Source organism: Pteropus vampyrus, unplaced genomic scaffold (genome assembly GCF_000151845.1).
Source record: "Pteropus vampyrus isolate Shadow unplaced genomic scaffold, Pvam_2.0 Scaffold70, whole genome shotgun sequence".
Lineage (NCBI taxonomy): Eukaryota > Metazoa > Chordata > Mammalia > Chiroptera > Pteropodidae > Pteropus > Pteropus vampyrus.
In genome coordinates this window covers 1-54,737 of record NW_011888851.1, presented here as the reverse complement: position 1 = coordinate 54,737, position 54,737 = coordinate 1, and the positions used below count along the sequence as shown (strand labels likewise).

General features: G+C 33.0%; 1 protein-coding gene and 1 pseudogene across 1 annotated transcript; both read right to left on the bottom strand.

The window, feature by feature from the left end:
• Positions 1-25,180: 25,180 nt before the first annotated feature.
• Positions 25,181-34,036, bottom strand: NTS (neurotensin). Its single transcript, XM_011361736.2, has 4 exons — positions 33,853-34,036; positions 31,515-31,576; positions 27,743-27,967; positions 25,181-25,405 (listed from the first exon to the last, which is right to left on the bottom strand). Exons 1-4 carry the CDS (start codon positions 33,923-33,925, stop codon positions 25,253-25,255), a joined length of 513 nt encoding a protein of 170 aa, XP_011360038.1. The 5' UTR covers positions 33,926-34,036; the 3' UTR covers positions 25,181-25,252.
• A 10,175-nt stretch (positions 34,037-44,211) lies between these two features.
• On the bottom strand, positions 44,212-44,728 carry LOC105293262 (annotated as a pseudogene).
• Between the last annotated feature and the right edge of the window lie 10,009 nt (positions 44,729-54,737).

The window sequence follows — 54,737 nt, the reverse complement described above, 5'->3', positions numbered from 1 at the left end:
TTGTTGAAGGAACAGTCCAATTTTGACCACTTCTGTCTTTTCGATAATTTTTGCTACCCATAACTCTGAAATACATACTGCAGGGAAAACCCACACTTATAATTTTTTTATTTATTCAGTATTGTGAGTGATTGACTTGGAGTCCAGCTGGATTTTGTTATTCACTCGGCCTCCTGATCATCAGGAACCTCCCTTCCCCAAACCAAATAATAAATCTGTGTGATGACAGTGTCTGAAAGTGCTTATCTTACAGTGCTAAAATAACACTTGAAATACTACTTTCGCACCTATTGCAAATTATTGTAATCAGGATAAAGTTGTTATATGTGACGTTATTAATCAAGGTAACATTTAAATTTTATTCTATTTCAAATTTATTTTACAGAATATGCAAAGGAACTTCCTGATATTACTCATTTCCTTATGTTCAAGGAATTTTAAAAATTGCTTTGCTTCACTGAGAAATGCTTCCTGCATGATTGCTGCCAAGAGAAATGAAAGCTTAATATCTTTGGAAAAGATCTAGGCTCTGCTATTGTGAATGTCATAAAGTAATAGAGTCGTTCTCAGTTTCTTTTGTTTTATCTTTAAAGATCCAGAATATTATACATTGTCTCATTTCAGTGAATACATAGCAAACACATAAAGCAGAAACAGTCTCATAAAGCAATATTGAGCATTACCATGTGTACTGCACTCTGATCTTTTTTTTCTCTCCTCTATTCTCAAGACTACTATTATACATATCTAGACATATCTATTATGTTCCCTGTGTCTCTTTTGTTCTTTTCTTTAATTTTCAAGCTCTTATTTCTCTGTACTTCAATTCAGCTATTTTTTTTCTGTCCTATATTTAATTTTACTAATTCTTCCCAAAGCTATTTCTAATCTACTTAAAAAAAATCATCCATTGTGCTATTTTACATTTTGTATTCTAAGTTCTTGTTTTTCTTTGTTTGAAAATAGAAACATGTTACAGATCTTAGTTGTTTTTTTTTTCCTTAACACTCCACACCAAAGAGAGAAGTGTTTCCACTGTTTCAGCAGTTCATCTGCATTTCTTCCAAACAAAGCAATAGTGAGGAGATCTATTTTTTCAGGTCTCTTTCAGTGTCATTTTGTGGCTCATTAGCTTGATTAAAAATTTTATCTCACATATAGCCCTAAGTAGAAATAGAGTTTCAACTGAAAATTGTGATAATTTCATTGATCTTCCTTTCACAAATTTAAAGCCTTTGCCTAAAGTTTTTAAAAAATACAATCCTTCGGAATTACAAACCAGTTGAAGTCATACCTTTTTCATTGGGAATATTCCATCTGCTTTTCTTTTTCATTAAGCTAAGTTTGTAAAAAAAAAAAAAAAAAAAGTACTTTAATTACTTAGTAGGAAAAAATACAGATAAGTGCATTTGCACAGGATTTACTTCTGGCAGAGATGATAACACTAACTATGGCCTAAAGCAATAAAGTTCTACTGACCTCATTGTCAAAATTTACTCTGGAAATTTACATGTATAAAAAAGTGATAATTCTCTAACAGTAATACAAAAATCTCTTATAAATATGGTGCTGTATTATTTTTAAGCTCTGAAGGTACTGGAGAAAGGTTCTAGATGTTTTACTATCTCATTTAAAAGTTATCCATTTGGAACAATAAAATAGGTGGTATTTAATACTGTGAAGATTTAACATTAGAGATTATTTTTAAGTGTTACTTTTTCCGTGTTAATACTTATTTACAGCTTCAAAATAAGAAGTCTGGATAACCATCTTTTAGTTTGCAGTAGCTTTATGATTCTTCAAAACAGAAACTTAAAATTAAAAAAATAAAACTAAATATTACCTATAAATTGTTCTGTTCCTGTATTTTGAAAACATGGTTACATAGTATAAAATATATGTAGGTGATATTAAAATTCAATAGCTATTTATCTTAGAAACCACTGATTGACTAAATTCTATGGTAAAAAATAAACCAAATATTAAAAACGACTAAACTCCTAAAGAAATAAGATCTTCAGAGATCTACTTTATAAAGTTCTGTGGATTAGAAATGCCACCTAGTGGTCAAAAATATTTATGCTTCTCTAATTGTTCCTTAACATAGATGGCTCATATTTGCCTATTCGTTCACTTTATTTCTAACTTCCTTCTTATCTTTACTTCTTTAGAATTTAAAAATTTTGATCAAAGTAAAAAATTATTCTAATCTCATGAGAATATATTCACTTGAAAAGAAATGGCAGAAATATATGAGACTATATAAAACAATGTACATTTTTAACTTTCACTTCTAGTTTAGATGAATTGATTTTGGTGTAATAAAAATGAAACGTAAAAGAAAGAGAGAATTTAACAAAAATTTACTAAATGTAAATGCAATCTATGAGTTGATATTTTGGACATTTGAATAGATTGATATCAATAATTATTATTGTTCTTAAATATCTTTATGATTATTTAATTTGCTAACTGACCAAAAAATTATTGCCTTCTAAGTAAACATTCATGGCTATCTACTTCAGCTTCTTAGGGACTATGATAGGCTGAATAATGGCTCTCAAATGTGTCCACGTCCTGTTCCCCAGAACCTGTGAATGTTACACGGCAAAAGGGATTTACGGAAGGAAATAAGTTAAAGATTGTGTGATAGACTATCCTATATTATCTGTCTGGACCCAATGTGATTGCAACAGACCTCATAAGAAGAAGGCAGGGGCAGAAAAAGGTAAAGGAATAGATGATGTGATGGATGCAGAAATTGGAGAGATGAGTTTTGAAGATGGAGAGAAGGACTATAGGGCTACACACAAGGAATATAGGCAACTGCTTAAAGCTGAAAAAGCCGCGGTAACAGATTCTCCGCTCAGAGCCTCAGAAGGAACCAGTCTGCAGATACCTTGAGTTAGCCTTGCAAAAACTGATTTCAGACATCTGGCCTTCAGAATGGTAAAAGAATAGATACGTGTTGTTTTAAGCAACTAGCTTGGTTGTAATTTGCCTCAGCAACAGTAGATAACTTACATAAATCTTTTGCTACAAATCATGAGTTCACTCTTTGTTGAGCAATGACTGTTTTCATTAAAACCAAAATAGCCCTGAGATTTCACTGAAGATTTTAGTTCTGAATGGATTCTGATGTTTAGTCGTTTTGTTCCATTAGGGGGAAAAAAATGTTTATCGGGCATTTAACTTGAAGTTTTTCACCTTGAAACGCTAAGTTGTCTATTAGTGTGCTTTAGAACAAATGTTGGCAGAGTTGCCCACTACTTCTTAGCATTAGTTCTTTTTAGAAGGCTTTTGTTAATATGTGCCTCCAAATGCTTTCTTGTCATGTTTCCACTGGGAATAACTCACTAGCCCTGGGCTCACCTTGCATGCTAAGTATACCAATTTTTATCTTTTATTATATACCATGGTCCATCTTTATTATATACCATGGTCCATCTTTATTATGTACAGTGTGCGGGTTAACAAGGAGTTAATCAGTAGTGGCTTTAGGAAATCCTATACCACAAAGAGCACCATCACACTGCAACTGCTAACCAGAATTAGAGAATAAGGTAAATGTGGAAGATCGTGTGCTATAAGAAGACTATAAACACACACAAGCAACACCACCACTATTAACAGCTACGGAACTTAAAGCCCTTTTAACTCCTTTTTTGTATGTCTCTCAGCAGGACATTTAATGTCTATAGATAGATAGAGACAGAGAGAGAGAAAGAGAGAGAGAGAGAGAGAGATGAGAGATGATAGACAGAGAGAAAGATGATAGACAGAGACAGGGACAGAGACAAAAATAGATACATAGATATGTATGGGTATGAGTATGGGTATTGGTGTGGACATGGTTATGGGGATAGATAGAAATAGAGTTAGAGATGATAGAGAGACAAAGAGAGAGAGAGAGAAATAGAGAAAGAGAGAGATGATATAGATTTTGCTAGTTTTAATAGATATGCAGGGAATTATGTGGATGGGCTATTAGGCACTGCTGCCATTTTAAGTGGCAACTCTTACCCCAAAGAATCCTGGGAATAAAGGGAACATTGAGCCTTCAAAGAAGAACCAGTGACATAGGTAAAAATTTAAAAAATAAAACTGTTCCATTTATGCAGAAATTAAGAAAATTTTTGTATACCTACTATTTGAACTCATAGAAGGAAAGAGCCTCTATAAATGTTGACCATTCCATTTATCCATCTATTCATTTATTCATTTAGTAATTTTTTTCACTTATTTGTTAAATATTTAATAAAGGTTTATTATGTATTACCAAAATCTTCTCTTGACACATACCAGGTTTTCTAAGTGTATTATAATTCCCAGCGTTTCTCCTGCCTCTAAGCATCAGAAAATCATACATATAATATATAAATCTTATATACTATTAAGGAAGAAGTTAAGCAACTGCGAGATTTTTTTTTTAATTAAGTTTATTGGAGTAACATTGGTCAATACAATTATATAATTTTCAGGTATACATTATAATTTGACATCTGTATAGTCTATTGTGTGTTTACCACCCAAAGTCTGGTTTCCTTCAACTACCATATATTTGATCCCCTTTATCCACCTCACCCTCCCTTTACCTTCCTATATTTGACCCTCTTTACCCTGTCTACCTCCCCCATCCTCCCCCACCCCCTTCCCCTCTGGTAACCATTAGTTTATAGTCCTTGTACATGAGTCTCTGTTTGTTTGTACTGTTCATTTGTTGCTTTTAGGTTTACATCCCACATATAAGTGATATCATGTGATTTTCAACTTCTGTCGAGAGATGGTTTTATAGTGTGATATGTACAATTAAAACTTCATTAAATAAAAATTTATTTTTATTTCAAATTTGAGGTTAAATGCAAATGAAGACGCAAACAGCAATATTTTTATTTTAAAATTCAAGCTGTATTATGTGATTTATGGTCAGTACACATTCAACTCCAATTTTATTACCTAGCATATTACACAAGAAATGCCAGTTCATGGTGTGACAGAATGAGTTGACAACATTCTTCTCACGTGCGTGGAGAAATTTCAAGATGGGGAAGATGGTATTAGCACCATTTTTCTTCTAGTGACTCATCAGGGGAATTCTCTGCTAATATGAGGGCTCCTTATAATCAAGATAAATATCTTTTAGCATAAAAATCCAGCATTGTTTAATTGGAGACAATGTAGTCTTTGTAAAGAAATTAATATTTATAATGATGATATATACTTGTCTTTAGGTAGGTAATAAAGTAGAAAGTGAGGCACTTTTACTACTGGTGGGTGGGTCCTGAACCATTTCACCTCCTACCTGCCAGTAATCTAGTCCTTGCCTCTGTAAGCTGCCAGCCAGGAACAAAAAACAAAAAAGAAAAGAAAAGAACATTAAAATATATCCAAGAAACAAAAAGGGACATAAGACTGAATTTCTATTCTCTTCTGAATAGTGATGATATGCTCAAAAGGATGATGGTGAGATTAAAGATGGAATTGTGACAAATACTTGAGGTGAATTTTGGAAGAGAAAGAAAATGAAGAGAACGAGGGACTATCCATATACATGAACACTTTCTGAAAACTTAATCTGTAACACACTTCACTTCTCTACCTACCCTCTCCCATACATGCCTATTTATGTAGCACAAAGTTATATGTTATCTACATACGGTGACAACTTCTACTCCATGCAGTTTTGAGTGCTCACTAAAGAACTTCATTTCTACCCGAGTTCAGTGTGTGCTTGGGCACTAGATACTCAGGACAGAGTCGGGGCTCCCTCCTCCTCAGCTGATGGACCACTGGGATGGGCCTCTCCCTTGCGGGAGTATGGGGGGTCTCAGAGACCCCATAGAAAAGGAAAGAATCCCTTGCCTTGTAAAATTTAAGCCCCATTCTCTGATGTTTCCTTTTGTCTCTTCTACAGGTTAACTAGGAAAACCTCCGTGAGGCACAAAGGTGTGTCTTAAAACTTTGGATTAAAGTCAATTCTAGTTAAAAATGCCAAATTCAAAAACATACATATGACAAGATTTTTTTTTTTTCTAGATAGAAAAGGATGTTAAAAGTAAGGAAAATACACAGTTAGTTAACTGCAATGCTGATTAATCAAGCTATAATTCTAATAATAAGCTCTCCAACCAGAAAGTTTGAGTTTATCTGAAAATCCATTTTATTCTATGCCAAAGCAATAAAGAGTTCACAGCAATTTACTTATCTTTCATAAAGTGAGTTTTTCAAGAGAAGGGTTAGGAAAGCCTTAAAGCTCAAATGTGGTAGCACCATGTTTGCAAGCTCCCCTTTCTTTATTCTTTCCTGGATCTAGCTATAATTCTGAAGATCCAATTTTATAGTAAACAGTTAAGAGTGAGCATATAATAACATATTTATAAATATGTTATTTATAAATATGTTATTTAATATGTTAATATATTTATAAATATGTTATTATATGCTCACTCTTAACTGTTTACTATAAAACTGGATAAAATGGAGCTATTCTCCAACTGATCTGCAAATATGTTACCACTCTTTTATTAATTTTAGGATAATTTTTCAAAAGGAACAGGAATATTATACTTATTCCTTGACTCTTTTTAATATTTATTGACTGTATTGAGACGTCCTGACATCAAAGTGTAATAAAAGCTTGGCTTTTCATATCTCTTATAACCATTAGGTGGCAATATAATGCAAAAAATAAAAATAGTATAAAAAGATATTTCTGGATATACTTTTCTTCACAAATAGTCTTATGAATATTTTATGTGCTCCTCTAAAATTTATCTTTAATTCAAGAATAAGATCCTATAATTTATGCACTCATTTTTTGCATCATTTTTTTCTTCTTGCCGCATCCTTAAAATTATGAAATGCATAAGAAAAACCATCTGTCTTATACACCTAAATATGAAATTATTTCTAGATACATAATTACAACAGAAAGTTATACTAATGACGACTTTAAAACAGAACATATGACAATGTACCAAAGAATACTAGAATTTGTAAAGATTACTTATAGGTTCTCTTTTCTGGTAAGATCAAGAAATGGAGTTTGCATTTCTTGGTTTTAAAGAGAATAATCACATAAAACTATTTTCCAAAATAATTTAAAAGTTATAAGTCTATCCTCTCTAACCGATTTTGGAGACCCTTCAGGATACATGTAAATTCAGCCCCAAGAGTCACAATGGCTCAGAGCAGTAGTCCACTGAGGAACACAGATGAACTTCATAGACAGGGAGCTCAAAGATTTTGAAGTTACTGACATTGAGCCCTTTAACCTATAAGGCAGATGTATTTAGATAACCTGTCACACTTACACCAACACTCCTCAAACTATTTTAAATTGTTTATTATTTCTTTTAAAATGCTCCATGAGTATTTGTTTTAACTGTTTCACTATTCTAAAAGTACTGGAGAAAATAAAGACACATTCAAGATAAATTGTGGCTTGACAATTCTAGTGCAAATGATATGATCTTATATGTAGAGAATCTTAAGGATTTCACATCCCAAAAATACTATTAGAACTAATAAAGAAATTTAGAAAAGAGGCAAAGTACAAAATCAACACAAAAATTTGTTGTGTTTCTAGAAACTAACAATAAACAGTCCAAAAAGGAAATTGAAAAACTTTTCTACTTATAATAGCATCAAAGAGAATAAAATGCTTAAGAATTAACTTAATCAAGGAGGTGAAAGACTTGTATGATAAAAATTACAAAACATTTCAAAAAAATTAAAGAAGGCATAAATAAATAAAAAGATATCATGGGCTGAAAGACTTAATTTTATTAAGATGTCAATACTACCCAAAATAATTTACATATTTAATGCAATTCTTATAATTCCCAAAAAAGATTTTTGCAGAAATTAAAAAAAAAACTTTCTAAAATTTGCATAAAATTTCAACATGCACTAAACGGCCAAAATAATCCTGATAAAGAAAAAAGGTGGAGGACACACACTTCTTGATTTTAAAATTTACTTCAAAGATACATAATCAAAAAAATATGGCATTGGCATAAAGGCAGACATATTGCCCAATGGATATGATAGAGAGTCTAAAATTAAAAGCTCTACATTATGATCAAATAATTTTCAACAGGGGTGCAAACACTGTTGAATGGGAAAAAGACAGTCTTTTCAATAAATGGTGAAGAAAATACTAGATATCTACATGAAAAAAAATGATGTTGGACCTATAGTTAATACCATATACAAAAATTAACTTAAAATAGATCAAAAAAGTAAACATAAAAACTTAAACAATAAAACTCTTAAAAGAAAACTTAAGGGGACCTTCATGATTTGGTGTTGATTCTTGGCCATGACACCAAAGGTACAGTTAACAAAAGATAAAAATAAACGAATTTGACATAATCGAATTAAAAATGTTGTGCATCAAAGGACATCATTAACAGAGTAAAAAGGTAACCAGTCCACAGAATGGGAGACAATATTTGCAAATCACCTATCTGATTAGAGATTAAAATCAATATGTACAGGAAATTCAAACTCGCAGAAAAACCAAACAATCTGATACAAAAATGACAGAAAACTTAAATAGGTCCATATTTTTTGAAACAATTATATTTCTATGATGCAGTAAAACAATTAAAAGTTATTATTTATAAGAGCAATAATAATGTCAAATATTTAAGAATAAATTTAACAAAACTTTGCAAGACTTTTATGTAAAAATGCTGTTAAATATATTATGAGAGATTAAAGGAGAATTAGGTAAAAGATTGGAAGACTCAGACATACATATGGAATGGAAGACTCAATATTATAAAGTCAATTTTCCCCAAATTCATCTACAGATCTGACATGATTCCAATAAAAAAAATTTACAGGTTTTATTGGTGTAATTGTGTATGTGTGGTATTTGACAAACTAATTCTAAATTTTTATTGGAATTCAAAGGCTCAAGAATGACTAACAGTTTTTCAGAAGGAAAGAAAAGGATGACTTGCTTAATGAGATATTACAAAGTTATAGTAATTATGATGGTATGATGTTGCTTTAAGGAGAAAAAATTGACCAATGGAGCTAGGTAGAGATTCTAGACTATAACCAAGGATAAAAAAACACTTGTTCTTGATAATTTTGGTACTGTAGAGTAGTGGGGAAAGAAAAGACTCTTCAGTAATGATGCTAGGAAAAATGAATGCCTATATGGAAAAAAATTATTCTTTCTTCATATTTACACAAAAATCACTTAAATGTGGATTTGGATCTCAATAAGGAAAGCAAAATACTATAGCTTTTAAAAAATTAGAAAAAAATTCACAAAACAGTGCATGATTTCTTAAACACAAGAAAAATCATAAAGAAAATATTTACAAATGTGACTACGATAGAATTATAATTATTTCTTTAGAAATACTATTGAGAATGTAAGACACTACAAATTATATTAAAAGATATTTACATATTTATATTACAGTGCAGTAGAATGCATGTATGTGTGTATATATATATACATATACACATAGCATATTCTTTTTCTTTTTTAATTATTATTTTTATATTTTATATTTTTATATTTCTAGGTGATAAATGTCAAAATGAAGATATATAGATGGCTAGTAAAGATATGAAAAAGTGTTCGACTTCATCAATCATCATGAAATATAAATTAAAAACAAAATTCAATACCACTGTATATGTATGAGAGTTGCTAAGGTTAAAAAGACTGACAAAAAGTGTTAGTGAGAATGTAGAAGAATTTTCATATACTGATGATAGGATTAGAAATTGGTATAAAATCTTTAGAAAGCAATTTAGCTTTCTATAGAAAATTGAAGAAATGCATAATCTAGGAGACTGCAATTCCACTCTTAGGTATGTGCACTGGTCCAGATAAATATGTAATCATGTGCACCAAGAAACACTTTCAAAAATGTTCATAGCAGCATTACTTGTAGTAACAAAGAAATTAAGACAATCCAAATGTCCATCAAAAGGAGAATGGACAACATATGTGATGAATTCCATTTAGCAATAAAAATAAATGAACTATATAGTCATATCCAACAACATGGATAAATCTCACAAGTTAATGTGGAGCAAAAGAAGCCAGACACAAAAGAGTATATTGTGCATGATTGCATGTTTAAGACAAGCACAGCTAAGATACAGATAGGGTTTAGCAAAATGTACTTTGGTGATAAAAATGTAACAAAAAAGATGAGAGTGATTACTAGAAGAGTCAGGGCAGTGATTACCCTTAGGGGAAGTTCATGGCTGAGGATTCTGGAGTTCTGGCAGTGTTCTCTTTCTTCAATTAGGTAGTGATTATACAGATTTTTGCTTTATAATTTATAAAGCTGTACATTTGGATTTTATGTATGCTTATATGTTATATTGTCCAGGAAAATTTTTGAACATAAAAATATACTTTTTTACTTTGCTCGTGTTTACATTCACTAAGAAAAACAGAAATTCATCAAAATCAAAACCAAAGATTTCATATCCTTTCTGAGGATTTAATTACACAACCTAAAGTTGCCCCCATAATTTTCCGTATCATCTTGTTTTATTTATCTTCATAGACCTACTTACTAAGTTAAATTCTATTGTTAGTTTATTTGCTTCCTTATTTATTATCATCTCTGTTCCCAGGTCTAGAAAATAAGCTCCAGAAAGCAGTGACCTGGAATAGCTTGTTCTTCTTGTATTCCTAATACCTACAGTCTTATCTAGCATATACTAGGGGTTCAAGAAATATCTGTTAAGTTAATGCAGGTGACATTTCTCAAAATATATACATGGACATTGTCAAGAAGCATAACATTGAAGAGAGTTCTCTGGTTTGATAAGTTTAGTAAATCCTGTATTATATTTTACTCACGGTGACAGTCAATGTATATTAGTGTATCAGGGCTGTTTAGAGTCCTAAAGTAAGGTGAAATGTTTAACTTTGTTGATCAGAGCATTTTTCAAACCTTGGGTGAAATATTTTCTCAGAGTAATGGGTCAGGGGCTTGCCTAAAGTGAGCAGTCTGAAAAACGAATCCTAAAGAATTTATGGCAGACTCAGCAAAGCATTCGAGAGTTCTCAGACTGTACAAATATTTGGTGAAAGTGGCTCCTCAAGTCCCCAGTTCCTCCTGGAAGACAGTTTTGTGGCTGGTTATGATGTTCTGCCTAGCCTGGAAGAGCTCCTTCAGGTCCTTGGAACTCAGAGTGGGTGTTTCCAAACCTCTTACATCCTAAGCATGTCACCATAAAACCTCAGCATAATTACTTTATAAGATTGCAAAAACTACACTTTACAAGCTGTATCTCCTGGATCTCACATCTGGGTTTAAGATATAAATGCTTCCATGGAAGCATTATACTGGGCATCAAAATTAGGGTTATAATGTGATAGCAGTCCCAGGACATGTACAATTGTTTTTGAGCAATGTCTTGCAGGGAATGATCGTACAAGGCCAGTACAAGAGAATCCTAAAAACAAAACAAAACAAAACAAAACAAAAACCTATTAATATTCCAGGGAACTAGCTATACATGTAAATATTTTAGAAACACTTAGCTAGCAAGGAAATAAATTGCTATACCACATTAACTGATTTTTTTTTTTTTTACTGAAAATTTATTCTATTTAAATTTTGGGTGAAAATACATTTACAATGATTTAATTTTCACATATATATTTTGCTTCCATATGAATATAGCCAATGTCAGCTAACTTAATATTTTTGAGATCGTCCCAATCTAGAGGTAAAATTTGAGTTACTCTTGATTATTGGGTTACTCTTGGAGAAAGAAACCTCAAAATATGCCAGACTTTGTATTCAATTTTCCTTTTGATATTGTAAGTTAAGCGATTTCATCACTTCCTGTCACTGAGCTATAGAAAAGAGAGAAGCTTTTTTCTCCCCTCTTGAATTGGCATAAATTTTTCTACTCTCTTATAAAATCACAGAGGCTATTTTCCTTTACATACTTATGGCAACCTGTCTGACCCACGGGCCAGAGCATTCGGGGAAATGTATAATTTTATCCCTTTCCATCAGTTAATGAATGTGACCTTGCTGCAGAAGCAGGATGCTTCCAGGAGATATTTCTCTAGCTGTTAGTCACAAATAATGGAGACGATAGGTTTTACATCATTACTGAAAACTATTCTGTTTAATGCAGCATGCTGATTGCTTCAATAAGAGCTACAGTGAGAATGATTCTCAGAAATCACCTATTTCCAAAAGCATAGGGATGACCTAGGTTGAAGCATAGTTGAAGAGATTCTTTTCAAAGAGGTAGACAGCGATGTACTGGGTACTTTTCATCTTTGCATCTTGCTGAAGGAACGAAATAACACTGTGTACTTCTTTCAAAGACTGGTTTCCTGAGAAGAGGGCAAAATAAGATTCGCAATAGTCTCCTTGCATCAAATCATAGTTGATTTTTTTTTTTTTTAAGTTTCATGCTTCTTTGTAGTTCATATAAATGTTCAAATACATGTTGGTTCTTTGTTCATAAATACATAGAGATTCTGACTTTGGTCTCAGCATGTGTACTTATTTGATTATTTCTCAAAATAGAATTGAAAAACTGAACAAAAAATGAAAAGGTCATCAGTGGCTAGTAGAAAACAATTAGTTTGGAATAACTCTAGCAATTCTCTAACTTAAAGTTTTTTTTTAAGTTTTCATTCAGAATACTTTCATTCTAAATCTTCACCTCTATAATGAGTCATCTGACAGAAATATACGCACAGTGTGGGAAATTAATTTTAAAATTATTATTGGAATTAGAGAGAGAATGACAATATAATATGGTAAAGTTTAGTCTGTATTACATTCCTATTTTGTTCTAAAAGATAATATGCTCCTCGTAATTAATACTTTTTATGTTTCTGTCTTCACATAAGTACTTCCCATGTACTCTTACAGATAGTTGAATAAGTGTATTATGAATGCGTGTGATACTAGTGATTTTTCTTCAATAAAGCTCAGTATGCAGTTTTAAGTTCTTTATTATCATTCTCTAATTAACATCAGCAATGTATCTTGCATCAATTATTACCTATGTAATTATAATGCTTCTTTTTATAATTTGTACCTCCAGCTCAATATCTCTTAAACACTCTCTCCTGTATTCAACCACTTGTCAGACAGTTCACATTTGTTATATCAAAGGTTGTTTTAAGCATATATAAAACTCAATATAAGCCAATTTTAACTCCTGAACTGTGAGTTTCCTACTGTTTATGGGTTAAATTGTATCTCCCCCGACCACAAAATTGTATGTTGAAGACCTAACCCTAGGTAGGTTTTTCTTAGACATTTTATAAATTCATAGTGTGAAAGATACTATCAAGAAGATGTGAACAGAGTGCTATGAGTGTCCAGAGAAAGTCCACTTAGAACAGTATTGCTAGTAAAGGAAATAGTGGAATCTAAGTTGAATTATGAAGAGTAACACATAAGGGTCAAATACATAAGGGTTAAGAGCATATGATAAAAGACACACTTAATAGAATTAAAAGCATAGAGAATGTGATTCATTCCTGGAACAGTGCAAAGTAATATAAAAAAATTAGGCTCATATAATATATATGAAAGGGCTAATCTGCCATGTTCTATGAATTTGTTTTTTAGCTTATTTTCCCAAATGTAGTGACAGTGGGATAGAGAAGAGAGAAAAAAAATGCAAGAAAAATACAGGATTTGCTAATTGCAAAACTGAAAAGAGTTGACAGAGTGTGAAAGAAGAACATAAAATGATGCCCAGGTTTTTAACCTGGTGAACTGGCACTATAATGATGCCATTTCATTAGAAATAGATAGTGATAACAGATTTTTCAGGAAAAGATTGTGTGGTCTGTTTGGGAAATTTTGTGTTGCTGATAACTGTTTGATATTTGGGATAGAAAGGTCCAGTAATCAGTTAAAACCATCGGTCTGGAACCTATTATATAAATGGGTCAAAAATGGTCCCTGTATATTGGCTCTCAAACTTCTACTACCTTTTGGAGCTCTCTGACCCAGTTTCCTCCTTGCTGCTGCGTGACATCACCTAAACACATGGGCACTCTCTCCAATTTTCGTCTTTTTTTTTATTAGGGTTTCCTTGCCCTTTGAGGTGATGGCTGGAAGGTTTTCTTCTGAGAGGGCCTTCCCCTCCTTTGCAACCCTGATCAAGCACCACCCAATAAATTTGAGTATTACTGCCCTCTAGTGGTCTTCTCTCTTCTTGGATCAGTCCTCAAATCCTCAGTAACTGCAGAGTACTGGAGGCATTCTGGGCTAGAGACGTAGGACTGGGATGGATCATGAGCATAATAGGTCTCAGCAGAATCATAGGAGTAGATGAAAACACCCAAGAAGACCACATAAAATGAAAGGAAAAGAAGACCGAAGATAGAAACAGAGCACCAAGATTTAAAGGCAAATGGAGAAGGAGACAATGAATAAAACTAAGGAAGAAAAATAGAAATGCCCAAGATTGGTATTGTGTAAGACAAGAGAAGAGAAACTCCTAAAAGAGAAAAATAAAAAAAAAGTTGAGTTTCAAAGTGACATAAGAATTGAATAAAGTAAGTATCCTTTTAATTTTGCATTCAGACCATTAGTAATTTTAGTTGGTGGTTTGATTTACCTTCATATTTACTAATATCTCTACTCACCATTCCTTCTTGAATCTCAGATCTTTTTTATGGGGTTATTGTCTTTCTAAAATTGTTTTCAAGAAATCAAAATCTCTACATCAAATAAATTGTCTTTATTCACACTTGCTCTTGAAAGTTTCTATTATTGGACATAGGTAGCGAAGTTGAGGATTATTTATTTTGCTTCATTGAAGATATTATTCACTATCTTCTAACTTCTATCAGAATTCAGGTCAGTCTATTTGCCATTTTTTTTTTTTAGGTATTTTGATTTTGTGTAGGTAGGAATGGTTTACTACTTTTAAGACATTCTCTTTGTGCTCTGAAGTCTCACAAGTAATTGTCTAGATAACTTTTTTTGTTTTTATCCTGCTCGGAAATCACTCAACTTTTTGTAAGTTTTTGGGACTCTCTTCAAACATTTAAGTTCTCCATTTTTTCAATATTCTATGTTTATTAACTTCTCTCATATTTTCTCTCTCTTCTGCATGATGGATAATTTTTATTACTTTAGATTTTAGTTGATTTTGTTGGTCCTTATTAGGGAATGTTTTCTATAGAAATAATTTCTGGTTTACACCACAAAGGATTTATAAGGTAAAGGAGGCTAGAAGTGATTTGATCATTATTGATTTTATCTCAGTAACAGAAATCATTAGAATTACCAAGCGGCTCAACAAAACATAAACATTTATTTCTTTTTCAGGTAAAAATCCAGAAGTACATGATTGGCTCTACTTCTCAGGGACTTGAACTCCTTTCAGGTCATTGTTGTGCCACATCTAGTATGTTTCTCTAGACATTAAAGTCCAAAACGTAGTGTTCCAGGAGGCAGAATGAAGGAAAGATCAAATCAAGGTACAAAAAAATTTATTACAGTGTTTGTTCAAGGAAATACCAGGAAGCTACTGTGTTAACAAGTCTTATATTCCAGGGGTCAAAATTTAGTCACATGGACAAAGTATGTGATTTGGAAATATATTGCATACAATAAGAAGTATGTCTTTAACTAAGTCTTTCCAATGGTATGCACAGTGCCTCAAAGAATATGTACTCAAGAAATATTTGTAATTAAAAGAATAAATTATTTAATTTTAAAAACTATACTTCTATCTTGGTAAAATGGGGATCAGATGTCATCATTTGTGAAATGCTTCAAAGCACTGAAAGATTTTCTGTCACAGAAAACCTAATTGCATTTAGGCCCTTGTTCTTAATCAGAGAAAAAACAGTTTTTGCTGGTCCTGGTCAACAATGCCCAGTGGATGGAATCAATTTGTTGACCAGGGTAGCTAGGTTTTATAAAAAGATATTAAGCTTTGGATGCCTCCTGGATGCATTGCAGAGAGCTAGGGCTGTACTGTCTTGAGGACTTCACTTTGTATGCCACTGATCGCACACTGAGCTGAATAAATGAATCCCTAAAGCTACCAGCTCATTAAGATGCTGATAGTGTTCCGAATTTTGAGAGAGCTCAGAGGCCATTGAAATAAGAACCTGAGAACTACTGTAAGTAGAATCCTTGTATTTACTGGGTGTCTTATAATTAAGTCTACAAAGGAGATAGATCTGGTTCTTTCTAGTGGGCATCTTTCTAGAGGGTTATTCACATAGAAGTAGGGTGAGAGCGAAAGGCTGCAATCATCACCTACCTCAGCTAAGCAATGAGCTTCATTCAACAAACATCTCATGAGCATATACTATGTGCAAGGTACTGTGAAGGGATATAGAGAGGAACAAGACAATATCTAACTTAATGAATTTTGAACTTATTTTCAGAGAAGCATGCAGCCTGTTATTATACCACACTGTGAATGTGCTAACAGGGACAAAGACAATTTATTATAGCAGTCTGGAGAAGAAACAGAGAGGGGACATAACTGAGTTTTGGGTGTTGAGTTGGTAGGATAGAAATGCTTTCAAGAAGTGGCATTTCATCTTAGTTTCAAAAAGAATGGGACACAATCAATTGGACAAAGGTAGAAGTAATTTCTACATAGAAGACATGGCATAAGAAAAGGTGAGGAGCAGAAAGCACAAGAAAAAACCTTGCTTAAAAACTCAGAGTGAAAATGAAGGAAGCTGAAGCCAGAGAGATAGACCATATCCTACATATTTCTGTATGCCATGCTAGAGACCATGTGGCTTGTTCACGTATGTTTTTATACTTAAATTCAGAACAGAAGGCAAGTTCAGGCTCATTTTCATTATAGTTTTAAATTTTATCAGTGTACAAATTTTAAATCCATGTACTATTCCGACCCTGTGAAATAAATGTCTAAATGTTTCATTACATCAAGTTCCCCTAACTTCAAGTATACTTCTATACCATCGACAATCATTCAACAATCATTCAAATAGTTGATTCAAAAAATCAGTTAACAGAATGTAATTTTGTCCCACATGTGGCATCCTACCAAACTTCTCATCTCAGTATGGGATGGAAGGTTTGTAGAGTAGAAAATCATGGCAGAGAAGTTAAAATACAGTAGTGTCCCCCCATTTTCTCCTCAACATATTTACATCCATGAGTGGTAGTAGAGATCAACATAATAAAATTTTATTTAGTGATTTTAAGATTTATAATACTTTTCCATATATCTTTTATAGCCATATGAAAAAGACTAGGAAATTTTAGTACAGCTTGAATTTTTTCATGTTTTCTTAAGTTAATACTGATTTTTTTTTTGAAGCTAACAATATGAAGTAAATCTATTTAAACCAAACATAGATTATCAGGTGGAAAATAAATCTCTAAAAAGGGCTAATAGCAAAGTGTTTCTCAAATTAGACTAGGTATTCAAATCACCTGCATAGCTTAATAAAAATGAAAATATCGAGCTTCACTCTCAGAGACTGACTGATTTACTAAATCTGCTATAGAATCATAGAATCTGTATTTTTAACTAGGATGAAGAAATCGACCTTCATTTGAGAAATACTGGTCAAATAGTCTGTGGTCCGCAGTAATAGCAAGTTCTACTAGAGTTCAAATTCCCTGCTCAAACTAGAAACTTCTGTCCTCCATTTTTAAGTAAATGCAACCTAGCTGACTAATTCAATATTTGTAATGAACTAGCTTTACTTGCCCCAGGGAAGAAGTCTTTTTTCATGAAAAGCTTACATAGAGAATAAATAGACCTTGTTTCTGTACCCAGTTCTGTAAAACATTAATTCTGTGGCCCTTTTCACTACTCAGTACCTCGCTATGTCTGAGAAGTTAACTATATTGTATAAGGGTGGTCACAGATCCCTTTACTCTCCAGCTAACCAAAGAGAACGTGGTAATTTACCAGCACACAAATCCTTCTTCAACAGGAAGAGAAGCTGTTTCGGAGGGAACTGTTCATCAGAGGCTTTATGATGCTGGATAAGTGCAAGATGAGAAAAAACAGAACAAGAAAGGTCAGAGAAGAGGGATTTTGCAGTAGAGCTTGTAAGCTCCTGGTGGAGAGAATCCAGTAGGTCCCATTCACAGCTTTATCCACAGTGAAATCCCTAACACCTGGTGTAAGCTCAGGAAATATTTATTGACTTAATGAGTAAATGAGGCTAATCTGTTTTAATATTTCTGCAGCTGCTATGAATGATTTCAAAATAAGAGATTCCATCTTAAAAGTTAAGATTTGATTCCAAAAGGAAGAAATTAAAATCATGTTAAACTTACTAAGGGGGAATGAAAAGATCCAAGAGCCTCATTATAAAGTTGTTACCCAGAGATGGAAAAAATGATGAAAAATACATGGTAAAGGACGTAAGAGAAAATTACTTATTTGCAATTTTGTCCAGAATTAATTCTAACTTTCCAAAATAGTTATAGCATAGTGATAAACTTGGAATTAAATTTCTTAAAATCTAATTTGTCATTTTAGCCAAATAATTGTAAGTTAATATTTATGAAACACTAAATCGAATACTTTTTAAAGAAGCCTTCTTTTCTCTGTTAGTCTAAATTAAGACTCAAATTAGTATCCAGTTTATGTTTGAATTGACAAGCAGTCCTTTAATCATCAGGCCAATGTCTACATATGGAGAAGATATTTCCTACACAAGGATGTCCAGAAGAGAGGGCGGCCAGACACAGAGCTGACGGTGTTCTGGTCTCATACCTGGGCACAAAGCTGTGTCCACTGGGAGGAAGTGGCACCTTTTCCTAACTTAGCCTAGCAATAGCCCTGGTCTTTATGAATGTTGTGTATTCTGCAGTGATCTAGTCTGAGAAGAATCAGATTTGTTTATTTGCAATGTCCATGTTAACAAGAGATAAAAGACAAGTAATAGTATGAAATTTTTGAAAACCTTCTTAATATATTTTTAAAGTAAATACAAGGTTTTGAAAGAGATTTGTTTTATAATATTAATCATTGTGTTCTGTAAATCATAAAAGGTTGGTAAAGGCTCAAACAGTTTAATTTTTATGTTATTTTTAATGAAACAAAAGCGCTCACATTTGGAGAAAATAGATGTTTTTTTAATTCTCAAGATCCTCATTTTTTGGCATTAAATTAAAAAGCTGAATTAGGTTTTTCCACATGCAAATAAATGGGAATAGATAATAACTAAACTTTTCATTTTTAAAAAAGGCAAAAAAATTTACATACTTATAGTACAAATATAAAAATATGAAATAGAATTTTGTTGACATTTCATTATGGCAATTTAATGATTACAGTTTGCACAGAAAACAAACTTATTTAGAGAAAACAGCAAAAGAAATATTTATGCATAATGTAACAAACATATTTGAAAAGGCAATGTAAAAGTCTTCAAATAATTCTTCATTCAATTACTGATATTTATATGATAAAAAGATTAGAATGTATTGAAATGTTTTACTTGAGAAGTTGTATAATAAACATGTTAACACAAAATTGGAAATTACATATTCAGGAATATTATGTTCATTTTCTTCACCACCAAAAGATTATAGTGAAATATTGTTTAGCCATTATTCATATAAAATTTCAAATATGGAATCTCACTATCTAAAACTCAAATATGTTTTCAATGATGTAGTCTTACTGAGACATACAGGAATAGAACGATTAGGTCACAGGCTATAGAGTTAAACACATTTGAATTCAAATCCTGATTCTGTCACTTACACCCACTTCAAAACTGGGCAAGTCATTTATCTCCCCTGAGACTGAATTTTCTTATCTGTAAAATAGAATTAGTAATATCTACTTTTAAATAGTACTGTATATTTTCACATAACATTGTACTCTTTATATAATATTGTAAATATAAATTTACAATAACAACATACAAATAAAATCCCAGAAACATAATTGGACTTCTAATTTTGTAAAGTATAATGTAAACATTATTGATTTTAAAGTGGATATTTGAAACAGATATTTCATATGATATAACAATTCTCAATCTAATTTACAATAAAATCTATGCTTGAATAGAAACATTAAGAATCCAAATAAATGAAGGCTGAAGGTGTAAGGATTGGATTTACTATTATTTTCAGCTTTCTTGATCTAAAATTGACAAAATTAAAAGATAAAGTTACAAAATGATTTGATATGCATATACAATGTAAAAGGATTTTCCCCCATTGAGATAATTAACATGTCTATCACCTCACACATTCACATTTCTTTTCTTCCTTTTCCTTTCTTTTTTTTGTGTGTGTGAGACTTTTTAAGTTCCATCTTTTTAGCCAATTTTAATTATAAGGTACAGTGTTATAAACTATATTTACTATGTTACACATTAGCTCTTCAAACTTTATTCATCTTATAACTGAAAGTTTGTACCTTTTTCAGTGTCTCCCTATTTGCCCCATTCCCCATTCTCTGGCAACCACTCTTCTACTCTCTGCGTCTATGAGATCAAATTTTGCTTTTAGATTCCAAATATAGGTGATACTATTGTTGGGACCCAAGACAGGCCGCCCCGAAATATCCCATGATGGCATATAACTTAAGAAAGGCAGGAATGATTTATGCCCTGAAGTTCATGAATCTAATTATAATAGACTGAACTCTAGGTACGCACATGCACACTAGGCAAAGAGTTACGTAGCAGCCAAGTATCAATCCAAATGACCTCGCATGCCAATCATCTAGGAACGCATTTGAAACCACCCATCGTGTTCCCCAAATAAAACAGACTTTCCCACTTCTGCGTGGTTACAGCCCTCTTCATTGAGACCCTGATCTTCCCTTTTATCTTTTCACCTCCCAAATTCCACAGGACTGCAGCCTTCTTTAGCATGGCCCATCTCCTTCTAAAGTATACTTTAATAAATCTTACTTTTTATAAATCCCACTGACCTGTAACTCTTTGTTGCGTCAGCAAAGAAGAACCAAGGAAAAATACGAATTGCACTTCTGCATTGTTACCCTCTTCCCTCCCCGCCATGCTGCTGGGGCAACGCTGGAGTTCAAATCTCACCTCACTAATAACAGTACTTTTTATTATAAGAGAGAAAGTTCTTCTGCTGTTAATTTATTTGTTTATGAAACAAATCCTTACCGACAATTACCAGGCCTCTTGTGCAACCTTGGGAATAAAACAATGAGTGAGAAAGATAAAATCTTTGTCCTTAAGAGCTAACACATTCTAGTGGAGGGTGATAGATTATAAACAATTAAACAAATAAATGTCTATGCAATTTCAGGTTATGCTCTGTGCTATGCTGATGCCCACCAGCCAAAGACCACCAGGAATATACTTACACAAAGTCAGGGTTAGTGGGACTGGAGATCTCATCTGTGGGAAGTCATGGGGCCTCTCAATAGTACAGTACAAGTAGAGGCTTAATACTGAATTTTGGCTTGTGTTAGATGATTTGGAGAATATTCCAGAAGTGTAGTTTTGCTCTGGCTTAGGTGTTTTAAGTCAGCGTGGGCAATTCTAAGATTGGATATTACAGTAAGTTTTTATCCAGGAGGTAGAAGAATGGATCAGAGTTAAAGCAATAGTTAGAAAAGAAGAAGCAGTCATTCAAGTTATGTGGGGAAGGAGTATGCTTGATCACCTTTCGTGTTTTGCAGTGTTCTTGCTTTTGTTTTGCTCAGAAATGATTAAGTGATCTTATTTATTGTCTTTTGCCACCACGGTTAGAAAGACCCTGTCTGAAGTTTTAGGTCTATGGAATTGTTTATGTTTAACAGGAGAACATCATGGTTCAGCCATTGGTTCCAGGCCGGCTCCTAGATGATGGCTGTCAGTGACTGAATTTCTTTTTCAAATGTGAAGAAATATAAGTAAATTAAATAGAGATATAGATTCGGGAATAAATGTTATTTAAGATAGGATGTTAAGAAAAGTCCTCATTGTACATACATGTGCAGATACCTAAATGATGTGAAGAAATAAACCATGAAAAGGCCTAGAGAACATGGTAACAATTAAAATAATGGTTGAGATCTTATATCAATGAGACTGAAAAGTGCAGTGTCCTGAATAAGTTAGAAATGCATTTTTCTTTCAAGTAACAGTCTGGTTGGTCCAGGATGGTGAAGTGGCTTTGCTCCACAAAGTAGCTAAAAGCCTTAAGTTCCACTAATCAGTGCCATCCTCAGAGAATGGTATCCATTTGTATGGTTAAAATAAATTCAAATTCAAGTCAAAAATTGAGGAAAAAGTCAAAATTCAGAGAATACGCTTTCTCTTTAGTTATAGAGGATCTGCACATTGTACAGTTTTTCTCCTCAGTATCCTATTAGCTCCAACTTAGTCATTCCTAGTAACAGGAAAGGCTGGAAATGCAGTCTATAACTGGATGACCTGTATGCTGAGGAAAAAGGATTTTCTGCCAGAAGAGCTTTCCAGAAAAGAACTTTCAGCAACTGTAAAGCCTATGGAGCAAAAATAAGCTGCATATATGTTAAAGGAATATCAAAAAGCCCAGTGTAACTAGAGGAGAATGAGTAAAATTAAATTGAGAAATAGGCAAATGTCAGATCACCTTAAGGCCTTCTAAGACAGAATTTGGGTTTTATTTGAAGTGCAGTGGAAAAGACATTGTAGGATTTTGAGAAGGAATTTCTGGCATAATATAATTTAAAAAAATTTAAATTGTATTCTGCTATATGAATGTAGATGGATGAAAACAATATTACAAGGAACAGCTAGGAAGAAATTGCCATAGTTCCAGGAAGAGAACTTGTGGCTTAGGGAAATAGTGGTAGAAGTGGCAAGAAGTAGATGGACTTGAGGTGTATTTTGAATTCGAAGCCAGCAAGTGTTCTTAATTGATGAAATGGCAAATGAAAAGAGAGAAGTTAAGAATGACTATTACATTTTTAGCCTGAGCAGGGTGTGGGACCATTTACTGAGATGGGGAAGTGAAGGAGTAAGCTTCAGAAGTGAAGAGACAATTTCTTTATTGAAATGAAAGAGTGGGGGATAACTGTAAGGGTGAGTGTTAGATTTGGAGGTAGGAAAAAGATATAATTTTCTTTTTATTTATTTATTTTTTAATTTTTAGTGAAGTAATTACAAAGTCACCTGATGGAAGTGAGGAGAATGATGAACATTGCAATTCAAAGAAGAGAAGGTATAAAAACAGCCATTAGTGAAAATTAGAGGCAAATTTATTAAGCGAATGTAGTAAGAGTGCTGGACTATATGCTAAGAGCCCACTTGGGATTTCTGATAACAAATGTTAAGTGTGACTCTTCAGCAAGTTTGGGTGCTTTTCTCCAGCTATGTTCGGCTTCTCAGCTGAGGTCAGAATCGGGAAGATTTCAGCTTAAAGATGTTTTCACAGGCTCACATAAGATAGGGCAGGGAGTTGAGGGTCACAAAGGAGTGATTTTATTTTTGAACCACAGACTCTAGGCCAAGTAAAAAGCAAAGCGAGGGCATGAGTAGAAAGTGAGGAGTAAAAAGAAGTGAGGACAATAGATTAGACAAGATGATAAATGTTGGAGTGAGAGTGCTAGATTATATGAACTGGAAAGAAAAGATAATGTTTAAAGAGTACCATGCTTAAAATTGAGATTTTAAAGAGATTTAATTTATTGGTAGTGAAAAATTCTATGGTATGACCATGGAAGTGACTGGATGAGATGAAATAAATAAAATGTTCATAATTGGAAGTGAAGCTTTCAGAAACTGAGAAGGAAGATTATCGAATGTATTTTGCACAGGTATGTGGAAGTCCTCAAGGATAATGAATGAAATAAGTAATTCGGAGATAAGTAGTTGTTCAAAACACAATGGGTTAATATGTGAAATCGTGTCACGCTCTGTAGTTTTTGAATGAGAAAGAAAAAATGGTATGAAAGTGTCCAGAACTATTAAATTTGTTATTAATATGTTCCAGACACCATTTTAAGCATTTTACATATTATTTTATTCTCCTCCAAACCTCATTATTTTCCACATTTTTGTGGTTGAGGAAATAGAGTTTACATAAGTTATCCAAGGTTACTAGTAATAGTGGAACTAAATCCGGGCATTCTGACCCTGGAGTATGTACTCCTAATCAATCCCTATAAAATAGTTTCCCTCATAGGATCACAGCTTTGGGCACTTTTTAATGTTGAAGTTCATAAGATACTGAAAGACAGTGGGGTGGTGGTTGTGGGAAGGGATAGTTTTACCAGAAAAACTCAGAGATCAGTGGGCCGCTCTTAAATGCTCCTGAGTGGGGTTTAGCCCAGGGGAGGAGCAATCTCATCAAAAGGACATGGAGTTCTGAAAGCTCCTTAATTCCAGAACAACTCATAACCTGATATTTTCTTTCATAGATGACTGTGGACTAGGCGGTAGCCCTGTGAGGAGAGGTCTTCTTAGACCCCTGTAAAATGAGAATCTAAGATGCCACTATTAACGGTGGGATGTACAGGCTGTGAGAGCTTATGAGACCACCCCACCATAAGTATGATCTTAAACAAAATATTTGAGGGATTATTTCAAGTATTCTTTTTGCTTCAAAAGTTTCCTCCCAATTGGGAAAAATATTAGTTGCACATATTCCTCAGTGAAGTTAAAACTAAAGTTATCATTTACTAAACAGAGTGTGAGGGGGACAAAAGTCAATAAAGGGTAACTCTTCTAATGGAAGTAAATTTGCAGAGAAACGTGGTTCTGATGGCTTGTCTTTTTATTAGCTATTAAGTTTATTTAACAGAAAAACAAATTCAGTCAAAAATCATTCATTAAGAGGCATTATTATCACTTGTTCATTAATCATTCTTTTAAGATAATTCTGAGATTAAGGAATGAGTCTTGGAAAAGAGCATGCATTTCTTCCAATTAAAAAATGCCAGTCAAATAATAAAAGAAGTAATGTTACAGTGTTGCGTTAATGATATGCAGGCTAGATTTTGCCATAGGACTCTGTTATAGTCTCTTACAATTTAATTTAAAATGTCAAATATTTTGACTGTTTAAACAACCCATTAAGTTCCTTGTAAAATTACAAAACATTCTATATGTGACCTCATAAATATCTACTCCAATTATACACAACACATCATGCTCAAGATCTAGATTTATTTGAAAACATTTAGCCCAATTTATATTAATGCAGAAAAATCACATCCAATAAACCACAATGTAGCAGAGACAAAATAATTCTGTTTTGTCACATTTCCACACAAATATAATTTGATATTTAATTAAAGAATGATAAGTCACAATCACATGTAAACAAATATTCTCTCAGTAGTAGTAAGAACCTCTTTTGAGTATGTAAGGTCTTCTGGGTTTATTCTCATATAGCTGTCGTTTCAGAATGTAAGGAATTTTTCTCTTTATAACTTCTTCCTTTTCATTTTTGTCATTTCCATTTTCAAGAACATCTTCCTGAATTAACTGCAAGATAGACAGAATATGAATGAAATTTGCATGCATAAAGTCTTCCATTCCAGAGTATTTTTCTACATTTTATCTCATTTGCTATTTAGACAGTAAGACACGTGAATGAAATATATGAAGTTCAAAGCAATTAACTGTTTTGTCCTAGGACAGATGGCTATCAAGTGGCTGAGAAAGGATGAGAACATGGTTTTTCTGATTCTCTTTTCAGTGTTCTTCCTAGTTCATCAGTCTAGCCTTTTAAATTTTTTTCTTCATATGTCAAGACTGTAAACTAACGCCTCTAATTGAAGCAGCACACTTAATAGAACTGAGTATTTTTCAGGCTTTGATTTATGCTAGACTGAAATGTTGTAGAAATATAAATCACAACAAGTAAAAAGATTTGAATCTAGTAAACCAAGTTTGTCCTCGAAGGTAAACAGGATTTTATACTAAATTAAGTTATTTACTGACTTGACTTGAAAGCCATTCCAGAGATCCATTCTCATTCACAGAGGGGTTGCCTGACTAATTTACTCAGTCATAGAATAAACATATGTGAAAGCTCTGTTTTAATGGTAAAGATCTCTTTAGATTGTAGTGTTTAATAATTAAAAGCAAGTTCAGATTCAATAACTCAAGGGAGCTAATCTCCAGGTAGAATCTTGTCTAATATCCCATGGAGTATGCCCCATTCTAAAAGTAGTACCAAACACTTTTTCTGATAATACCATTCTTATTTAATAATTTCAGCTAGCATAAAACTCTTTCTTCAGTTTTATACATAATTTACATGAAATTTAAAACAAATAAATGCTTAAGATAAGAATAGTATTCTTATTTGTGATAGTCTTCTAAACATTGGGGCAACTGTAACTAATACTGATAGAAGACTTTTTAATTATAATTCGTATGCATTGAATCATGTCACAAACTATTATTTTATTTCAACCCACAGCTATTCAATTTCAGAGGAGAAAAAAAAGCTAATATCAGACAATCTAGCTTCTTAATCTTTTGTTTCTTTCTGTGTGCAGTCTGTAATTACTCGTACTATGCTCTGAATAATATTTTTATTTTAAATCATTCAGTAATATTTAAAACAGCAAAGTCTTAAGTGCAACTGATTTAGTTGTGTAATACTTTATTGAGAGTTTTTCTTCTGAATAAATAGAATGTAATTGACATTTCCCTATGTTAAAGTTAGTATTTTTCAAGTGTTTATGACTTAAATAACATTTTAAAGACTAAATCCTTTAGCTGAAATTGGAATTAAGGGATGAATAGCCAATCAAATAAAATTAAAACTAACTTTTTGATTTTTCATCTAGAAAACATCTTTTGTTTATGTTAGAATAAACTCTAGAAGTTGTTTTGCATTTGTTCTTTTCCATAAGGTATCTGTGATAGTCAGTTATAGGAATTGTTATTTAGAAGAGATGGTACCTTCAGATTTTTAATGTTGATGTAAGTCCAGAATATAAAATATTAGGCAAATTTCTCTTAGAGATTATCTGAAAAAGTTGTTTCCCTTCTCAGAATTTAAAAACTTTTTTTTCATTTTTTTCTTTAAAGCATATTTCACTCTTCCAAAGGAATAAACGTTCCCAAACAAAAGGTGGCGAGTCATCAGCGTAGTATTTAATACAACAGATTCATCCAGTACTTCATTATTGTTCAGTATAATGGAACTAGGATGTCTTGGCTGTGATGGCTCTGGTTTAGCTGCTAAGGATGCCTGAAATCCATGCATTCAATTGAAATAGAAATAAAATATATGCATATATGTATGGGGTATATATATATATATAGCCAGCCATCGGCTTTTTAAATCTTGTGGCTATATATATATATATATATATATATATATAGAGAGAGAGAGAGAGAGAGAGAGAGAGAGAGAGAGAGAGAGAGAGAAAGATTCCTATTATTCTGGTTTTATTTGCCTACTATTTCAAATACAAATGGAACCTTTAGTGTTTTGTGTTTGTTTATAAACACACATAACTGTTTTTTTAAGAAGACATTTGAATTCTCTAAATTTCTTAGGCATGCTACTACCACTACCACCAAAAATTGCCTAAGCATGCCATCTATTTAAGCATAATAAAAGCATGTGGATCAAATCTGCCTCTTAAGATATATCCCCCTTTTAAGATTGAAGAAAAAATATTTTGCTAAACTCCAAATATTTGAAGGACACTTTGAAGATCTGAAGGAATGTTAACCTCAACACATGGCTTCTTCTTCTTTAATATTGTAAGTCTTCCTATTATGATAATGATCAGGCTAAAAAATTCAGTACAAATGAGAGCTAACCATAATTATACTCATATTTTCTTTTTGTTTTACCTCCCAGTGTTGAAAGGCCCTGCTGTGACAGATATTTCGGATCTGGTATACTGTCAACATTGCTTCCAAGCTAAAGCCATCTAAAGCAGTGGGGAATTTCCTTCTTGTAATAAGGTCCTCTTCACGAAACTCCTCTGTTTCCTCAGCTTGGCTGTTGAGGTTATTTATCAGACTGCAAATATTTAGCAGGGTCATTTTCCAAGATGGAACCCTTGCCTTACTGATCTGAAATATAAAAATAAATAAATAAATATTGCATTTTAATCTTATATTTATGAATAAAAAATAAGTAATAAGAGCAGAAAAGTCACGGAATCTCTCATCAAAGGAGAATTATGTAAAAGAAACATGTAGAATGATGTTCAGCTTGGCTACCATTAGATTGGAAGACTTTTAAAAATACAAGTACTCTCATTGGTGTACTCTTGGGGACATGAGACTCACACACCTTCCTAAATGTTCATTGCTCTGGATGTAGATCAGTGTAATTTCTTAAAGGGTGTTTTGGCAATATGTGTTAAAATTGTAAAATATACATTCCCTTTGATTTAAATTTTATCCAAAGGATAGGCAAAGCTGTGAGTATGAACATAGTCACTGAAATGTTTTCAACAGTCTGAAGATCCTATCGACTAGGTCCCTTGGATATGATTATTCAGCCATTGTTTCAATTTTTTTATTATGAAAACTTAGAGGAAACATGCTTCATTGTATGGCAGCAATATCGTACATCCTGCCGATTAATGAGATACTATAATACATTTGAAAAGCTCTTTAGAGAGCTTTCTAATTGAGTATTTTCCAGTGTGTTCCTAAGAATACTAGTTCTGTACTTACTGGTTTTAAAAGAGGAGTTCCGCTATCAAATAAATTAAAAAACTTGAGTTTAAAAAAAATTTAAAGGCTTCTTAAATTTAAGTAAGTATTCTCAGAACTTTTTACTTGCAAATCCACATTTTAACTTTTCATTGGTGCCAGTATAGTATCTGATGTTTCCCAAACTAATTTGACCACAGAAGGCTTTATTCATAAAGTATCTGACAAGCCTAGTATTGTCTGATTATTTTTTGGATGAGAAAACTAAGTTAATTACCTTGTTGCCTTCTGCCATGTAAAATAGGCACTATATCACTCAACACTACTATGTAATGTCACATATTAATCTCAGTCTTACCTAGGAAGCATAGCAGAGAAAGCACTCTTGACCAAAGGATGTCTAAGTGCTCATATATTTGAGAAATTTTGAATAAATTTTAAATTATTTCACTCAGGGGAATGACAGACTTTCTCCTTGCCCAAATCTGAGTCAGGCTCCTCTGAGCCTTCTTCTTGACTATGTCTAGACCTTGGGTTCTGTCTTTGGTCCACTTACTCCAGTTTTAACAAAAAGCCAGCTGAGTCGGTGTAGCAAAAATGCCTCCCTCTTGGTATTTGATCACTTTAGATATATCTGATATTTGATCAAATTTCCACTCTCAACATGAGAATCCTATTGAGTCATCTAAAAAATCTTCCTATCCTTAATGTTTCCTCTTAGGAATTTCCCATCCATTGACCCTCACCTTGCTCCACACTTGTCCTTGTTATATTTGGAGTTAAATCCAATTTCTGAAAAACCCCCATTGCGATAGCTCCTGTTGATTAAAGTTTTCCTTACTACCTTTAACAAGCATTACAAATAACTTTTCTTTAACAATAAGCAATCTTACTTATGAAATTATTTTATACAAATGTTTAGAATAGGCCTAAGCCTGTAGATAAGAAATTTAAAATATTATCTCATTGTTTTTTAAGATGAAGACAATAAGAATATCTGTGGTTCCTATTTACTATTATTTTTATTTTATTTTATTTTATTATTATTTTATTTCTTTTTATTATGGTGACATTGGTTAACAAAATCCAGTAAGTTTCAGGTATACAATTCAACAGGAAAGCATATATATATATTGCATTGTTTGTTCACTGCTTATAAATTTCTTTCTGTCACCACATATTTGACTCCTTTCATCCTATCTAACTTCTCTTTTCTTCTCCTCCATACCATCTTCAGGGAATCCCAAAATATATAAAGCAATTACTAACAGAACTAAAGGGAGAAACAGACCAAAACACTATCATAGTAGGGGACCTAAATACCCCAATGTTGAATATGGAGGGATCATCCAAACAGAAAATCAATAAGGAAACAACAACCTTAAATGACACATTAGACCAATTGGATATTATTGACATTTACAGAGTCTTCCATCCCAAAACAGCTGCTTATACATTCTTCTCTAGTGCACAAGGAACATTCTCAAGGATTGATAACATACTGGGACACAGAGATAGCCTACTTACCATTATTTGATTTAACTTCCTAATACTGAATAAGATCCTGGTCAAATTTCTGTTTTCTTCATTAAATGGACCTAATCGATATGACTAATACTCACCACCAAAGGTGAGGGTTAGTAATGAATCCTGGATTTCCATTAGTTCATAAATTAGTTAGTTCATTAATATTTATTAAACACTTATCATATACAAGGCATTGAGTCTGATCACAGAAAATTACAACATTCCAGCAGTTTTTTTTTTTTGAGACTCTGAAGAAAACATACAGTACAAGATTTTGTTTCTTAATAAAGCTATACCAGAATACTAGCAAACATAATTCTACTTATATAGTGAAGATAGTTGTACCTTAAACAATTAGGAAAGAGAAACCTGACACGATGAGACTTGATTAGGAGCATTGCTACAGAAATTAGCCAGGAGTTTGGAGAACTTACTTTCTTACCATAACATCTGTTGAGTCTTCAGCTTCAGTCTCCCAGTGTTGGAACAGTGATTGCACCAGGTGACTGCCTCATCTCAAAACTTGTTTTTTTCTTTGAGAAATATCTTTTGATTGGGAACCCTATTCTCTAACTCTACATTTAGATGCACACTGATTGATTCATTCGGGGTAAATCAATATTGTGTGGTAGCATGGTAATCAAGTATATCCTAATTTAATTTTTTGCCCTTAGGTACAGGTTGGGATCTAAGAACCTTGCTTTCAAAACCCAAAGAGAGGAATAATAAGGTTCGATATATCAAGTTTTACTTGATTCAATAAAAACAATGAGCAAGGACAGATAATACTTCTGTTATAGGAAGAATTTAAATCTAAGCATGGATTTAATGTAAATATCTAAGAGATTATGAACTCCAACCCGAGAATTTAAAAATAAGGAAATGAAGGCAAACAATGTCAATTGCCTGCTTGCTTAAGAGCAAAAGTTCTTAAGTTACAGCTGCTGGATTAGATCTCAAAGCTTCTGTTTGCTAGTCTACTACATTTATTCATGAATTGTCATGAACTTTCATTTTTAATTTAAGAATTTCATTTTACTTTCTTCACTATAATTAAAAAAGCAAAAATATCACTTATTTTTCATATATGTATTTAACTTGAGGTCAATATACCTTTCATCATACACAATGTGACAGGAATGGAAATGGGATTCTTTTAAATACATGTACATGTCCACATAAATAATATGTGACTATTTAATTAAAGTTACAATATATTGATTAAGAGTCACTATAATTTCTTTTCCTGTCACATCAACACCCTTAACTCCTTTGAACTCAAAGAAAAGTTTCAGAGAAAGGAAGTGCCTCCCAATGAACTTTTCTGTCTCGATGGGAAGTTATTACTATAGGAATAGGACATCATGTTTATAATGAGAGTTCAATCTTCGAGTGTTTTTCAATCCTTGGTTAAAGAAAAGAAAGTTACCTTTGATGTATGCATATTGGTCAATAAATCTGCTTCCAGTGCTTTCATTTCCTCTTCTGAATCTGAGTAAAATTAAAACCACATGTTTAATATATAATCACATATCATATAATTATATTGTAACCTATAGATTTTAGATTAATCTCAAAAAATTAGTCTTAGAGGTTTATTGTCTTTCTTCTGTTTTTATTCAACTTAAAATATTAATCAGAAAAAAGTGTATGTATATATTTTTTGTTTGTTTGTTTGTTTTAGGCTAACAGACAGCTAGGATAACAGAAGCTCTTCTAAGAAAATAAACACCTGATTGTATGCCAAGAGGGCTATTGATGATTAGAGTTGTTTAATCTCTAAATCTCAGAATTAAAAAAAAAAAAAGATTATATCTTATAATAGAAATGTCATCAAATATGCTGGTTAATTTCACCAGCAATAATTTACATATATAGACTACATGCATATTAATATTTAAAAACACAACATAATGAAAAGGTGTGCATAAAAGACTTTTTAAGACAACAACAAAAATACTAAAAAGCATTGCTTACTGATAATTTTAAAACAAGAAAGACATTCAAATTTAACTTGAGATGCTATTTTACAAAACACATTTTGAAAGATTTTTTTTTTAATTTAAACAAGAATTTAGAATTATGTATACTTAGCAATCTTATCACAGTCTATTAAGGAAATTGTTTAAGCAGAAGGGAAGCTATCCATCAATACATGTACAACAGAGTTAAAAATGGATTTCTGATATTTTTTAAATATCCTTTCCAGTTTCCACTAATGAATACTCTACAGAGAAGAAAAATTAGGAACTATTATAAGGTAATAAAAATAAAGTTATAAGACACTGTAATAAGATGACTTAAATCAAACTCACTGATCTATAAGTCATAAAGCAGAAGTTAAAATTATTCTATCTTCCTTGCACTCTACACTATTATTAAGAAGTTTGGCACACTTGGAGAAACTAAATTAAGAACTAAATTACACCAGAGATCTTTTTTTTCCTCCTATTTTTAGGGGCCAAATCTGTTTTTCAAAAGGAGTGATTAATTCCTTTAGCCATTTATAAAAAAATGTATACCAAAATTCCCATAAAATTTGGCTAATTACAGCAAGAAGTTTCAAGATTTAATAAACAAAATATTTCATCAATAACCTAGTTTTTCTCATGTGCTCTAAGTATACTTCTAACCTCATGTAACTATTAGATAAAATCATAACTGTAAAAAAATTAATATTTATCTCATAAAAAATTACAGTTAGAAGTTCCAAGTATTTTTTTGAAGATCAAAAGAAATTAAAATTTTTTCTAAATGACATTTATATTTTTTGATAGATTTAATTTTATAATTTAAATGAAATCATAGCAGGAGTTTGAATTAAACATTTCATTGTCATTTTTATAAGATAAAAATGTATAAAACAGGTTAAATAATTTTTCCTACATTTATTTCTTGTTTTTCTTTTAACTTTGATGTAGTTTTTTTAACATTAGTGAAGTATACTGTAATCATTATATTTCATGTCACTCTTCTAAATTTAAATCTTATTTTCAAGATGAATTATTGATAGATATTTAGTAATTATATTATATGCAAAACATCCTGCAGGTAAATAATTTTCCTTAATATAGGTACACCAATTTGCCAAATACATTTTGTATCTGCTTAAACAACATGTAAAAAAATAAAATAATTAAATTAATAGGATGTCTATTTGTCACATAGAAAAACTATAAAATGTATTCACCAAAAGGACTTGGAATAATTTTCTACAAATAATACTTTATTCATTTATTCATTAATCATCGATTTTCATATTGTTATCTTACCACACAGAGTCAGAGTTAAGAAAAATAATTTGGAAGTTGGAGAAGCCACTGCCTTCTAAGAGAATGACTGAGAACGAGATAGAGCATTTTGAATGAAATGGGCTTTAATTACGAGTTTGCACTTTGACAAAGCACCATCTCTGTACTTATTATTAAATAGTAACCAGCCTCATTTAGTTTCAGGTTTTTTGTTTGCTTTTTCTTTTCCCCTTCTGGTAATTACATTCAAAAGAAGGGCATAAAGTATTTCATTGAAATCCCTTTTATTGCCTTGCAGATTTAAAAACAGAAAAGAAAGTGTTCAGGTCTTATAATCATAAAGACAGAGAAAGAAAATATTCAGCTTCTATCACAAAAAAAACAAAAAAACAAAAAAGAAATCCAGAATAAGGGAGAAACTCTTCTCCTTGGGTACATTAACATAAGAAGCAACAAACTGCAAAAAAGGGGAAAAAGAAATCACTTCAAGGAGTTGTGAAATGCAGCTGAGCTTACCTGAGCACAGACTCCAGGAGCTGAAAGCCAGGAGTATCATGCATGCCAGCTGGATTTTCATTCCTGCCATCATCTCCTTGAGATTTCTAGCAAGCCAAGTCTATAAACCTCAGAGACCCGCTGAAGTAAGGGCTCTCTCTAGTGCTTCCTCTTGCCTTCAGCTGACTTGGAAAGTGACTGAACTGTGAGAGATGCTTTGGCCATTCCCTATATATATATATATAGGCAGGAGGATGATGTCATGAGACTACAGGGATTATCTTTTCAGGATGTGCCTTCCCTTCATCCCCATCCCACCCCACCTTTCCCCACTTTCTCCTCCCCTTTTCCTTTGTCCCTCTCTCTCCTCTTACACTTCTGAAGCACGACTGAAAGTGACATCCTCTCTAATTGTCGCTGCTACTCCAGACTTCTGACTCACAGAAGGAGTAATTCAAAAGCAATTCCATAGAGAGAGCATCCAGGACAAGAACTTCCAGTACCGTTCTCTATTTCCTCTCATTCACTGGCTCTAAGTTGTCATTCTGATTTTGTAAAGAATGAGATCTATTATTTCCAATGTAAGCAACATCTTCAGGATGAATGTATGAAATCAGTGATTCTTTAGGTTTGGAAGTTCTTAAAGAGTTAGGATTCTTTTCTGATAATGCACTTTTGAGTAAATATGTTGTGGTTTCGAGAGTAATATAGGTTTTAGATAATATATGCTTAAAGAAGGAAGTGAAAGATAATCAGATAATCAGTTATAATATTGGAGTTAAGCAAAATAAATTATATAAAGAGAAAAAGTCAATTAAAAATACTAGCAAGCACTAAGTCATAGGGCATTATTTTCTAAAAAATTAAAAGGCTTTTATTTTAAGTAACTCGGGGAATGATATACATATGCTTACTTTTGATTATATTTCTTAGGAAAACAATTTTATGTTTATAAAGTTCAACTATAAATTATTTATCTGTTAGCAGGAGGAAAATGTATCACTGTATCACTGATTGCTGTTTTCTGATACTTTCCTCTTTTTCTGTCATTCTTGTTGATATTGATTGTACAATAAATAGGATATATTTATTGTACAATCCTCTTCTCACTGGTTATCACTATTTAATTATATTTCTTTCCCTGTTATAATCACAAAAATGAGGCAATTCTAAACAACTATCATTCACCGAAGTCACATTTCTAAGACAGTGTCTTTAAGTATTTTGTAACTTAAAATGATGCTCATTCCCTCTGTAAATTCTCAAAAGAAAATTGCTTAAAACGCCTTATGGAGTGAAGCTTTTTCCTTTCATTAGCTATTTCAGGATAAATAGAGTGATCTGAAAGGGGTATGCTTTCAGGAATGTGACTGTTTAAAGATAAAATTGTCTAGATTTGTACATTTCTTAAAGAATATCAATCATATAGTAACAATCAAGAAAAGATTTGGATTGAGTTCTATAGAGAGTTAATTTATATGGCATATAATCTATGAGATGAACTTCTCCATTTTGCCCTAAATTTAAGGAAAGGGATTAATTTAAAATATGTGATAATTATTTAAATTAGCAAAGAGTCATTTATATAATTTAATGTTCAGGAATTTAATAATAGATGATGTTTTATTACTTTTAGTTTGTTTTATAAACTAACATAAAAAATATTGAACTTGAATCATTTGAGGAACGTTTTGTATAAAGGATAAATTAACTGTCAAAGAAATGTGAAATACATGCATCTAAATTTTGCTTTCCTGCCACTAGGGGGCACAATAGAAGTTTAAAAGGCTTTATTTTCACTTAACTGATCGATCACATTAGAATTCAGAGCACCTTTGTAAGAGAATCCTTTTAAAGCTACTTTTAAAGAAATTATATATTCTTTGCATGATATTTAAATTTGTTTTGTCTGTTTTTGAATTGCAAATATAGTTAATCTTTTTAAATGTGTGATAGCCTAATAATGAAAAGGAAGTGTGATTCCTATTTTTTCAAGTTATTTATTATGAAGCTCAAAGAATTGTTGACAAAATTTTTTCCTAATTAATCATAAAAAAGTAGAATAAAGAAGAAAATGAATTTTGTTTAAAGAAATCACTTGGATATTAGCTGTCAATGTAAGTATTGTTTTAAATATGTGATAAATCTGAAAAAACTGGGGGAAATCGCAAATGATTCAAAATCAAATACATTCTATGCTCTATTTTCCTTTGAGGAAAAAGATGTGTAATTATTTGTGGTAAAATTATAATACATACAAATCTTATCTGTTCTCTAATTAGTATTTTTAAAAATCTGTTATTTCTTTTCGTTTTAGACCCAATGCCTTCAAGCTATAGAGGAAAAAACATTAAACAATTTGTTTTAAGAGGGTAGATTAGATGTGAATACTTGCCTTTAAAAAGTATTTTAAGAAGTACCCAAATGATGCCTTTAATGCAGGATTTTAGGACTTTCCTATGATGCATGGACTATTTTTACTCTAAAGTCTTTATGGCTAAAATCCTTCTAACTTTTACTTAGTTCTTGAAATAACTAATAAAGAGTATGAACATTATCTTTTAAAAATCTTCATGTGTTGGCCATCCAGTCTGAGGTCACCACGGAGTAGCTAATCTAGGTTTTACTTATTTATCTATCAAAATAGATTTATCTGGGTAATTGTAGATTGCAAGATCTCTACTGTATATAGATTTCTGAGCTCCTACTGTGACTTAATTAAGATAATTAATAGTTAATGACTTAAAATAATCAACAGAGATACCTAAAGTATTGACAATTAGAAGGATTGGTCAGTGATTTCTTCAATTTGGAGATGGCAGAGCTCAAAACCTACTTGATGAATAGTGGTTCTTTAGTTCCACATTTCTCCCTTTACCTTCATAGGCTTCATCACTCTGTTAGGTAGTCAGGCGTGAGCAACAGGAGCCATGGCCCAGCTTTGTAACCACAGAAACTTTCCTTGAAGACCTTCCTTAAGGACCTCCCAGAAACGCCTCCCTTTTAGGGTCATGAATTACCCCAAATCCTAGAGCACAAAGTCTATACAAGCTGCTGGCTAAACCAGCTACAGATGCATATGCAGAAACTACTACCTATAACTTTTGCCCCATTATACCATCATTTTAATCTCATGACTATGCCTGGAAGTTCATGAATCTAATTATAACAGACCGAATTCTGGATAAGCACATGCGTGATAGGCAAAACATTATATAGCAGCCAACTGTCAATCAAGGCGACCTCCCAGATGGATCATGTAGGCCTTCCCATCAAGGCCCAAATATAAATAGATCTTCCCATCTCTGTATTGTTACTGGAAACCTGCTCCACTCTTTGAGACGTACTATCTTATCTCTTCATCTCCTGATTTCCACAGGGCTACAGCCTTCTTTAGTGTGGCTCATCTCCTTCTAAAATGTACTTTCAATACATTTTACTTTTTCTAAATCTCAATGACCTGTAATTCTTTGCTGCTTTGGCGGAGAAGAAACAAAGGACAACGCAAAATGCCACTGTCCTCCTCCTTCTCCTCCCCCATGCCACTGGGGCGACATTGGATTTCACATCACCCCAGTGGTGACAATCCATTAACAGATACCTGGGCTCTCCAACCTTTTTAAAATTTAATACCTAACACTGAACCTATTGTGTTTCTACTATCTGGAATCTGTCCTCGGTCTTCCCTTTGACTTCCCCGTCTTTTATTTTCTGACGTTCTCTCTCATTTTTTAAAAAATCGTATTATATGGCCTAATAAAAGTAAACTTTCTAAGTTTGAATTCTGAAGTAGTCTCATTTACTTCTGTTATTCCCAGTTTCTGCTAAATGCTCATTCGCTTGTGGTAATCTGTGAAGGAAAACAACTTGCCATCTCCAAATATGCCTCTTTGTCATATTGATTATCTTGAGCTGGTTATTTTTAAGAAACAGCAAACACAGGAAACCCTCTGAAAACCAAAGAGAAATTATCTTTTTAAAAGAAACATTTACATCAATAACGAAATCTCCATTCCTAAGGGTGTCCCTCTTTGTACTTGGAAGAGAAGAATGACTAGATCTTTAGAAACACTTATCAATGGAGAAGTGGGGGATTAAAATCTGCCTAATAACCATATCCCTGTTTACTGTCCTTTTCTTAGTAACCTTCTATAACTGGCTTCCCCCATCCCCTCAACATCTTCTTTTGTCTTTAGCTAGAGATGGTACTTAAGGTGGAGGCTTGAGCCATTTAGGAGAGTTACTCAGTTTTCCTGGGTATCTCTCATGTAAACAGGAGATACACATGGTATTAAACTTTCTATTTTATTTTCTCCTATTAATCTGTCTTTTTGTTACAGAGGGATCTTAGCCAAGAACCCAGAAAGGCAGAGGAAAAGCTATTTTTCCTCCTCTACAACTAAATTTCTAGAAGGAAAGGACTCTCACTCATTATTGTATGACCTCTTGCAAGATTTATAATCCTTAAGTGTTTAAAATGTGTTTACTAAATTAAATTGAAATCATAATTATTTTAAATTTTAACATGTTTTTCCGTGTTTCCATTTGTAACATTTCTTTCAGCCACATCTCTACTTTGATTTCAATTATTTAAAATTTCTTTTTTTTATTATTAATCTTAATATTTGTTGTGAGCCTTTATCTAAGTCAGTTTTCTCAGTCTTTTCTCTAGTCATTCTTTTCCTCCCTGACTGGGAAAGTCAGCCTTAAGAAGTTATTTAAGAACAACGCCCTGGAATCATGTAAATTTGTCAGCTGCGTGCTAGGCAAACTCATTAGAAAAACTTACTGTCTAAATAAAACTTTTGATTCTGTTAGGTAGCTAGTCAGACATGAGTGATAGAAAGAAAAATGAATAGGGGCCCAGCCTAGAGACCTCCCAAACAACACTCCAATGGTAGTAGAATTCTAGGTATGCACATGAGCACTAGACAAAGAGTTATATAGCAATCAAGTATCAATCAAAATGACCTCACTTCCATTCATCTAGGCATGACTTTGGAACCACCCATCAGGTGGTTCCAGATATAATACAGACATTCTTATTTCTGGTTCCTTTTTGCCCTTTTTGCCCCTTTGTGGCCTTTTTGTGGTCCCTTTGTGTTGGTTATTGTGGTTATAGCGCTCTGTTTCAGCTCTTCACTGGGACCATGTGCTTCTTTGGAGTATGCTTTGTCTTTCTAAAATATACTTTTAATAAATCTTTTCTAAATCTCACTGACCAGTGATTCTTCACTGCCTCAATGAGGAAGAACTGAGGAAAAACGCTAACTACACTTCCGCGCTGTCATTATCCCTCTTCCTCCCCGCTGCCATTAGGGTGACACCGAACTCCCATCAGCCCCAATGGTGACATTTCCTCCAAATTTATGCTAGATAAATTGTGGGCTTACTCTGTTCATCTAAATGAGTCTCTGGTTTAGAACTGTAACTCTGATTCATCTGAACAAACAAGGATGTAAATCTCTTTGTAAACTCAATTGATTTTTCTGTTCAATTAAAGTCCATTTTCTAGACATACAGATAGTTATATGCACACACACACCCATACCCACATATACTTTCTTCCTCACAGAATGCCTATAACCCAGAACTTGGAGACTTAGGTAAATATATACCAAATATCCAATTTCCCAATCTATGTGTAATCATGATTTGCCCATAATATCTGTAAATTCCCTGATCATTTCCCTTTAGTTCTTCCTGACTCTGCTTGTGCATCTTTATAGGTAATTAACTTGAAAAAAAAAATGATGATAGATTTCTGTAATCAAAATATATTTTGCAACTTAAACTCCAATCATAACACAAGCTTTCCCTGGGATTTACATGGTAACTAGTTGCAATATCTAAGGAAAGATGCTCCACTTTGTAGTTACTGCTAATCTTACTTATAATCTTATTTCTCGTATCTAAAAAAAAAAAAATGAGATGTCCACAAGATTACTGTATACTATGTGTAATGCTCAAGTAATTGTCTTTATAAGCCTCATTTTTGTGTAAGACCAAAATAAAAGCATTAAAGAGAGAAAAATGTCTGTTTCTTTTTATAAATTAGACTGTAATTATATAGAGTAAGAAATGAGATGAATTTTCAGAAAGAAATTTTCCTTTTTTTTTTATGTTACAAAATCTAAGAAAATTCTGTAGCACCTATAATACCTAAACAGAGCAAATACATTTGAGCTACTACTTACCAGGAGCAGATTCAGTGAAAAACTTTTTCTTTATCTTAAGAAGATATTTGATGTTGAATTTAGAATATCATAATTTATATTATTAGCTCTCCTAGGTCTTATTTTTTTGTTAACTTACATCCTTTCCCTATAGATTCTTATAATCTCAAGGCTTTGAACTTTTTCTATTCCCTAATTACCTCCCAATTAGCATCTCCAGCTAACCAAACTATATAACCAATCACATCTTCAGTAGGTTTACTTGAAGGATCATCATTAGGCAAACTTATTGCCCAAAATAAAACTTTTGATTTCTCCTTTTCCAAAAATATTCTCTTCTTTTAGTGTTCTCCTTTTCAGTAATTAAAACCATCATTCTTTGAGTGGCATAAATCCAAAAACTAGAAGTCATTTCCGATTTTTTTTTCTCTTCACCCACAGTTTCTAGTTTCTAAGCTCTGTCATGCAGATCTGCCACTAAAATATATTCCAAATCTAAGTACTTTTTCTCACTCCATTATCATTACCCAGGTCCAAGCCATCATTGTTCCCCTGAGCTGCGTGCAGCAAGACTACTTTCATAGTGTCCCTACCAACAGTCTTGATCCATTTTGATACAGTTACTATGTAGCAGCTGGAGAAATTATTTTAAAATGTAATCTATTCTTGTTTCTCTCTGTTTAAAATCATCCAAGTTTTTCCTATCATACTTAGAACAAATTCCTGACCGTGGCCCTTATTATCTTGAGTAAATCTCTGCTTCTCTCTCTGATGTCACATCCTGCCATTTTCCATTTCTGTCTCTATATTTCAAGCATTCTGGTCTTCGGGCTTTTTTTCCTCAAACATGTCAACCTTTTCTTCAGAGATCTTCAATAAACACTGAAAAATACTGTATATTCCACCTACTCTGCCTCAAAGAGTGGGAATACACCTTCCGCTCTTTTGACAGTGACCTTGGCCACGAGGCTTGCCTTAACCAATGGGATGATAGCAGACGTAAGGGAAACAAAGATGAGATATGTGTTTGCCGCACGGGACTTGCCTGCTTGCTCTTCTGCCACTGCCATAAGACTTTTTCCTGGATAGTCCCAAAATAAGGACAAACACGAATCAAGGCTGAACTAGCTGTCTCGCAAATCTGCAGTGTGAAGCAGAGCTTCCAGAGTTTAAATCAGGTTCACCCTGCCTCACTTACAGACATATAAAAATTAAATGATTTGCTTTAAGTAACTGAGTTTTAGAGTGGTATATAGTGCAGTATTTTTGTGGCAATAGTTGACTGGTAGAACCAACATTTTAAAACCCATCCTACTGCTAACCCATTCAAATTCTGTAGTCTTTATTTGTCCACTTATTTCTTTATCTTTTGCGAGTAAAAGCAACATTTTTTTTGTCTTGTTTCTTCTATCCTCAGAAAACACAAAATGATGCTTCTCTAAAGTAAGAATTCAGTAAATATTGTTAATTGGATAAATTAATGAACTAATGAAACTCTAAGCATCCTCTCTGATGGTTTTAGGGTAGCTATTTCTCCCTTACCTCTCACAAGGATATTTTTATTCTTCAGTCTGTGAACAATGAAATCCAGGAAGCAAATCTCTTTTGGAGAAATTCCTAGTCAAATGGTCCAAGAGAATGCTTTCCTTCAAAGGACTCTTGAATGTTATTTTAAATTGCAATTGACATTTTATAAGTTACCATTAAAGAGAAGTGGGAGTATGGTGGTCCTAAAAGCACATGTTGATGTTTCCAATTTGTGAGCCGATTTAGACAGAAAGTGTAGGTGGGGGCAAGTTGCTGGAGGCAGAGGGCTAAAATAAACAATACAGCATTCTGAGTCCAGAAACAGCCACTGTAACTAATACCACAGTCCTCATAGTAATATAAAAATTAAACCTGAAATTTATTTATTGAAAACCTACTCTATGACAGGCACTGTGCCAGGTTAATTTGATTTCACATAACATAGTATACTGCAAAGTAGGGTTCACAGAACGATATTATTCCCATTGTGTAGACTAAAAAAATAGATAAAAAGAGCTGTAGAGAGTTTAAATAAGGGTAAAGTGACTTAATAAGTAGAGCTTGGATAGGATTAAACAATGCTCTCATTTCTAAAGCAACAGCTAATCTTTGTAATATTAATACCGGATCCAAGAACAAGTCCTAGAATATCTTGTATTAACAAGTTATAGAAAACATTATGGCAAATAATGGAGAGGTTAATACTTTTAACCTAAAAGTACATTTAGCAAAAGTCAGATTGGATTCTATTTTCAAATTGATTCTAATTCATCAGTTAACCTTGTTTTTTCTCCCTTTCCAGGCTTAAGTGTATTACATAATTAAAAAAATAAATAAGCTATTTATCTCAGAATCCTCCTTATTATAAAGATTGTGTAGAACTTAAATGGGCTCTACATGCATTGAATTCTTTTAGCTGTGGTGGAAGATTAGAAAATATGAGAGGAGAATCAGGAAGAAAGTGAGATTGTAGCCCAAGGAGAGTCAAGCCGAATGGCCTGGGAAAGAGATCATTTCCTACTTTGTACTCTAGGTAAAGGCACTAGTATGTGTAGAATGAAAATTCCAGACAGGCACTCTTGGGGGTAGTAGGCTACATTTTAATGTTATCCTGATTCATTAAGCCAAAGAATGCTGGCGCTGAAAGGGGTTGTATGGAACAACCCCATGGTCTTGTCCTTTAATTTTACAGAGAAGGAAACACAGACCTAGCTACTCTAAGTGTGTTTCAAATTTCCTCCACATTCCAACTCTTAATTGTATTGTTCTAATTGCTTTGAATTTAACCACACTTCTTATTCCAGAGAAAGGTTATTCTCTAACATCAGTCAAGCTATTTTGAGAAGTTGTCTTCTGTGAGTTTCTCGATTATTAGTACAGCATCCCCACAAGTTGGAATACATCCAAAGGGTATTAGTCACTATAAAAAGGACTTTCCTTTTAGACAGGTCTCTCTTTGTCTTTTTCTGTTACATAATATCTTGCTTTTGACATTATCAGTTTCCATCATTGCCTTTTAATAAACACAAATCGTTTATAAACACAAATGAGTTATGGATTCTCTACTCATGATTTTTTATCCCCTTTCACTGTATAATATCATCACATTTTTTCTATGTCTTCTCTGGACCTGAACACAGTAGACGAACATGGTCATAAATCAGGAATATATACTCAAATGTCTACAAGGACCAGGCAGGTAACATGTCCTATTTAAGTCTCTTTTAAAGGGGCTACCTGCTTGCTACTGAGCTTCAGATGATTTTTCTCCATGTGGAAACACAGACACAAGATGGTAGATTTTCCAATTTTTTAGCATTTTCCAGAAATTCAGATTTTTATGGAAATGTTACTGTCTTTAAATACAAATATTAGTTCAATTTTTTTTTTATTTTATCATGCTCAGCAGACAAATTGAAATGTTGAATTTAGCCTCAAAAGCCACCACTTGGCTAGTCCCTGGTTTAAATCCTATTCCTATAACTTTCTACCTTTGTGGCCTTAGATTTTAATTCTCTGGGCCTCTTTAATTATCTGTAAAAGAAAAATAATAATTACTGTCTAAACTATGGTAATGTGCATTATATTTGTTCCTATATGGTACGCATCTATCACAAGGTATCTGTATAACAGGCATTCAGTGTTAGCTTGTGCATCTGATTGTAAGCTGCTCATACTCCTATTTATTTTTAATTTATTTTTAATCTTTCAATTACAGTTGACATTTGTATAACTTACAAAGTGATCCCCCCAAATAAGTCTAATACCCCCTTGACACCATACATAGTTATTAAAATATTATTGACTATATCTCCTATGCTATACTTTACATTCTCATGACAATTTTATAACTGCCAATTTGTATTTCTTAATCTCTTCCAACCCCGCTTCCACCTGGCAACCATCAGTTTGTTCTCTGCACCTATGTCCTCCCATTCTTATTTCCCTTGTTTTCTAATTTACATTTATATTCCTTTCTTTTAGTTTAAATACATTTTATTTCTAGACAAACTACACAAGTTTTCCTTAAAAACAATGCCTCTGCTCCAAATAAATCAAGGTAAAAATAAATGAAGAGTTCAAGATAACATTAGTCTCATTTGTCCAACTCCTGGTGTGTGGATGAAAAGCAACAGCCAGCTATGATGATGACAAGTGATAGATCCAAATGGCCAAATTTGTTAACATTTTTCCATTTCTAAATCTTCCTTAAAGAAAATTATATATGGGGTCACACCATCCTCACGGTAGTTCAGCAGAGCAACCTTGCCATCTGGATTCATGTTTTCACCAATAAAGAACTAGTAGTTTTTTGTTTTTGTTTTTTTTTTTTAATTAGCAAGGATGTGTTTGATTTGTTCTGTAGCCCCACTCATAAAAGGCTTTACTCTTTCTGATTTCTGGTCTTCAAGTTGATTGACTTCATGTAATCTTTGGTGTAGTTCTTGTAGGCTTCTTTTGTGAGGCTAGTTTCCCCCTTGATGGTTTCCGAAGTGATGGTTCATGACAAAACAGACACCAGTGATTATTGTGCCTCGGTATCTTTGCCTTCCCAGCTTTCAGCGGAGGCATTTGCACAAATGAGCAAGTTATCAATGTTAACCTCTGTCCTGCTGACATCTTCCTCTCCAAATCTAGGCACAGCCGTCCAAGATCTCCCAGGTCTTGTAGATGTCGAGGAACATTTCATCATAGCTGATGAAGTTCCCGTGTTTGGTCGTGATTGCGATTGGAAGGAGACAGCGGTGGTGCTGGCTCAGCAGGAGCCTGGAGCTCAATGCAGCTGGAGTGGTGCTCAGGAATGTGGGCAGAAAAGCTATATTTCTTAATCTTTTTAAATCATTCCAGGATCTGTTCACAAAATCTTAAATTAGACTCCATCTCAGAGATGTATGTGAACGTTATTCGTCTCTCTTCTCTCCAAAGTTGAATGTTCTTTTGCTTCTTTGCTTTCCAATTTCAAGGTCTCTTAATGGTAGTACGACATATAAATTTTGTCCCTGCGTGGCTTGTTTTTTAATTGCGCTATAATTTACATGCAGTAAAGGGCATACACCCTAAATATAGATTGATGAGTTTCAACAAATGTTTAAATTTGTGTAATTCAAAACCCAATAAAGATAAAAATCATTTCCTTCACACTCCCAAATTTTCTCATTTTTTTCAGGGGCACACTCCCTGTGAATTTCTCTGACATTACGAACAGTTAATTTTGCTATTATTGATCTTCATATAAATGGAATCAAACATTGGCTACTGTTTTGTGATGTCTGCAATTGTTTGACAGAATGTTTTGAGGATTTGACTTTTGTTATTACAGACATCAGCAGTTTGTATCTCTTCATTCTTATTATTCTAGTGTAGAAATATACTATAATTTGTTCATACGTTCTTCTGTGAAAACTCTTGTGAACATTTAGATATAAGTATTTTCCTGGGCATACATTTTCATTGTTTTTGTAAAAATACCTGGAATAAAAGTGCTGGATTATAGGGTAAGGTGTATGCTTAACATAAAAAGAAATTGCAGGTTTCCTATGTGATTGTATCATTTTAAAAATACCACCAGCAATATCCTTGCTAACATCAGGTACTGTCTTTCTTTTGAAGTTTAGTCAAGAAAACCAGGGTGAATGTGGAACTAGGCTCATGTGTTGTCCTTCTTTCAGGAATTATAGTTATATGCTGTGTTTTCCCCAAAGCCTGAAAAAAATCATTTCATATATTTTATCTTATTTTGTTGATTTCTATGGCAGGAAGATAAACCAGATATCCATTACTCTGCTGTGGCCAGAACTGGCAGTATATATATCATTATTGCAACTCCTCAAAAGCTAGTTGCTTTTCCTGTCTTCCAATTCTCATTTCCCACTCTTCAATTCCTGCAAAATGTTTAGTATTTGGAACTCAATCAAATGGAAATATCAATGAACCAGAAATAACTAAGCAATACTTTGATTGAAACGAGATAAATGGCAACAACCAATCTGATATAAAGGAATCCGTTTTTCAATTTTCATTCATTTTTTTATTAAACATTATTGGGGTGACACTAATACAATCAAATAAGTTTCAAGTGTACAATCCCATAGTATGTCATATATATTACATTGTGTATTCACCACCCAAAGTTAGATTTCCTTTCATCACCAAATATTTGACCTCTTTTACTCTTGTCTACCACATCCCGCTTCCTATGATAACCACTAATCCACTGTTCATGTCCACGATTCTGTTTGTCAGGTTTGTTTGTTGCTTTAAATTTTATATCCCACATATGAGTGACATCATATAGTTGTCAACTTTTTCTGTCTGACTTATTTTGCTTAGCATGGTTATCTCAAGATCTATCCATGTTGTAGCAAATGGCAGTATTTCATCTTTTCTTATGGCTGAGTAATATTCCATTGTGTGTGTGTGTATATATATATGTGTGTATGTATATATACACACACACACACACAGATGATATATAGATGACATATATAGATGATATATATAGAGAGAGATGATATATATATATAGATAGAATATATATAGATGATATATATATCATCTTCTTTATCTAATCTGCTATCATAGGACACTTTGGTTGCTTCCATGTCCTGGCCACCATGAATAATGCTGCTATGAAACATTGGCGTTAATATATTTTTGTGGATAAAAGTTTTCAGATTTTTTGGGTAAATACCCAGAAGAGGGATTGCCGTAATTCTATTTTTATTTTTTTGAGGAAACTCCATACTGTTTTCCATAGTGGTTGTACCAATTTACATTCTCACCAGCAGGTATAAAGGTTCCTTTTTGCCCACAATTTCTCCAACACTTGACATTACTTGCCCTCTTGACTATAGCCATTCTAACAGGTGTGAGATGGTATCTTATTGTGGTTTTGATTTGCATTTCTCTAATAGTTAGTGAAGTTGATTATCTTTTCATGTCTGTTGTCCACTCAAATGTCTTCTTGGGAAAAGTATCTGTTCAGGTCCTCTGCTCATTTTTTTAATTGGATTTTTTTTTTACGAGTTATTTTTATATTTTGGATATTAGGCCCTTACCAAAAGCATTGTTTGCAAATATATTCTCCCATTTGAATGGTTGCCTCTTTGCCTTGTTGATGGTTTCTTTGCTGTGCAGAAGCTTTTTCGTTTGCTATAGTCTCATTTATTTATTTTTGCTTTTACTTCCCTTGACTTTGAGGTCAAATTCTTAAATCGTCTCTAAATCTAAAGTCCATGAATTTAGTACCCACATTTTCTATGCAATTTATTGTTTCAGGTCTTATATTCAGGTCCTAGATCCATTTTAAGTTAATCTTGGTGTGTGATGATAGACAACAGTTTAGTTTCATTCTTTTACACGTGGCTTTCCTGTTTTCCCAGCACCATTTATTAAAGAAGATTTCCTTTCTCTATTGTATGTTTTTGGCTCCTTTAAAAAAAAATATTTGCCAATATATATGGGGTTTACTTCTGGACTCTCAATTCTGTTCCATTCTGGTTTGATTATTGTCACTTTGTAGTATAATTTGAAGTCAGGCAGAGTACTACCTCTGGCCTTGTTCTTTTTTCTTAAGATTGCTTTGGCTATTTAGGGTCTTTTGTGTTTCATTTATTTTTAATTCACCCATTCTATTTATATGTATTGAATACTTACTGTTTGTAAAGCATAGAGATAAATATTGAGGGTTGCACAATGAATAAGAGAGACATAATTTTTTTATTATGATTTGTAGAGATAAATCCTGAAAAAAATATCTCATTGTGAAAAAAAGAACATTACAATGGACTAGATGCCAAGACTTTTCTTTGGTTGACATCTATCTTGATGAATTCACCATGGTTTAGGATCCAGAAAACTGATCTTGTCTTAGTTCTAGATATAATCAAGTCCTCGGCAAGTAATTAATGGTAACTGAGCTCACTAGAGAGTAAAGTATCATAATCAGATTAGCAATTTCTTAATTTATATGAAGATCTCTACCATTGTGTCTGTTCTCACACCCTCAGGTCAAGGCATTCTTTTATTGTACACAAGACTACTATAATTAGAAAATGTTTTGTGAGAATGACATCAGCACAAAGACTGTTAAATGATAAGAATAGTTTCTGGCACCAGGCTCTGATAATCTAATGCTTCATCTCCACAGTGATAATAGCTAATATTTATTGAGCCATACTTTCTCACATTTCAATGTGGTACATAAGCTTATAATCCCTGTTTTACAAACTAAACATTGAGGCACGGAGAGTTTACGTAACTAGGAAGTGTCAGAGCTGGGATTCAAACACACAAAGTTTGGCTCGAGTCCAGTTCTCAACTGCTCTGAAAAATCCAGAACAGTAAGATCAGATATACTGATGCTTGGAATCAGTAGTATATGTGTTGAGATTGCTTGAACATGCCACTTCTTTGTCTCTATTTTTTCTGTTTCCGCGGCTGGTTAATATATCTTTGACTAAGACATCATTTCTTTAGATATGATAATGAATTAAATCACCTTTCAGTGAAGTGTGTTAGGTGGCTTGGAATAACTTTTCTTAATTCATTATTATAAATCTATAGAGAGATACCAACCTGGAGCACTGTGGTTAGGGTTTGCATTTAGAAATATTACATTTGGCTTTAGCATTTTAAAAATTTTAATTTGTTGTCATACATTTACCATGGCGTGATTTCACATTTTAAACAATTCAGATTTTCATGGGTTCTCTTAAAAAAAAATCAGGAAATTAGAAGTAATGGACTCACATTCCACATGGTGGCAATCTGCTGGAGTTCTGCAGGGGCTATATTCATGAGCAACACCTGCTCAATGACTTTAGGCATTTTCATTAGTAATCCTTGATATTCAATTTAACATGAAGGAAAATAATTACTAATACCATTTCATCAAATTGAATATGGATCTAACTTATTTTTAATATTCATAGAGGTGTCTATAATTAGAGTTCATTATTTGTTTAAATATTTTCCTATTAAAATACATTAAAAATTTATTTTTATGAGAAGCAGCCTATTGTAATTGTTAAGCGCATGGCTTTGAATTTCTGTTCTGCTGTTTAGTAGCTTTGGAACCTCAAGGAAGCTCTTTCACTTCTTTGCATCCCAGTTTCCCTTATCTATAAAATGCTGATTAAAAAATGGGCTTAGCTCATAGACTCTTATAAGGATTAAGGAAAGTGCCTGACATTTAGATCATTTATTTTTTAGATCATTTATTTTTTTAGATCATTTATTTTTCCCTATTGCACACAATGATATGAGGGTCATCTTTTTGAATATTTATAAATATTTCTTAGATTTTTTATTGAAGTAGAATCACTGTTTTAAAAATATATGTGCTTAAAATTGTATAAGTAGTATATTGAAAAATTACCCACCAAACAGAGTGTTTCAATTAAATACCTATCTGTGCTCTGATAAATACCAGGAATAACTATCTAAAAAAAATGGCAATATAATGTTTAAGAAGTGACTTGACTTTGTTATTTTATTTTCCATTTCTCTGAGTGAGTCTGATTGTAATATTTATTTAACTCTGTGTAATATTTTGGTTTATAATAAGAAATACATATTTAGTCTTTGTCACCATTTCTAGAACAGAGGTCCTAAAATTCTTGGAATTTCCTAAGTACAAGAGTAAGAAAAGTGTCTTTTGCTATATTAATGAGGTGGCTTTTGGACCCTACCTAAGGGTGAGGGACTGGTTGCTGGGAGAATCAACCACATGATTAGAGGGTTAGAATTTTCAGTCCCTGGGCCCACCCACCTCAGGGGTGGGGAGAGGAGCTGAAGATTGAGTTCACTTGCCAGTGGCTAATGACTGAATTAATTAGGCTTATGTAATAAAGCTTTCAGAAAACCACAAAACTTAGCATCTATAAACATTTATTAACTCATGCAGTTTGTAAGACTCAAAAATCTGGGAGCAACTTTGCTAGGTGGTTCTTTCTCAAGGTCTCTTAGGAGGTTTCAGTCAAGCTGTCAGCCAGGGCTACAATATCTGAAGAAACTGGGTGTCTGCTTCTAAACTCTTGTGGCCTCTGGCAGTAGGCTTCAGTTCCTCAGCATGTGGGACTCTCCATAGGACTGCTCATAACAGAGTGTTTCCCCCAGAGCATTATACAAGTTACAGTCTTTTTATAACCTAATATTTAAAAAACACAGTATCAGTTCTGCCATTATTTGTTGAAAGCAAGTCACTAAGTATACTCTATTGTTATTCGTTGGAAGTGTGTCACTAAGACTTGTCTACACTCCAGGAGAGAGAAAATTAGCTTCACCTATAGAAGGGAGGAGCATCAAAGAATCTGTGGACATGGTTTGAACACCTCAGCACTGAACTTTTTGAATCCTTCATGAATTGCTTGTTCACAAGTGTAAACATTTTTTAAAGTACAGCTCATAGGGCACTAGTATATATGAAAATCTATAAGCTCCAAGCCATTACATTGGGGTAACAAAATAGTCGTTTTTAAAATATTTCTCCCATCAATCATAGAGTAAATGACTGAGTGGATGCCTGAAATGTGGATAGGACCAAATTCTACATATACTATGTTTATTTTTTTATATACACATACTTTTTCACTTAAAGGAAGCACTTTATGGGTTCTATGGGGCATACATGAATTGCCAGCATTGCTGGTTTTGTGCTTTGGGCCATTATTAAATCAAATGAAAGTTAGCTGAACACAAGACTGTAATATCGCAATAGTCAATTTGTTAGCAGTGATGACTTCTAAGTGACTAAGTAGCAGGTAGTGTATACAGCATGGATACCATTGACAAAGGGAAGATTCAGACTCTGGGCAGGATGGAGAAGGACGGCATGAGATTTCATCAAACTTTTCAGAACAGTGCCAATTTGAAACATCCGAATTGTTTACTTCCAAAATTTTTTCATTAAATATTTTTAGACAATGGTTGACCGTGGTAAATGAAACTTGGGAAACAAAAATTATGAATAAGAGAGGCTACTATGTTCATCAGGAAATCTAATATGTCCTTTCCTTCTTTTCTTCATTCCCTTACTCCTTAACTATTAAACAAAGCAATCCTGCTTACAGAGAACATAGGGAAGAAAATTTTAAAAATATAAACAGCTTATTTGCAGTTGTAGCTTTTTAGCTGCCCTTTTTTCTATTGTTCTCACAAGGTTTTAGTCTCAAAAACTAGATCCACAAAGTCAGATCTGTGCCCACTGCTCTAAGAGCTCAAATCTCTGCGAGTGCAGAAGGCGGCAACTTTGAGGGTCATACATTTTTTCCTAATCTACGTTAACAAACTTCACTAAATTTTGAAAATCTATGGTGGCTATGTCTTGAAATTTTCCAGAGTGAATTCTTCCTCAGAAAGCTGTGGGTTTCTCTGTAGAATCCTACTGAGAAAGATATAACCTGCAAACTTCTTTTCAGTTTGATTTGAATCACCCTTACATCTGTGAAATCCTTTCAATTCAAAATGGCACTTATTCATTGAGAAATTCTATAACATTGAATCTCAAAGGAAATAGGTGGACTAAGATCTGTGAACTTCCCAAGAGGCTCCCAGATCCAGGTGTAAACTCACCCACCTCTTCTCCCAGAACACAAAGGGATAAAAGAGATAGCTTTTTCCCAAAGAGTAAAAGGTACTGTGTTGTTCCTCCCCACAGAAAATTAGCCCAAATTCATCAGCTTTATATTATTTATGTATCAGTTTGCTTGAGCTGTCATAACACAATATCACAGATTGGGTGGCTTAAGTGACAGAAATTTATTTTCTCAAAGTTCTGGGGCTAAAAGTCATTCATCAAGGTGCTGGCAAATTGTGTTTCTGATGAGGAGTCATTCTGGCTTGTAAACTGCTTCCTTTTCTCTGTGCTCATATTACCTTTCTTCTGCATGCCTGCAGTGAGAGAAGGCTCTGGTGTCCTCTCCTCTTATAAGGATACCAGTCCTCCCAGATTAGGACCTTGCCCTTATGACCTCATTTAATCTCATCTAGATAACTCCCTAAATGCCTTATGTCCAAATACAGTAACATTGGTGTTTAGAGCTTCAACTTAGTAATTTTGGTGGGACACAATTCAGTTCATAACAATTGGTATTAGTGCTTCAATAGATATGAGGCTAATATGTTCTTTGAATTTTGAATTTTGGTGTTAATAATATTTAAAGTAAACCCAGCATCTTAAACAAATAAACAATTGTTCTTTGTAAACTTTGTAAATGCTCTGAATTAAAGAATAGTCTATTTATTTTCTGCTGTACAGACATTGACCTTTTTAAAATATTTACTGATTATATCTATAAACTAGTTAGGCATGAAGACTAACCAGCAACTTTAATTCTTTACAAGTAATAATTCTAGCAATTTCATGTGTGTGTAGTTGAGAAGATGGGAAAAGAAGAAGTGTTCCTAATTCTTCTAGGAACAATTCATTCCAGCATAATTTTTACCTGAATCATACATATCCTAAGAGGCAGGGACTGTTAGGACATGGAGCTAACATTTATTGACTATGTATTATGTATTTGGAACATTGTGTATCTTACCTATTGTACTTTTCAATCATATTAGGTATGGATCCTATCCATTTGAGTTTAGATAGGAAATTAAGGTTCAGAGAATTTAAAACACTCAATGTCTCCATGTCACAAAACTAGTAAATAACAGAAGCCAAATTCAAATTATATGTCTGATTCCAGAACTCATGGTCTAGGTCAGGAAGAATACATTATATAACAATGCTCCTCTAACTCTTTTAGAGCACTTGATCCTTTTCTAAGCAAAGGGAATATTGACTGGGATTTTTCTATCATCCCTATGAACCAAGTCCTGAACATTCGCTGTTAATTTTTTTTTTTTTTTAATTTACATCAGTCATAAGATAGGACATATTTAACAGCTTTGTCTTTGCTCAGCCTCTCTCCTTTGGCATTATGTGTAGTGTCAATGAATTCTAGCCTTCCCCTCCCACCCCAGATCCTGCCACTTAGGTTATACACAGAAGATATGTCTTTTGTCTCTATAATCTTCCAGGTAGCTATACATTGACAAACTACCTAGTATCAATTCGTGTATGATTTAATTGTTTTCAACTCCACATCCTTCTATATTTTCCACCATGCTGACAAGTTTAGAAGCCTGCAAACTGTATTTCTGAGACACTTTACCAAACTAGTAGCTTAAGTGCCAAGTTTCTCAAGTTCTGACATTGAGAAATATGGGCAGAAGTTTGGAAAGTGGGAGGAGTTGAAAGATTTGCAAATATTGACCCAGCATCCTTAGAGTACACACTTCAGGGTTTTTGTGAGGAGCAGCCCTGAAGTTCTAATAGGTGTGGTCAGTCAAAAATGTTTCTCCAGTAGCTGAGAAGCCATTGCTGGCTCATGGGTTCCAGCACAACTATGATAATAGCTTCCTAGTATTCTGCTTTTAAATCTCTGTTTTTTCCAGCACCTTTGTAACCAATTCTCTGTACCTTGCTTGGTTTGAACTACCTAAGTGTTGTTTAATATTAAGACTGGAAATATATGCCGTCAGCTTTTCTTTCTCCATGCAGTATTTGTTAAAAACAGAGTTTTGAATTTTAAAAGTATTAGTCTCTGGCACATCAAAACTTGAAGACTAAATTTATAGTAAAAAGCACATAACATAGTCTGTAAGATTTACTATTGTTTCAAGAAAAAAATCTGCTAGTGCTTTATGAGTTTATAAAATTTCTTGTCACTAGATCTAAAGAATAAACTATAAAATAGATGTCACTTAGGCCTGTGAGATTTGAACCCACATCACTTAAATGCATGTAAATAGATTGAGCATATACAGTTATATAATTTAAAAAGAATACTGAATTTGGAGAATTGTGTTTAAAACCTACTACTCTGTAAAGTTTGGAAATTATCCTTTGCTGTCCTTAGTGGTAAAATGAGTCCTTGCATGGATGAATCCGAAGGTCTGTTTCAGTCCCTAGATTTTCATTTTGTTCTATTGTAATTGAAAAGCTATATTTGAATCATTAATGTAGTCAATGAGGCCTGTTCTTGGCTCTATTTCATGCTAAGGGCATTTATCTCTGAGTCTCATATTCTTCATTTATATAATGAGAGATATGAAATAGAGGGTATCTATGTTTCTTACTTTCTCTAAAATTATCTTTGGTTCCACTTTGACTGTGTTTTGTTTTGAGTAATAGTTAAATCATCAGATGGCTCTAAACTTCAATTTTCTTATCCATAAAGTCGAAATAATATTGTCTTTTCTGCTGACCATATTGGAAATCAAATGAGATATCGGATATAAAAATGCCTTGTATAAAATTCTGCAATATAATATTACGATTCTATTATTTAGTATAACAGATGAATGTTTATTTGGGGGTGTTTATACATTCATATGCACACATTTAATTTTATTGAAGTATCTGTGTTTCACAACACTTTTCTTTGAAGCTGAGCGATTTATAGTAGTAGCCATCCTTACAGGGATTTGTCACTTTATCTCATTAGACTTAATTAAAGCCATGGCTACTTAGTGAAGAAATTGGCCTTTTATTTGGGACACAGGCATCTAGCCAGCACCCAACCAGTCAGCTCTTCAAATACTATTTAATTAATTAAAAGTCTATTGAAGCTGGATAAGTAGACATATGATTATATAAGTCCTACAAATTTTAGAAGTGCCATTCTCATTTTTTTTTTTTTTGAAAATCAA

Excerpts from the sequence above, each read along its gene's own strand:
- NTS (XM_011361736.2), bottom strand. The coding sequence starts at position 33,925 with ATGATGGCAGGAATGAAAATCCAGCTGGCATGCATGATACTCCTGGCT. Across the intron at positions 31,577-33,852 it reads CTCCTGGAGTCTGTGCTCAG|ATTCAGAAGAGGAAATGAAA; the intron begins GTAAGCTCAGCT and ends AATTTTACTCAG. Across the intron at positions 27,968-31,514 it reads CCAATATGCATACATCAAAG|ATCAGTAAGGCAAGGGTTCC; the intron begins GTAACTTTCTTT and ends TTTATATTTCAG.